Here is a 72,089-nt window from a genome sequence, read left to right as displayed (position 1 = left end):
TCCTCTACCTCCTCCTCCTCCTCCTCCTCCTCCTTTTTTTTTTTTTTTTTTTTTTTTTTTTTTGTAGTACTGGAGTTTGAACTGAGGGCTTTCCAGCTTTCCACCTCCTGACCTTTTTTCCCCTCCTAGTTAGTTTTGAAATAAGTTCTCCTTTTCTCCCCTCAGGGCTAGGCCACACTGTGATCTTCCTCTTTACCTTTCTTGCTATAGCTGGGATGACAAGTTTACACTACCAGCTATTGGTTGAGATGGGGAGGGGGGTCTTTTGAACTTCTTGTTTTGGCAAGATCCTCTAAATCTCAGCCTTCCAAGTAGCTAGGGTTACAAGTGTGAATTACCCATATGGGCCTTTCAGGTAGTTTCTTAAAGAATATACACTAGGAACAAGCAAATCTTAAAGCTATGACTTAGGAATAAAGAACATCCTGACTTAAATGAGAGTTTAAAATACATTATTGGAAAAAAGAAAAAAACTAGGAACAGAGGTGAGTGGTGAAGTTCTATTTTGGTGATTTTCAAATTTGGATTTTGCCATTTTTTGTCTTTCTCTTCATGAACAGAGAGAAGAAAAAATAGCAACACATTTTTTACCCTTATGTGTGTCTGCAGGCTATGAGAGCAAACTCCTAAAATACGAGCATAAGCAAGCATTGTGCGGCTCAGCACCATCCTCCTTAGACCACCATAGACCGACAGAGGGGACTCAGACACAAAGTGACTTACACAAGCCATGCAGCTAGCTCAGCTTCCTGTCAACACCTCCCTTAGGGGTTGTGGTCCTTTTCTGGCTGCAAGAAAAAGCTCCTCCTGGGCAGGCAAGACCTTCCTTCATCTTCTGTCTTTCAACTCTGGTTCTGAGGACCAACCACAAAGGTGGAAGTGGCAATGCCTGTGACCTGAATATTATTTATTTATTATTCCCACTGCTTGGATTGACATGAGTTATTTTCATTTGCTCCTGATGTATTGTTATTATTATTAATGTGAAATGCATGGTACTTTCAACTCTCTTTTCTATTTTGATTTTCTATTTTGCTCCCACTAGTCTATGCAAATTATAGTCATTGTTAGAGCAGCCAGAATTCTCCTTTCTTTCACAAAAATAAAAGCTGAGGGTCCATTTAAATCACTTATTGTTTTCTCTTTCCTTATGAGCAACTTATTGTGCTACAGGGCAATTGTGAGGAGCATTTATTTAGAGGAGGTTGTCACCCTAAGCTGCCTGAGACAAGAGATACTTGATTGAAAAGTCGATGCATGAGGAGTTTACTGTTCTACAATCAGCCAGACGATTAAAGGTCCTGGCAGCATGAGCGGGGCTTGGACGTGTGATTCCCAGTATTTGTAGTTTAAATATTGCTGGATGCAAAGGCCACAAAGACATTGTCTGAGCCCGGACCTCTACCAAATGGGAGGCAAAAATAGTCTGTCTAAAGATTTTAGGCTCCGTCTTGACTGCTGTGGTACTGGAGGCTCATAGAAGGCAATGTGGTTTGCTATGGTTTTAATATTGTCTCAAAAAAGAAAAAGTATTGAGATTTAACTGTCACTCTGACAGTACTATAAGGTCACATTTTCCTGATATGATGATGGGTCATTTCTGCTGTTAGATATCTGAGAATAGATTAATGGTTTTACTTGGAATGCAGGTTGGTTGGTCATCCCCAGAATGAGTTTCAGTTGTAAGGAATGAATTTGGCCTGATTTTCTCTGTCCTGCATATGTTTGCCTCTACTTCCTCCACACTATGACCTAGTACCATGCTCTTGAACTTCCTGATCTCCAGAACTGAGAGCTAAAGAAACCTTTTTATTTTTTGTTTTTGTTGTTTTGCCAGACTTGGGGCTTGAACTCAGGGCCTAAGTGCTGTCCTTGAGCCTCTTTTTGCTCAAGGCTAATGGCCTACCTCTTGAGCCACAGTGCCTCTTCTGGCGTTTTTGAGTAGTTTATTGGAGATAAGAGACGTTCTGCCCAGGCTGGCTTCAAACCACAATCTTCAGATCTCTACCTCCTGAGCAGATTGGATTACAGACATGAGTGCTTGGTGCCTGGCTTAAAAAAACTTGTATTATTTACAAATTCCTAGTATGTTGTCTTTTGTTACAGCTCTGAAAATGGACTGAGACAGAATCTTACATAGAACCTGGATGAATGAATGAATGATCACATTCAAATAGTACCTATTTTGCTTTAAAAAAAATTACAGACAGTTCCTTGTGCTTAGAAAAGACTAAGAGTCAAATACAGATTCAGCTCAAATCACAACTGAAACCTAGGGGAAGAAAGTAATTTACTTGGACAGTATTGTATCCTTTGGTTGGTTGGTTGGCTAGGCTGTGTACAGACTGTTCTCTGAGCCTGGAGTGAAATAAACCTCAGTCATCACCTCACTAGAGACACCACTGTCACCAGTTATGTGCGCCTATCAAATATAAACATGACCCAAGGGACAAGAACTGGTGAAACAGCTTCCCTTCCACTAAACTCTGTGGCTGTGCAACTGGCTAAGTTGAAATAGTCACATGACTCCCTTCCTCTAGCTCCCTCCCCTTCTTCCTCTAACAAGCAAGTCTATCTAACCATTTGCTGTTCACACTGTGTATCACCAATGCCGCAATCATGGTTCCAGGTCTCAGGAAGCTCAGAGGAGGGAATAAAACAATTCTAAGGTGATCCATTCTCTCTGGTAGTACAGGATGGAAGGCATCACCAAGAAGTCAGTGCAGCTGTCTGCATGCTCTCCTGTGAGTATCTGAGGAAATACCATCCATACAGAGGGAAGAAAAGAGCTAAGGTTCTAGAAAAGGGGCAAGCTTATTGAAAGAAATAAAGAAGGCCAGAAGAGTGGGGCTATTGGAAGCAAGGGAGTAAGCAGAAGCCAATGGGATCAGATAGGAGGGGAGAGCTTGACAGCGCACTGTGTTGAATTGGGCTGTTGAGCATCTCTGCTGGAATGCCCTGGAGAGTTCAGTCGGGGTGGAGATATTTGATTCAGAGCAGTAAGGAAGGTACCTGATGGTAAAAGGGATGACAATGTTTTTCAGGAAAGGCAGGAAATTTGTACTTGTTTAAGGCACTCTTGTATCTCTAGCCTTAGGCATTGAGGGCCCAGCAAATAATAAATGGGTATTTAAAATATAGCCATGGAGAGAATCAATAGCTATCTGTTGTATGTGCTTAGAATTTTCAATCACTTTTCTAAGCATTCTTTCCCCTACAATCCCTCCACCTGCTTATTAATTGTTGCCCTAGAAGTTAGCTTTGTTTATCATAAAGTTAACATTTTTTTCCTAAGGGAATCATTTATTTGTTTTTAGTTATTTAACATTTACATTTTACACATACAGATTAGACATTCTTGAAGTTCCGCTTAAAGGCTGGTGTTTCCTGTACCCTTGTTTTACTATAAAATCATATCTTAATACTTTACTATTTTACTAAAAACAAAAACACTGCAGCAACCATCTTTTTCCTCACAATGGTGTGATTTTCTTTTTTGTCCATTTAATACCACAGCCACCAGGAACAGCCTTATCAGGTCCTGACACCTTCACCTCTAGTTTGTGCTCATTTTCTCTTTTATTATTTTACAGGATTAATTTAAATAGTAATTGTTTGCTGTGTCTTACTGTTCATGTACCTTAGGTTTCTGGAGAGGGCTGTTTCTTCCTTTACTTGTCTGACAAAGGTGCTTAGTGCTTGAATAGCACCTTGTACCTGAGGACACATTTAACAATGCAGCTTAAGTGCTGTGGAGATTTCATCTCCCAGCATTCCCAATCGATGCCCTTCTCATCTTCCTGTAAGTACTTCAGTTGCTTCTCCACTGGCCTCATTGCCTCTGAGCCAGCCTCCTCTTCATATCCTTACTAAAACACTGCCTTGCCCATTTTCTGTTAAACACCTCCCTGGACTCTATTGTGTCTTCAGCATAAAGTCTGATCACTAACATATACAATTTGTGTTCCTCAGTATTTAAGTCTCTTCACCTTATCATCTTCACTACCCAACTACTGACCTTACTATTTAGAGTATGTTCTGATTCAATATCCCAGGCAACTTAATGCTTCTACATTTGTCTCCTTCCTCTGCTCTTCCTTCTTATTACCATTGTTATCATCTCTCTTCTAGGTGCCATTGACAATCTATACATTTCTTTTGAATACTTTCCTTCTTGAAGTGTATCATATGTTCAAAGCATGTGAATCATCAGTGGATGGTAGGAGAAAGTTTTGCAGGGATAACTCAGTCAGGCCTTCCTCACTGATAGGTGACAAGCATCGCAGCTGCTCTGCCGTCCTGTAGTCCATCATCTCACCTGGACTCACCTGCACCTGGGGAAGAGGATACCTTTCATTCTAGAACTTTCTTTGGTATCACAGGAAACTGTAGATGGAAAGAGGGGTGTGACTTATATTAGAATTGGATTGTAAATGGCATACCCTCCCACAGGAGTAGAGAACATCTCAGCTGTGGACAGTATAAGGCTCAGGAAATCATTTGGTATAGGACAGCCATGTGTGCTTCCTGCTTGCACCTCATTGGCTTCCTGAAGCTCATTTGCCTGCATTGATCATTTATGTGTCCTTTGAATGATGTTTTATAAATATTTAAATTTTCCTTGGTAAAAAAAAATCCAGGGGCTGGGGATATGGCCTAGTGGCAAGAGTGCTTGCCTCGTATACATGAGGCCCTGGGTTCGAGTCCTCGGCACCACATATACAGAAAATGGCCAGAAGTGGCGCTGTGGCTCAAGTGGCAGAGTGCTAGCCTTGAGCAAAAAAGAAGCCAGGGACAGTGCTCAGGCCCTGAGTTCACGGCCTAGGACTGGCCAAAAAAAAAAAAAAAAAAAATCCAGGTTACCCACCTCTGAGAAGGACAGGCTTACCTTGGATACTGTTTATACAGGTATTAAAACTGGGAAAGGGGAAGGGAATATCAAAATTGAGAGTCAAATGACAAAAAGACAAACCATTCCAAAAGCAATACTTACAAAACCATTTGGTGTAAACCAACTGCAGAACTCTTGGGGGGAGAGGGGAAGGAAGAGAGGGGTAATGAGGGAGGAGGTAACAAGTTGAACAAGAAATGTACTCACTGCCTTACATATGAATCTGTAACCCCTCTGTACCACACTTTGAAAATAAAGAAAAAGTTTAATTAAAAAAAAGGTTCACACCATTCTTAGAGAGTTCCCAGTAGCAGAGTTACCTGTAATTGAAGCTGCTCATAAACGCAAATGCTCCTAGCTTTTCCTTCCTTCCCTGTTCATACTAGTCCCCTTTCTTTATCTGCACTTTATGTGATCAACTATCAAAGATATACTGCATCCAAATCCCTGTAACTAAGAACAAACTAAGACAAACCCGGTCCCTTCCCAAGGGATGCATGCTCTCTCTTGCCCAAGGTAACCACTGTTCTGGCCTCTAATCCCATGACCATTTTGCCTATTTTAAGTTTATATAAATGTAATTATTCAATATTTTCTTTTCTTTTTTGCTGTTTGTTTGTTTTGTTGGTCCTGGGGCTTAAATTCAGGGCTTGGGCCTTGTCTGTAAGCTTTTGTGTTCAAGGCTAGCATTTACCACTTTGAACCACAGTGCCACTTCTGGTTTTCTGGTGGCCAGTTGGAGATAAGAGTCTCATGGACTCTTCCTGCCTGGGCTGGCTTTGAACCAGGATCCTCAGATCTCAGCCTCCTGACAAGGAGTATAGACGTCAGCTCCAGTGGCTGGCTCAATATTTTCTTTTGTTTCTTATTGTTTTCAGTCAGTTCATGTTCATATAATTTGTGCAGCAATAGTATATTCTTTCTTGCTGATAGGGTGTTGTCTCTCATTCTGTTACTATTTCACAACTTACCATTTACTTGTGAGAATGTTTTGAATAAAAACCACACACACACACACTGTGATGAGCAGGTCATAGGATATTTATATATTCAATTTCATTAGATAGTATAATATATTCGTACCAGTTTATACTCTTGTCAGCAATGACTTTGCATTTCTTTTGCTCTTTTTTTTTTTTTTTGCCAGTCCTGGGCCTTGGACTCAGGGCCTGAGCACTGTCCCTGGCTTCTTTTTGCTCAAGGCTAGCACTCTGCCACTTGAGCCACAGCGCCACTTCTGGCCATTTTCTGTATATGTGGTGCTGGGGAATCGAACCCAGGGCTTCATGTAAACGAGGCAAGCACTCTTGCCACTAGGCCATATCCCTAGCCCATGACTTTACATTTCTAAATGTTGAACATTTAGAAACTCTTGTGGATATGTATTTGTTAGGGTTTAAATTTATAGTGTCCTCATGACTAATAGTCTTAGTCATCTTTAGTCATATACTTTGTGGAAATTTTGAAGGGATTGTTTAAATATTTTGTTATTTACTTTTAAATAGGTTTCATTGTGTTTTTCTTATTCATGCATGTGAATTCCTTATATGCTTCATGTAACATTCTTTTATTATACATATTTTCCTTGACGCTATCAGTTTTCTTTTTATTTTATTAGTGCTGTCTCTAAAAAGTTTATTAATGCTGTCTCTAAAAGTGATCTGTACTTCTTCACCTTAATGCAATTCAATTCATTTGTTTGCTTTAATTATATTCAATATCTTAACAAAAATCTAGATTATGGTAGCTTCTGCAAGTTAGTTAGGTATTCAGTTTTGCTGTTTCCTAGAAACATTTGAAATTATAACATTTTTTATTTGACATTTTATCTAAAATGGTTTGTCTTTGGTGTGTGTATGTGTGTATATGTGTGTGTGTGTGTTCATAGTATTCATACATATAATTGGGATTTATGTTAGGGCATCACAATTATAAAGTGAGTGCTGTAGCACTTGAGCAATACCCTAGTTCTTAGTGATTTTTAAATATATATATATATAATGGAAACATTTACAATCCATATATAATATCTTTTTATCATTCAAATTCGTCTTGTGGGTTTAGTTTCTATTATGCAAGTTTTCCTGTTTGAAAATGCAGCTTCTCTTTTCTAAAGGAATTAACTCAGGTGAGTTATGGTCTGAAAGGTTTTACTGAAACAAGCAGTAGCAGTCAGGAGTCAGAAGGGGCTCATATTTTCCTGCTGCCTCTTTGCTTTGGTAGATGGTGAAAAAAATGTGATGAGAGTAAGTAATACTGCTTTGAGAAATAAAAATTTCAGGGCCAGGTATAGTAATCTACAGCCTAAAATCTGTTACCTGTTCCTAAGAGTAAAAGATGCTTTGCTCCCCAATCTGGGAAATTTGCTAATTGAAATTTTATTATATGCATATTCTATATTATACTATGTGCAATGTATATTATATATAATGTATATATAATGCAATATATAATATACAAAATATGTTATATTTTATATAATATGTACAATATAATATATAATATGAAGTCTGGATATTAAACAGCAGTATTCATGCAAATGAGAAAAATGTTAGCCTAAAAATGGTGTGTTGGTATGTTCCTATATAAGCAGGATATAATACCTACTTGGACACAGAGCCAAAGTCAAATATATAAAGCTTACAATAAAAGAGAAATAAGTAAAGCAGGCACCCTGAAAACAGTAAAGGAAGGAGTAGGAGAAACACTTGGGCTCCTTGGCACAGGACAGAACTTCCTTAACAAAGACCCTGAAAGGCTACTAATCAAAGAAAGGTTGGACAAATGGGACTGCATCAAACTCCAGAGCTTCTGCACGGCAAAGGACATAGCTCTCAAGATAAACAGAAAGCCCACAGACTGGGAGAAGATCTTTACCAGACATTCAACAGACAAAGGCCTCATCTCTAAAATATATACAGAACTAAAAAAATTACCTTCTTCCAAAACAAAACCGCAAAGAACCAATAGCCCCCTCATCAAGTGGGCTAAAGAATTACAAAGAAACTTCTCTGATGAGGAAATGAGAATGGCCAATAGACATATGAAAAAATGCTCTACATCACTGGCCATAAAGGAAATGCAAATCAAAACAACATTGAGATTCCATCTCACCCCAGCAAGAATGTCATATATCAAGAAAACTAATAATAACAATTGTTGGAGGGGATGTGGCCAAAAGGGAACCCTACTTCATTGTTGGTGGGAATGTAAACTGGTTCAACCACTCTGGCAAGCAGTATGGAGATTCCTCAGAAGGCTCAATATAGAACTCCCCTATGACCCAGCTGCCCCACAGTTGGGTATCTATCCAAAAGCCCACAAACAAAATCACAGTAATGCCACCAGCACAACAATGTTCATCGCAGCACAATTTGTCATAGCGAGAAGCTGGAACCAACCCAGATGCCCCTCCATAGATGAATGGATCAGGAAAATGTGGTACATTTACACAATGGAATTTTATGCCTCTATCAGAAAGAATGACATTGTTCCATTTGTAAGGAAATGGAAGGACTTGGAAAAAGTTATACTAAGTGAAGTGAGCCAGACCCAAAGAAACATGGACTCTATGGCCTCCCTTATTGGGAATAATTAGTACAGGTTTAGGCAAGCCATAGCAGAGCATCACAAGGCCCAATAGCTATACCCTTAGGAACACATAAGATGATGCTAAGTGAAATGAACTCCACGTTATGGAAAAAAGTGATATATCACAGTTGTAACTACTTTCAACGTCCTATGTGTATGTGTAGTTTCTATTATTGATGAAGTTCTTGTATCACCTTCCTATGGTTGTACCTACACTATCTCTGTAATCTTATCTGAGTATATTGGAAACCGTGTTTACTGGTATTGGAAGTAGGAAATTCAAAGGGAATACCAAATTTGAGAGACACAGGGTAAAAAAAGAGAAATAACTACAAAAGCAATACTTGCAAAACTGTTTGGTGTAAGTGAACTGAACACCTGGGGGGGGGAGGGAAAGGGGGGGAGGGAGGGGGGCATGAGGGACAAGGCAACAAACAGTACAAGAAATGTATCCAATGCCCAACGTATGATACTGTAACCTCTCTGTACATCAGTTTGATAATAAAAATTTGAGAAAAAAAAAGAGAAATAAGTAAATTCACCTAATAAAACAAAGAGAGCTTTAAGTAAGATTTTGTAAAAGGCCAGGTATGTACAGCTAATACAACTGACATCTGAAATCTGAAGTTAGAGCATTTTTTAAAAAAATAAAGGACTGAAATACCAAGTATATAAGAATCAAAACTACAGGAGAGATAAAGAGGAATCTTGCTTTATGATAACAGAAGTAATCTGCTGGGAAACTCTAACTCTCAAGACGTTTACACATCTAACCACCTAGCCAGAAGTTAAGGGACATAAAATAAAAATAATGATGTATTGTGAGAATTCTTCACAGATTTTTCAGAAAAGAATAAGGAAGGCAAGTGCAGATCACAGTGCATGATGGAACAGCAAAATTAAAAAATTTTAAGTGAATAAGTGTCTACAAAGCCGTTTACCCAGCAAGAAGCCAGTATACATTTTTATACTTATTAAAATTGCATACACTTATTTATTACCAAACCACAAAGGGATTCTCAAGAAATGCCAGAAAATCAGTCATCAATCTTATGCAAGTGATGGTCTCTGACTAAAATTAATACTTTAAATATGCATCAGTATAACTGACATGTACAAAAATGGCTTGAAGCTCTCAGAGGTCTTAAGCATGATAAGAGTGGAGACCACCCCACTGGAGAACTTTGACTTATACATTCTCTCTCCTCCCCTTTCTGCCTCCTATGAAGAAAGTTAATCAGGCTTCAACATACTATACAAGTTCATATTACAACTCTTCATAGAATGGATATAGAATTTGTCAAACATATCCTATTCTATTGTAGGTAATATAACTGCATTAATAGCAAAACTCAGCTAGGATTATATCAGAAACAGATTTTAAGCTCATTCACTTAAGAATTAGCTATAAACAGTTTAATTAAAACATAGCCCACTAGCCAGACACTGGTAGGTCATGTCTGTAATCATAGCTACTCAGGAGGCTGAGTTCTGAGTATTATGGTTTGAAGCTAGCCAGGCAGAAAAGTCTGTGAGATTCTTATCTCCAATTAACCAACAAAACCTAGACCAAACCAAACCAGAAGTGGAGCTGTGGCTCAAGTGGAAGAAAACACTAGCTTTGAGCAAAAATGTTCAAGGACAACACCCAGGCCCTGAGTTCAAGCTCAGGACCAGCCTCCTTACACCCAGAAAAAAAAGAAAAACAACAACAACAACAACAACAACAACAAAACTGTAGCCAGTAAAACCTATCATTATATGAAAAAAATTATCAGGTAGAGTTTATTCCACAGTAATAAGTATTATCTACATGAAAAGTAAATATAAACCATTCATCAGTATAATAAAGGAATTCTATTAATACAGAAAAGAATAATCTAATACAGACAAAACTTGGATATGATTTAATAATATAATATTTAGAATCTCTTACTAAACAGAAATAGAAGCATGTTTCATAATCAGATGCAGGGTATCTATTAATATCACAATAAGTGGTCTAAATTTAGAAGAATCAAATCAGAATAAAAAACAATGCAAGCATATCACTCTAGCAATCAGCATCATTGTCTATAGAAGGCCAGAGAGGAGATGGGGGAGGGACAGAGGGAAACAGAGAAAGAGAAGAGAGAAGGCTATTAAAAAGAGTCTTTATTGATATATCCTTAGATAGGATCATACAATAGAGGGTCATTATATAAGATTAATGTTCACATATGCCAGGAAGAGCAGATTACAAAGGGTAATCAGGAAAAATAATTCCCTTCAATGGCAACCAAATACTAGGCTACTGAGGAATCAGTATAAAAGTAAATTTAAAAGAGTTTTTCAAAGAAAGTTTCAAAGCTTTGCTAAATTTACATAATAGATTAGCCATATTTATGGATAAAATGATTATATGTCAGCAAGTTGTCAGTTCACTTCCTTTATCCATCAATTCATTTGTAATTCCAGTGGAAATTTTGGCTTGTTTTTCTTCAGGAACTTTGGCAAAGTAATTGTAAATGAATACATTTGATGTAATTTCCATCAAACAACTGGAATAATTGAATTGAATTAATTGAAATAATTGTTTTCGTAAAAAACAAAAAAAAACAGAAGAGTTGATTCCTATCATAATGGAGCCTTTTATTGTATTGTTATTAAGGTGGAATGAATTAGAAAAAATGAGCAAGTAATTCACCAGAACACTATCTAAACACTCAGAGAAGATTGAAGTGCATTTGAAAAGTTGTGCAGAGCAGAGGTGGTTCTCAGTACTGGGACATAATAACCCAGGAAAAAAACAAAAAGGAAATACAACTTAGAGTCTATGTTGGAAAATAAAAATAGGTCACTACTTAGACCAAAGGTAAGATTTGTGTTCAGTTTTCTAAAGAAAACAACAACAAAAAGACTCTCAAATTTTCATTGATAATAGATAATATTTCCATTTCTATTATACTTTATTTTTTTTATCTTTAAGTAGTTGTACAAAGAGGTGTCATTTAACAAAATAGTTTATGAATACACTACATTTTAATCCTTGTCACCCCTTCAACATTCTCACTCAGTTTCTTCCTGCCCCTTTCTTTACTCTTCATTTGTTTACCCTTCAGCCCTTGCTCCCCACTCCCTTGCATGTACCAACTTCCTGGTGAAGATTTTGTTCGTCTTTGACCTAGTCTTTCTAAAAGTTTACCCTATTTAAGCTTTCCATAGTCTATTACATTTAAGTTAATTTATCTATAACCACTGTGCACACCACTCAAGGTGTTTACTTACAGATTTATAGGTACATTATTTTTATTATGCAATGGCAGAATGATGCATAAAAGATAACACATAGTGTTAGGTTGCTATTTGACCAGCTTAATACCAGAAATTCCTTTGTGAAATATCCTTTAAAAAGGTAATGGTTATTATTTAGGCTGAAAAATGTTGTTTTTGGCACATTTATTGTTGAATGAATTCAATATTAAAGAAGATACAAAGGACATACAGCCTTCATAAATAAAAGAAGAGTAATACACAAGAAAAATGGACAAATATATCACCAGGAAAGGAAGCCAAAATGGCCCTCATGAGTGAGTTAAAATTTAACCTCACAAGAAGCAGTCACTGACAAAAAATTAAGGAAATGAAAATTAGCATGATAGGGGGCTGGGAATATGGCCTAGTGGTAGAGTGCTTGACCAGCATGCATGAAGCCCTGGGTTCGATTCCTCAGTACCACATATATAGAAAAAGCCAGAAGTGACACTATGGCTCAAGTGATAGAGTGCAAGTCTTGACCAAAAAAAAAAGCCAGGGACAGTGCTCAGGCCCTGAGTTCAAGCCCTAGGACTGGCAAAAAAAGAAAATGGGATGACAGCTTTCCTTTTACATTAATACAAAACTGTAAAAAGTGAAGCTTTTTTCTGGTGGTTCCCACCTGTAATCTTAGCTACTCAGGAGGCTGAGATCTGAGGATTAAAGTTCAAAGCCAGTCAAGGTAGAGAAATGCATGAGACTCCTATCTCCAATTAACCACCAAAAGGCCAGAAGTAGAGTTGTAGCTTAAGTGGTAGAACAATAGCCTTGAACACAAAAGTTTAGCCACAGTGCCCAGGCCCTGAGTTCAAGCCCAGGACCAAAACTGAAAAGAAAAAAAGAGATGTTTTGCTAGTTAATTTAAGGCCTCTAAAACCAATTACTTTCCCCCACAGTGGTATATATAAACAACTGGAAGAAAATTATTATATAAATATTTTTTTTCTGTGAATTATTGTGCTCATAAATTTCAGTGTGTAATTTTTAATGGATAAGAACAGATTTAATAAATTCGACTATGAATGTGGTAAACTGAAAGATAAACTATAAAAGATGCCTGCATTTTTTAGCCCCTTACACCTGTGACTATTTCTTTACATGGTGCAAGGCATTGTGCTGTTGTGATTTAAGGATCTAGATGGGAATATTCTCCTGGATTATTCAAACAGTATTTGTGTAATCATAAGGGACTTTACAAAAGGCAGCAAGAGGCCCTGAGGAAAAAGCAGAAGGCAGAGAAAATGGTACAGGGAGAAGAAGAAATGATTCATAGATAAGTGATCATGAACCAAGAAATAACGGTGCCCTCTAGAAGCTAGATTAAAAAAAAACAAAAACCTATTATCTTCAGGACCTTCCAGAAGGAGTACAGCTCAACTGACATCTTGATTTAAGCTCACTGAGGCTGGCTTTTTGAGCTTCTGACTTTCAGAACTCTATTGTTTTGAGGTACTGCATTTCAGCATTACACGTGTGTGAAGTATAGAGTTTCTGCTCCACAACTCATTAAAAAAAAAATTCTTTCTGTCAATTCCTGATCCATGAGAGTGTTCCACTCCTTAAAGAGTACCCACTCCCCATGTAAAAGATCAGGTTACTGCTGCAGATACTAAGTTTCTTAGGCAGGTTTCTTGTTCTTTATGAGGAATGCCTTCCCTGAGACAGTTTATACTGCTTATCTCTTATCTTCTTGGGCTATCATGAGAATTGATAAATATAGGAACAGGAACAAAGCAATCATTAGGGAAGTAGAGCCATTGCTTCTGTACGTAGGACATGACATTAAGGGTAGCAGTGGCAGCCACATTCAACATGAAAGGAGACTTCCATAAGTTTAGACAAGTTTATGGCATCCCTAGTGAGGCTAATATACAAAACTTCTGTTTCTTCATGTACATGTTCAGCCATGGTAACCCATGCTTCTCCAGGCTCATCCAGCCTTGCCCCTGAGTTTGGAAGAAAGTCAGGACTGCAGAATGTTTGAGTCCTGTCTTTGTGTAACTGGTGATCTGTGAGGTGAGGAAAGGTGACAAATGGTCTGAGAATGGATGACAGCAATCCTGTCTTTGTACTAAGTGACACTACGCTCCTCCAAGCTCCAGGAGCCAGGCTAACTCAGTAGTGCTTACTTGTTTCACATGTCTCTTTGTCCCTTTGCCTTGAGTGGCTTCCTGCCTCAGTGGGAAGTGGAACATTTGTGTTCAGACATAGCCTTTTTTAAAAAATACAATCAAACATGTTGAATACATTGATGTCATGTGGGGAGGTGACTATATAAATTGTCCCACGGAATATGGAACCTCACCTTAGCTCATAAGCAGGTAAGGTGTTCAATTATAACTTTGCCAAAGGTGGTACAAAAAGAGAAAGGGGGAAAACTATTTTAGACATACCTTGTGTTTTTATCTGGGAATTTGGGTATACCAGATTGCTTCATAATGTTTGGATTTATGGCTTTTTGGTAGAACTTTGAGAGAATAGCAACTTTCCTGGTCAGATTCTGATCAGCTGGAAATAATGTTCATGTAACAAACACTACAAGAAAATCAATCAAAATTCAGAGTGAAAGATCACAGTGGGAAAGAGGGATTTGTAATTCGTTAAAGCCTCCTGGTTTGTTTTTAAAGAGAAGGTGGTCTCTTGTTTTACTCAAGTTTTCCTAATGTGATCAGTAAGTTCAAAGATGAAGTGATCCTAGGATATGAAGGATGTAATATTCAGAAATAAAATGTTTTGCTGTCTGCCTGAGGAATAAGTCTGCCTCAGCCCACCTGTCAGGGAACTGTTTTCAGTAGTGTGTGCTCCAAAATACATCTCCAGTTCCTGGGGAGACAAAGCATCCTTATTCTCAGCAGCCTGTGGCCATAACATTCATGTGTATTTAGCTTTGCCTCTGTTTGGCTGACTGCATCCTCTCTGCTACATTTGTTAAGTGGATTGAAGTCATATGTAAGAAAATGCCATAAAATAATCCATTGTTTGGTACAATTCAGATACAGAAATAAAAACATCAGAAACCTTTAATACACTGAGACGTTCTCAAGATCACAAATTTGTAAATGGCAATGATCAAGCCTTTAAGGAACTCATCATACAATATTTTTTGGGAAGATAAGTCTATAGAAGTTAGTTACACAGTAGTTTCAAGAAATGAGTAGAATTTATACATATATGCATATATATGTACATACTTACATTTTCCCTTTTACAAACAATAATGTAGCAGATTAAGCCTTATACCTTGTACATGCTGGGCAAATGTTTTACCATTGAGCTACAATCCTAGCTCAAGAATTTGTATTTTATTATTTGATTTGCAAGAATTAATCTAATTGATAGGATTTATTAATCTAGATTGTTCTCCCTCAAGACAAGTTTTGCTTCATTCTAACCCAAGTGTCTATGTCCCTCCCCTTATCTCAAATTAATATTCTAAACTCCCATCCTCCGGTGTGGTGATATTAGGAGGTAGGAACTTGGGTGTTGATTTGGTAATGCTGGCAGAATTCTCATGAATGGGGAGTGCCCTCATGCAAGAGGCCTCAGAGGAGTCTCTCACCCTTTGCCACCCAGAGAAAGCAAATAGCTATGTGTAGAGACTGGACTTTCACTGGACACCAAGTCTCCTGACTCCTTGACCTTGGACATCACAGCCTGCATAACTGTGAGAAACACATTCTAATTCTCCCAGGAGGACATTGTGATAGCTATAGTTCACAAGTGAGGCAGACACACAATCACCGTCCTGGTTCATGGGAATTAGAGTGAGCTAAGTACAATTGCCTGGTTTTTTTTTTTTTTTTTTTTTACAAGAGTCTTCCCAAAGGCTTGTGTGTGTTTTCTTATTATGCTTTTCTAAGCCATAGTATACTATTAGCATACAATTTGGGCTTCTTATTACCACTTGGACTTTGCTAATCATCAGATAATCACCAGACGATTTTTTGAAAAAACCTTATTTTAAAACTTTAGACCTCTTATTATACATTTTCTAGCTTGTGCATGTATATTTAAGTAGCAGTGGTATGTGGAAATTAAGCCAGTGGTTGGCAAGTTTTACTTTCATTATTTTTATCTGTGTGCAATTACACAGTCCCTAATATATTTTTAATAACAATTCATTTTTTAAAAGACGCAAAGTGCAGAGTCACAGAGACTGGCAGCAGCATGGCATTAATTTCAATATTATTTTCAGAGGGTACATAATGGTTGCCAGGTTTAATCACAGCTATCCATCCTCAGAGGAACAATTCAGTTTGAAACTATTTCAGATATAAAAAGTTCCTTGATCCAAATGTTTGGCAGCCTGGAAGAGGGAAAAATAAGGTTATAATTAGAAACAGAGTTGTCTTATTTTTAAATTTTTAACAAATGTATCTTCCAGAAACCACCTAAGATCACACTCATAGATGTTTATGCATTGCTGTGTGGGTGGAGGGGAGGGAAAAAGAGGGACAGGGAGAGGGAGAGGAAGAGAGAGGGAGAGGGAGGGAGAGAAGGAGGGAGGGAAGAGAGGGAGAAGGAGAGGGAGGACCTTGCTGGTCATTTTTTTCCCCCTGAACAAGTGTGAAGGCCATGTTTTGCCAGTGGGAGCCTGGGTGATTCATTAATTTCTTCTCACCTTATGCAAGAGAGCTTCCTCTCACACCTGAGGTCCTTACACTCTGACCCACTACAGACTTATCTAGGGCCAGTGAAAGCCGCAAAGCAGCAGGCATACATAAAGACCTACTCCCTGTGGGGCATAATGCCTTCAGCATTTCTTCCCATAAAGTGGATGGAATGTGTTAAAGAGATCTAGGATTTACATCCAAACCAAATTGTATTTGAGTTCCAGGTTTACCACTTTGTAGTTGTGTGCCGTTGGTAAAGTTACTTAACTGCTGTGCACATCCATTTTCTCATACAGAAGATGTAATCAATAGTACCTGCTTTGTAAGACAGTTGTGAGAATGAGATTTCATGATGTATACAATGTGCGATGCATAGAAAACTTCAGATAAATGGGACCCGTTTATATACCTGCTATTGACTTTTCTTCTCCATTAAATGCCAGTCAGTCTGAACTCTGGATATCTTGTGTTGTAAGGTGTGCTAATAGAATCCAGTCTGCCTGGGAAGATTGCTTTGAGAAGAAAAGTAGCATTTCCAGGATAGAGTTCCCAGAAAGAAACAAATCTAGCTTGTCTGTTCATGTTGAGGGAGCCATTCTTTTTCATTGAGCTATAATCTTCATGGAAGAACTTACACAAATCTTAAGTGTGTATAGAATATGGAGTTTTTAAAAAGAAAACAAACAAGTATTTGTGTTATAATCACTACTCAGATCAAGAGCCAAAGTACTTTCAGCACCTAGAGAGATCTCCATTCACCTTTTCAGTCATGTTGTCCAAACCATCTAGGGCTATTCTTCTGCCTTATGGCCATAGATTCATTTTACTGGTACTTGAATATAATGTAAGTACTCCTTCCTCCAATATATGACATTTCATTTCTGGTTTCATCTGCTTGTCATGCAATATCTGAGATATACCTGTGTGTCAGTTATTTATTTTACTTCTTAGTAGATATTGAGTTGCTTTCTATCCATGGCTCATATGAAAAGATATTCTCTCTGCATGCATTTGTAGATCTCTTTTGTGGACATATCCTCTCACTTCTCTTGAATAGATCCCTAGGGTTGGAAATGCCAGGTCATAAGGGAAGCAAATTTAATTTTATCAGAATCTGCCAAACTTTGCCACAAAATTGCTCTTACTACCATTCTTTTTAGCAATGTAGCAGGAAAGTACCCATGACCCCAGGCTCCCTAACTTGTAATATTATCTATATTTTAAAGTTTGGCTGTTTCTTGTAGAGTCATGGTAGTATCTTATTGTACATTTAATTCGTGTCTCCTTGTGTAATCCTGAAGCAGACAATCTTTCAGTCATTCAGATACCTTCTTTTGTGAGTCACCTCTTTTTTTTTTTTTTGGCCAGTCCTGGGCCTTGGACTCAGGGCCTGAGCACTGTCCCTGGCTTCTTCCCGCTCAAGGCTAGCACTCTGCCACTTGAGCCACAGCGCCGCTTCTGGCCGTTTTCTGTATATGTGGTGCTGGGGAATCGAACCTAGGGCCTCGTGTATCCGAGGCAGGCACTCTTGCCACTAGGCTATATCCCCAGCCCCTGTGAGTCACCTCTTGATAGAAATAAAAATTTAACCATGGGGGTCTTACAGGTGACTTTCCTGTGTTAAGGACAAACAAGGAAGTACGTTCATTAAAATTAATTAATGAAAAATGAAACAAAACCACATTTTTTTCCAGACCAAGGCTCATTGGCTGCAGAGAACTAGAGGTTTGTTTTAAATGCACACAAGAATCTTCTTCAGTTTGCTTCCAAAATATCCTGTAGTAATATTTTTCTATTGTGTCCATCTTGCTGAGGCAGAGACATCACTGGGGAATGCTTTATTGCTACCTTGTTTTATGCCTGGGGCTGGATGGGTGTTTGCACACAGCAGATATGATTGGGTATTTTAGTGGAAGACAGCGGAGGAGGGAGCTGTCTACAGTCTCTCCTGTTTCTTGTGTCACTGAGATTTTCAGAGACCCTCAGGGTGACATCCAGTGAAAGAGGTGATTTAAGCAGAAACCATCTGGATGGCTATTCTTTGGTGACTGTGATTGAAAATATATTTCAGGAAACAGAGAGTTGTAAGCAGAAATGAATACATAGCTGACAGAATTGTAGGATTTAAGGTTAGAGGAAGCCCTACTGATGAACCTAGTGCAAAAAAATATCTTTATAAGAAAGAAAACTATGCTTACTGACAAGCTGGATTTTCCAAAGTTTGCAGTGGTTCATAGAAGAGTCAGTCTTGAATGTACACCTTAAAAAAATTAAATTTATGGGAGATGAATGTACTCTTCATCATTTTAAAGGTACTTGCTATAACTCTACAAGTAACTATTTATTACTCAAGAGTAGGAACTTACTCCATGTTGTTTCTCCCCCCCCCACCCCTTACACATTCTTAGAAAACCTTAGAATGGGGTTGATGTCCCTTTAGTGGGAAGGGAAATGCAGACAATTGACATCATTTCTTTGTCACAGAGAGTACAGTTGAAAAGGAAGTAATAAAACTGTGCCCTAAAAGCTGGGCACTGGCGGTTCATTCTTGTAATCCTAGCTACTCAGGAGGCTGAGATCTGAAGATTGCAGTTCAAACCCAGCCCAGGCAGGAATGTCCGTGAGACTCTTATCTCCAATTAAACACCAGAAAACTGAAAGCGGCACTGTGGCTCAAGTGGTAGAATGCTACCCTTGAGATGAAGGGCTCAGAGACAGTGTTCAGGTTCATATGTCAAGCCACATGACAGACCACAAAAAATTATGTCCAAAGGAAGACTTCATGGTCAGGCTAGAGATGTTTGTCCCACAATTTTGTAAAAGCCCATGAAAGTCGACAGTCTTGATTCAAATTCCATCTGTACAGTAAGGCACTTCCTGCTGTAATCATGGCAATGAAAACAACCTGGACCTTTATGGCCTCCTAGAAGAAGCAGCCTGGAAGTAGAAAATTCCTGTGGTTAATTTAGTGGGTTGATGACATAAACCAGCACCCAGGCATCTTCTGTCATTCCACATGAAATTCTCAACAGACTGGCTGATGTACGGGCACACAGGAAAGTCTCTCTTGAAGAAAATGTGGATGCCTGGCTTGAAGGAGTGGGGTCATCAGGAGTTCTGTCAGCTTCTTCACAGAGAGCTGTCTGTTGCATGTCCACTGCACAGAGAGTATCTCAGGCTATACCTTTCCTGTAGATGTTTCAGCAAAGTGTCGCATGAAGAAACAGCCAATTCTGCCCCCAGACAGAATACTTCTATGATGATATTGGCCCAGAGCAACCTGTTGGGTTACCTGGGGCTTTGTTCAATGTGCATCACTGTCTGACCTCTCCATTGACCATGTGCATCCTGCTTATTCCCACTTGTTCCACAGATATTTCTCCCTAATCAATAATGGTTCTCTAATGATTTCAGTGATGTCTAGTGCTGGCACTGTCCATCCTGCAGCAGCCTTCAAACTGAGGGATTCTCCAGCTTCTGAAATCACTATCTTGATTCTAGGAGACAGCAGATGATTCCCAAACAGAAAAGGGAAATATTTCTCTGTATTCTGCTTGCAGATTGAGAAAAATCTATCCTTGAAAACACTAATCAGAGTTCCTTTGCCTTGTTATGGGCTGCATTCTGCCACAGCTACAGCTTCCACAAATTATGGGTGAAGTCGAGTGATGCTTTCATTGACTAATCAAGAATCCCCTTCTTAGCCTGTGTTGTGGCTTCCTCCCAGAAACATTGACTGTCCCAAGAACAGTGAATAAAATGAGGGCTTTGAAGGATTAAGGCACGAGGTGAGCATGGAAGAAAGAGGGCAGGATAGAAGGCTGGGGTTGGTATGTACTAGAAAGTGACCACTTTCATGGCATAACCCACAATATTCCCTTAGACACTGAGAATGGCCTCACAGTGAAAATATAGGATAGATAGTATGTTAATACCAATAGTACCAATTCTGTGCACAACTGTTCTTTGCTACAGTGATTTTGTTTTTGTTTGTAGTGGCATGAAATTCATATGGAATAAAATGAACACTCCTTAGTGGTATTCTGTGTATTTGCAGTGCTTTGAAATGATTTCTATCGAATTCCAACATACTTTCATCACCTCAAGGTTTTGTGTTTTCATTCTGTCAATTAAATTGTACATAAATCTTGTCTTAGATAAAGGAGTGGAGGAATGTAGAAGCTTTTTAGGAATGTCACTTTAGTAGAAAGTCAGTGCATCCATCTTCTCAGAAAGTAGACAAGTTCATTATTTGTGTGGCAAATTGATAATCACTATTAATCAGTCACACCACATCCACATACATTAACTACTCTGACAATTGATGTGAGCAAGTCTACACACACACACACACACACACACACACACACACACACCAGTTAAAACAATGTTGAGGGCTGGGGATATGGCCTAGTGGCAAGAGTGCTTGCCTCGTATACATGAGGCCCTGGGTTCGATTCCCCAGCACCACATTTACAGAAAATGGCCCGAAGTGGCGCTGTGGCTCAGGTGGCAGAGTGCTAGCCTTGAGCAGGAAGAAGCCAGGGACAGTGCTCAGGCCCTGAGTCCAAGGCCCAGGACTGGCCAAAAAAACAAAAAAACAAAAACAAAAACAAAAAAACAATGTTGAGATGAGAGTTCCCACCTGAGAGTTATGATATTGGAGATTTGTTTGTAGTACTAAGTGAACTGAACCTGAGCCAAAAAAACATGGACTCTAGGGTTTCCCTCATAGGGACTAATTAGTACAGGTTTAGGCTAGTCACAGAAGAGGATCACAAGAGCCTAATAGCTATTCCCTTATGAACACATAAGATGATGCTAAGTGAAATGAACTCCATGTTATGGAAGTGACTGTTATATCACTGCTGTAATTAGTTTCAACATGCCATGTGAAACCTTAGTTTTTATTGTTGATGATTCTCTTGTATCCCCTTCATGTGGTTGCCCCTGCACTATCACTGTATCTCATCTGAGTACCCTAGATACTGTATATACTGGTATTAGAACTAGGGAAGGGAAAGGGAATATCAAAATTGAGAGACAAATGATAAAAAGACAAACAACTCCAAAAGCAATACCTACAAAACCATTTGGTGTAAATCAACTGAACAACTCATGAGGGGAGGGAGGAGGTAACAAATTGTACAAGAAATGTACCCACTGCCTTACGTATGAAACTGTAACCTCTCTGTATATCACTTTGACAATATATAAGTAATTATTCAGAAAAAAAACATGCTTAGTTCCTTTGTACTACAACCATATAAAAATGACTTGTTCATAGATTGTCAATCATTGATCCAAACCAACTACAAGGATACATCAGCCATATTCAACATGTGTTACGAGGACTGTTGAAAAACAACAGAGAATCTTATCATAACTGTTCATCTCTTACTCTTTGGAAGCTATTTATATAAGTGGATTATTACTGTGAGTAATTTATAAACTTCTAATTAAGTACAATTCCAGCAAATGCTTTTCTATTTATATTTACTTCCATTCACATCTAGTATGAACTTATTTTGAAGCCTTTATCTGCACTAAATTCATATGATGGTGATGATGATGGTGGTGATGGTTACTATTATTTTTAGACATGGTCTCACTATGTTGTCTGGGTGGAACATGAAGTCATAATCTTCTTGGTTCAGCCATCCAATTGCTGCAACTGCAAGAGTATGCCAAGTGTGGTATAAAGGCAGTCATTTTTATTCTATATTTTAAAGTAATACAAAGATAAAGTTTTGAAAGTTAAGTACACGTTTCATAAGAGATTGACAAGTAGTCATTCTGGAAAAAAATGAAAGTGTTGTTGGTTGGGAATCAGTTCATGTATTCAAGTGGAATATTAGAACTTTCAATATCAATGGAAAGAGGAAAAAAGAAAGTAGACAAGAATTATTTTAACACATTCAAGACATCCTAGTAACAAAAAGGAAGACTTAAAATACCAGAACTAATAAAAAATATTTCTATACAACAAAATGGCTAAATAAACAATGTGTAAAAGTATGTAAGATGAGAATGAAGAATATATAATGAAAGCCAGGGGGCCAGTGGTTTATGTCTATAATCTTTGCTTCTTAGGAGGCTAAAACATGGATGATTGAAGTTCAAAACTAGTTCAAGGAAGAAAAGTCTATACAATTCCATCTCTAAATAATGAGCAAAATGCTAGACTGAAGGTGTGGCTCCATGAGCTATGAGCAAGAAAGAAAGCTGAATGAGCCTGAGGTCCTCTGAATTCAAACCCTGGTACATTATAAAAATAACATATGACTGGATAAAATAAAATTATACAATACAAAATAGCTACATAATTTAAAGAGCATGTTGAAAGGTCAATAAATGTAATATACTAAAGATCACCCAAAATTCAATATATAGAAATTCAAAGCAAATCATAGTATCATTGCAAACCAATAAAGTTGGAAAAGACTTGTGAGGTCAAGTGATGAAGAGGATATGGGCAAATATCATCTCTTCTGGATACTCAGAGAGCAGTACTAACTGATTCAACTACTTTATTGGGCAGCTTTTAAATTACTACATATAAACAAATATATACATACCCAATTCTCTTTTTCTTAATTATAAATTAGAGAAATCTAGACATCACCAGAAAACATATATGTTGATGTGCATTCTACTACTGTGGGCAATACTGGTATTTAAGAACAACTTGAAATCATATAGGCAAGAACACTATTCTGTTTTTAATACTAGGGAGGATTAGATGCTCTGAAAAGCTTTATGCTATTATGAAAATGATATTGAAGAGATGATAAGAAAACTATGAAGGAAAAATTATGAGGAGAAAGTTGAGAGAGAATAGCTGACTCAAATATTGTTGTCATAGGCATAAATGTGAATCAATTGAACTCTGTAGTTAAAACATAAGGATTACCAAACTGGATTTTTAGAAAGTAAGAAATATAGTAAATAAAATAAGTGAAACTAACAGAGGGAAATCAACTGAACTCATATGCTAATTATTTGACTCACACTTCAAATGTCAAAACACACTCTGTCTAATATTTTTTAAAATCAGTTCTGAAAGCATTTAGTATTTAATAAAACAGCTTATATGCAATGATTTTTGCACCCTCTTTTTAAAGTTCAAGTCTCTTCCCCATTTGTTTCTATGGAATTGTCTGATTTTTTTTCTAATTGATTTGTAGGAGCAATATACTCTGGGTATAAGTGTATCATGAATCACAAATACTGAAGACATATATTTCCATTTTTTGCTTGGCTTGCATTTTTACTCCCTTAGAGATATTACAATTCTTATTTTAATACCAGTGTTTCAGTATAGACTCATATGTTACTATAAAATTGTTGTTTCTTTTATGAAAACATCATTTTGCACTGTTTCTAAAGCTTAGTATAAGCAATCCCATTCCAAGGTATGTACCCAACAGAGGCCAATAGAAAATCTTCATTGTTCCATTATTCACAATAGCTAGAAACAGACAAAACTAAATGTACACCAAGTGTACATTGAATAAAAATTATATGTACAAAATGGAGCAAGACCAGCAACTCACTGCCTTATACACACCCAAGATTCACTGGTGTGCCTTCATGTCTTCCCCTCACTTTGTTTATTTACGAAGAATGTAATTGAATGAACTATCGCTACAGGTAAAACTTGAATTAATTTCACTCATATGATTTGTAGAAGTAAATCATGCTAACACATCACTCATCGAAAGATATTAAAAAGAGCTGGGCACTGGTAGCTCAGGCCTGTAATCCTAGTTCCTCAGGAGGCTAAGATTTGAGAATCGTAGTTTGAAGCCAGTCCAGGCAGGAAAGTCCTTGAGCCTCTTATCTTCAATGAGCCAGCAAAAGGCCAGAAGTGGAGATGTGGCTCAAGTGGTAGAGTACCAGCTTTGATTGGGAAACACCAAAGTGAGAGCTTGAGGACCCGAGTTGAAGCCCCAATACTGGCACAAAATATAATAATAAATAAAAAGTTCCCAAAGCCTTCTTTGGTGTCAAAAGTGAGGGCTAGGGAAAAGATGGCAGTAGTGAGTAAGGAGGGACAAGTCCTGTGAGTAGGGGAGGTACTCTATATGATGCTGGTTATATGGGCCTGCTCATTTAAAAAGGTGTCATTTAGTTATTGAAGGCACATTTCTTCACATATTCCTTCACATGCTCTACTTCAATAAAACATTATTTTCAAATATAAAGTGATGTCAACATTAGTTTAATATGTGTGCCTGATAAACAGGTAAGCATATGTTTCATTAGGTTCTGTACCTTCCTCATTTTCTGGAATAATAATTAAGCATAAAAGAACAGCAAAGTGAAACTATTAATAAGCAACCATTCTCATGAAAAAGAAATGAGCTTTTGTGTGCAGGAAACGTTATCTTTGAAGATGTTAGTGATCGATTAGCTTGTTACATGTATGCATTAGTTGAGTGGAATTTAACCCATTTTTTCTTTCCCTGCCCTCTCTTTCAAATGTCTCACCACTTCCTGTGGCACAGTGGTGTACACCTTTAATCTCAGCAGTTTAGAGTATGAGACAAGCCTGGGTTATGGAGTGAAATACATAGTGAGAGTTTGTGTCTTCCTGACATTGTCAATGAAGTAAGAATGACTGTTTTTCCCCCCCCTGAAAATCCAAAATAAAGGACCCACATATTTATTGTAGTGTCTTTTGGCTGCTATTAAAAATGACTTAGTAGATCTTTTTTTTCTGAGGGGCTGGAGTGAGGAATCAGGTCAGCTGGTATAGGCCGCCTTGTGTGTTCATAAGGCAACTAGACCAAGGCCACCACTCATGATACTTACATGGAGTGGGGAGGAGAGCAGGGGGTGGGGGGCCGGAATTTAACATATGGGTTTGGGAGGATTCTCCTACACTGCACAGACTCTACTCAGTCTTGGGAGTCTGAAAGAGAAGGCCTTTACTTTGCTATCTCGCACTGCCACCTAGCAGGAGGTGCTATTTTTTTAAGTCAATGATTCATAATGTTCAGAAATATAGCAACTGTCTGGAGTAAAAGAGGAAACCCATCCTGATTTCCACACTCACAAATGGTTGGCCACCTGAGGGACAAGACATGGTCTTTACCACCATAAGCTTTGATCCTTCCTTGTAAAAGGATCTTAACTCTGCAGGCAGAGCTGAAATCCTTTTGGAGAAATCTCTCGTTTCCTCTGAGCGGGTTGCACAATGCCCAAGTCTGCACAGTGAATCCTCCCCTGTCTTCCAGTAAGCAATGATGGCTTCCCTCACAGTGGTTCCTGGGTGACACATCTTCTGGTTCGCTGACCTCCAGTTCTATTCTGCTCTCCTTCCCCTGCACCCCTCACTAGTATTCATACAGGAGCAGAATTGCTGTGAGATTTACTTACAGGAACTTTCCGAAACCAATGTCACTTTTTTCCCTTCACCAACCACAAGGAAGAGCAACATTTCCAAGTTCCTCTTTAGCTGCCTTCTTGCTTAGCATCTCTATTTACTATTTCAGCTTCATTTTGGCAGTCATTACCAGTGGTAAGGACATCCTTTAGGCTTAGCTTGACAGAAATGTAGATAAACTGGTTGAATAATGACACATCATTTTACGATTATGATAAACCCATTTAACTTGTAATTTTAATCCAGTTTATGAGTCAGCGCAAGGGTCTTAGTGTGCTGTTTCATAGTTCATCATCCACTTCAAATTAAACTATATTTGGCCACTGTCCCCAAGAGAATGTGTAAAAGCTAGCTAGAGAAATATCATTTGGAGATTCTTGTGTATTACAATAAAAAATATTACCAATGGGCTTGTACTCTCATTTTACCTGATTGTTTTTGAAACTTCCTGGATATTCTAATGAAAATAATAGAAAAATTAGATACAAAGAAACTTCTGAGACTGTAAAGGAGGTTGTCTAGTAAAGTTACAGATTATATACTTGTTTATAATGTTCCTTTAAAGAAATTCCATGTTTTTTACAAGAAGTGGAAAATTAAAGATAGACTAAAATGTCACATTTTTTGGCAAGAATGGGATGCCTAAGTGAATTCTGGCAATGGAGTTTAGGAACTTCACAATCTCCATTTTCTTGTGAAGTGTTCCTTTGTTAATGCCCTGACCTGGCTTGGTCTAACTGGATTTAAATAGTTTATCATAGGAAACCTTCACTTGTCTTATTTTTCACCCTCGGCAATAATATCACTGAGCATTATGCCTGAAACTCCTTGCCAAAAGACAAATATTATCAGCTGAATAGCTGTCTCATCACCATGTCCATAATGGAATAGATGAGAAGCTTTATTGGTAATAATGGTCCTGAGTTTTCCTCAGTATGCAGACATCAGAGATGGCTGGTTCCTGTTAGTGTCACATTAGGTATTTTGTTAACCTGGTGAGATTGGGGCAGAGGGAAAGAGTTGTCAGGAAGTGTCATATCTACTTCTACCAGAGCAAAAATTATAGTATCCTTGATCCTTTCTCCGTGGAGAAAGAAATAGCAGGGTTTTATCCAAAAACTTTGCATAATTTGGGCAAGACCTCAATCAATAGTCATAGATCAGTAATTATTCTCATGGAGAAATGACTCTCTCTTTGTGTATGTATGCATGTATGTATGTATGTATGTATGTATTTATGTATGCATGCATGCATGCATGTATGGATGGCTGGATGGTATAATCTGTCTGTCATCTATCTATATATCTGTGTCTATCATCTATCATGTATGTATGCATGTATACATATATCCCCAGCATCATTATCTATCATATATGTACATATGTATGTATCTATCCATCATCATCTATCTATCATCTCACAATGTCTTATTATGAGCCAAGCACCTTTCTAAGTGCTTTGAAATATTAATTCCGGGTAAAAGGGGAGACATTTACAGTGAGAGTAGACACTGTTATTTCTGATCTAAAAGGAAATGACTAGTGATGATATAATGTTTTTTAAATGGTAAAAATTCTCTGCAATTATGAGCTGTGAAATAAGGGAGACATAAATTATAGACCTGGGTAGACAATCCCTTTAACCTGTCTTGAAATAATTATTAGATGCTGCTTTCTTCCATTTGTCTGTAGTCTTAGACAATTATTTTTGTGTTTGTGAATAGCTGCCCCCAAATGAGTATAAGACTCAGAGGAGCAAAGGGAACCCAAATGTTGCTATTCTGCTTTATTGATCAATGTAATTTACAGATGGAATGGATTTACCACTCATTTTGTAAAGTCCCTTTGTGTTCCACAAAAGCCAGTAAATGTACTTTTTTTTTTTTTTCTTTCTAGTCCTGTGGATTGAATTCTGGGCCCGGAGACTGTCCCTGAGCTGCTTTTGCTCAAGGCTAGCACTCCACCACTTGAGCCACAGAGGCACTTCCAGCTTTTTCTGTGATTAATTGGAGATAAGAGTCACAGACATTTTGCCCTGGCTGGCTTCTAACTGTGACCTTCAGATCTCAGCCTCCTGAGTAGCTGTTACAAACATGAACCACTGGTTCCTGCCTTCCTTCCTTCCTTCCTTCCTTTCTTCCTTCCTTCCTTCCTTCCTTCCTTTCTTCCTTCTTTCCTTCCTTCTTTTTTATTTTGTGTGTAAAACATGGATCGCATTTCCAAACATTGGAATCACTGGTTATTTTATTGTTCCCAGTGTCTTATTCTCTCTAGTTCTATAATGTAGGGCTTTCCTTGATTGCTACCTCCTGGAAGAGATGGGCTCTTTATGAAATATAGTGGAAACTATTTGCTTCAATGGCCAATGGTCCTCAAAGACCAAGTTGATGGCAGGACACTGGTGATAATTCTAAATATCATTCTGAAAACTACCAGAATCAGGGAGGACCATCTCATTAACAGACCACCAACTCTGTTTATCTGCACTTTAATAGATTATTTTAAATAGCAGCAATAGCTAAAATATTTTAAGAGGAAATACTTTAAGAATTAGTTTAATTACTGCAAGTCTGTAAATAAATGGTTAGAGCCATCTATCCAATAGAAATGTCTGTGTTCATGGAAATGTTGTATTATCTGTACTGTCTAAAGGTGAAGCCATTGTACACATGCCTATTTGCACTTGATGTATGGCTACTAGGATCACAGAATGATGTTTTTAATTTTATTTAAATTTAATTCATTTGAAAGTTATTGTAAAGACTCACATTGAAAGTTCATTTTGAAAATGTCTGTATGTCAGTAGCCTCAAAGTGACTGGCTGGAAAAGTTAACATTTTGTTAAAAGTCACAATAAAACATTACACTCATTCAAAACTTTTTTGTGCTAGAAGAACTAAAAATAAAGACTTTTAACTGATTTCTATTTATAAAATTTACTGAATTATGTCAAATGAGACATGTGCCCTAAATCACCTCCTGTACTACACAACACTGTATAAATTGAGGAAAATATTACTAATTCATGTCACTTACACCATGGGGTTGGGGGGGGGAAGAGTTTTGGATTTCTTAAAAAGCTTGTTAAGTCACTGTGGTTTTTGTTTGTTTGTTTGTTTGTTTTTTGCCAGTGCTGGGCCTTGAACTCAGGGCCTGAGCACTGTCCCTGGCTTCCTTTTGCTCAAGGCTAGCACTCTGCCACTTGAGCCACAGTGCCACTTCTGGCTGTTTTCTATATATGTGGTGCTGGGGAATCGAACCCAGGGCTTTCATGTATACGAGGCAAGCTCTCTTGCCACTAGCCCATATTCCCAGCCTCTGTCACTGTGTTGTTGTTTTTTAAAGCATATTAAAGGATATAATATTAATTCAGTTTTACAGCAGAGAAAATAATCCCTGCTTTCAACACCTGTAGATATAGTAGAATCTATTCTGATCTTCAATTTCTTTAGGCACTTAGAACATTAAATGTTCAAGTGTATTCATAATCCTTCAGTTTGTTTGGCCTTTAACCCTGCTGTATGTGGCCAGAATACAAAGATGATTCTCCTGGGCCTGTGTGAGGCAGAGGGTAATGGCTGCTCAGGGCTGCCTCCTGTGTGAGAAGCAGTTTGACTTCAGGGCAGAGATAGTTTTCTCTTGTTTGAGGACTACAGTACTTTGCAAACTAATGTGCTGTAACTATATCCTATGTTACCTCCCTTCAGTTATTTTTCTTTACTTTTTGACACAAAAGAGAATACACGGTGCAGAATTCACAGATATTCTAGCTGCTTGTATTCAAGAAAATAGGTAGTCATCTCAGGTTCTTTGGGTCAGTTCATTCATTCATTCTACACCCACTCTTACTCTGAGAAGAGATCTTAAAATTTTGTGATAGAAGCCTGATACTCTTACATGGGGATGGTGAGGCAGAACCCTGCTGGTTTTCTATTCTTGCTTATGAGTTCTGACATTGAATGAGGCTATATTTTGTGCTGTTTTGTCTACCTCTTTCTGGTCCTGGGTAGATGCAGGCAATAATGCAGCATCTCTTCATCCCTGGTTACAGGTTCGGGAGGCAACATGAATACCCTCATAAGCCCTGAAGAGTAAACAAAACACTCCTTGGGAAGAAAATATTGTCTAACAGTAGGAACTCCAGATAAACAATCACAACATGTAGTAATAGAGAAAATGTGGATTCTAAAGGCAAGGTAGAAGAGATACAATTCATCCAGGTTTGGGGAATTAAAAAGACAATAAACTAATAGGCGACACTTGACTTGAGAGTATTGAAGGATGAGTAAGAAATTTTCGAAGTAACAAAGGGCAGAAGAGAACAGAGTTGCTAAAATAAATCCATGGAGAAAGGTATTCAAGCAGGCAATAAAGGAAAAAAAACAAAACAAAACAAAGAAAAATCCCCAGCAACAACAACAACAACAACAAAAACCTGCTATTTTCTTAATCCTTGTCTCTGTTAGATTTTAAAGTGTAAGAGTCCTTACCTGTGTTCTTATTTTCTTTTTATGCTTTTTCTTAAGTTGATGTATGTGTCATGCCAAATAGTGTTTGTGCAGAAAATTTCCTAATCCATTAATATTCGAGGGGTTTTCAAATTTTCCATCTGAGTGACAACAGTAAACCCACTGACCTCTCAAAAGGTTGGTAAGCCAAAGAGTACACAGTAGCAGACATCTTGAATGCTGGCTATTTATAGAAAGATGAGCTAGCTCACTTAGAGTAATTACTAAGGAATATTGGGGAGAAAGTATGGATTGAATTCTCATTTATTAGTTCAGAATAAAACCAATTGTAATCTATGGATAAAGGATAGCGATTTTTTTTTAAGTAAACCCTTTTGTCCTGCTAAAGCAGACTTCAACATCTGAGCTGCTTGAGTGCTGAATCATTCCAATTGTGGCTCAATGCCTGAAACTCAATTTCTATTGTTTCACATCCTCCAGAACTCTGCCTGTTCTGGCAGAAGTGTGCCTTATCGAGTTTTGCTTGATTTGCTCTTCTTTTTGAGTCTGATGGAGGTTCTTATTCTTTTTAGCACCCATTTGTTTCTCCTTCAGGGGAAGAGATTGCTTAGTTAGCTCAGTTTTATTTTTCTCATGGGTTTTTCCTCAGGATGATTTTTTATTAAAGAAGCCCTTGCAAACAGAAATGTGGCCTCTTAAGTGGACCCTAACAATGTCTTTTGTGAACAGCTAACCTCTTATATAACTCTGAGTATTTGTCAGACTCTTCTAAATGCTTCCTAGGAGCTAAGTGTCTTTCAAAGACTAAAAAGGAAACTATTATCACTATTAGCCTCATTTTATACATTAAGAAATGGAGTCACTTATGAAATGATAAACCCTTCTGTACAATACCTTTATAATAACACTAAGATTATATTTTGAAAAAGAAAAAACCAAAGTCATTACATTCAATGCAGTTATTATATTCAATGTATATTTAGCCAATCAACTACAGGACATGAATGTAGGGAGGCTGAGGGAATAGGGAGAACAACGGAAGGGGTGACATTGATCAAGAGGCATTGCACTGGTAACCTGACTTACGGAGTTGTAACCTACCTCTTTGTACAACTAGTTAATAATTAAAAAAAAAAAAAAGAAATGAGACACAGCAATAAAAGACAGGATCTTGTAAAAGCTCTCAGAGACCAGTGGCAGAATTTAGCTGCCATCACAGATGTCTGTGCTTCTAACCAGGCTCTATAGCTTATCATTAAAAACCAGTGGAAAGACTTGGAGAAAATGAGAGAGGAGGTGACACTCTTCAAAAAGAAATGTACCTATTACCTGTCTTATGTAACTGTAATCCCTCTGTACATCACCTTTACAATAAAAAAACCCTAAACATTTTCTCCCTAAATAAAGTGAAAATTAATGAGAAAAACAAAACTCAAATCCCAAAACAACAATAACCAAAAGCCAGTGTTTAGGAAATGGCACTGTGGGCTGTGGCTCAAGTTGTAGATTCCTAGCCTTGAGCAAGTAAAGCCCAGGGACAGTGTCAGTCCCTGAGTTCAAGCCCCAGGACCAGCACAAACAAACCAACAAATAGTATTGATACAAATTAACATCTTATTGTGCACATGCTTCACAGAAGGCAAGACTTTTAATTTACTATGAGATAACTAAGGTGCATAAGGTCTATATAACCAGCACATGGACACAGAACTGGTACTTGGCTGAGAAGGGCTTCAGTTGCTCCTGTCTTTAACCTCAAACTCCTTCACTTTAACCACCACATTGAGCATCACTTATTTCAGGCAGTGATCCCGATCTCAATCTCCAGACCTGACTTTCTTGCCTGATTGATCTTTCTCTGGCTCATCACCTTAAATATGAGCCATGTAACTTGTGGGTATGGATGGGAGGGAGAACACAGGGAAAAGTGAAGGAAGGGGTGACATTGCCCACAAAGCATTGTACTCATAGTCTTGACTTAGGAAATTGTAACCCTTAACTACAACTGTTTAAAAATGACAATAAAAACTAATATCTCCACTCTAGTGATTGCCAGCTCCGATTTCATCTTGAATTTCGACATTCATATATTCTGGGGATCAGTACATATTTCCTTATGAGACTTAGGTAAGCAAAATACTTTGTGGGTACGGCTATGTCTCCAATGCTGTGAGTACTTAGGTCCCCAGTTGGCAAATATTTCCTGGTTATTCCTTGTTAGATGAATTAATTAGTGTAAGTGAAACACTGTGACTGAAAGGATAAGGTAGACTGTCCACAGAAATCTTTTGAGGAGTGAACAAACATATTCTAATGAGTGACATGTGACTTGGGTACTGAAGGTTGAGTAGAAAATTTAACAAGGAGAAGAAGGGACTAGAATTGCTCAAATAAGTCCGTGGTATATATATATATATATATATATACTATAATATATATGTTATATATTATATAATATAGAATCATATAAGTTATATATATTTTTTCCATTTCCATTTTCTTAATCCTTATGTCTGGTTAGACCTTTCAGGCTAAGAGTGCTTTTTTCTGCTCTCTTTCTAATGAATATTTAGTGCATAGTATAAGGGTCAAGCTCTCCTCAAAATCTTGATGTGCAACAGAAATGGCACTTCTTTCTTTTTCATAAATATAGTACTTTGAAAATAGATATGTCTGAAAATATATACAGTCATTACTATTTCTGGTATTGGTTTTGATGCTCATATTTAATTAGCATAGTATTTGGTGCCAGACAAAATTGGGTTTAAATAGTAATTCTTCTCTCAGAAGTTCTATAATAATATGCAAATCCTTTCAAAGCTCAGCCTGTTTCCTTATTTATAAATATGCATGTATTACAAGTCACACATCAGATCATAACATTATAAAGATTAATAACACACATTCAAAATAATTACTGTTTCACACTACTAGTTGCTCTGTTAGTGGCTGTTGCTGATGTTCTCTTGTTTAATTCACATCATTTTCCATCACCTAGGCCCAAGAAATCATAAACATCATATGAGACTGGCACTTGCATTAATCTCATACTTAAATGGTTCCTTTGAGCAGGGCATCACCTAGGTAGTGGGTACTGACACATGTTAAAGGCAAGCATCCAGCACTCTCTGGAATAGCAAGCCAGCTCAAATAAGTAATCAAAGAACTTTCTGAGTCTAGTGTTACTTACTCTAGGCCCTGGGCAATAATGAGAAGTTCCACTTTTAGGAGGTTATCTTGTAGTTAACAGGAAAATACATTCAAAGGGATAGGAAACATAAATTTTATTTGAATACCTTAGGTTTTAGAAATATGGCACTCAGTTCTACTGAGTGCTAGATATCTTCTAAGGCTCCCTTCCTTCCATTATAATCCTCGTCTCAGAAAATGATGAGTCATTTTGTTGACATTTAGATGTGAGAGAAGATGTCAGATGCTGCTGAAAGAAAGTGTTCCATGTTCTCAGAGCCCAGCACAGAGCCTGGCCTATCAGGCATGTCTGTCCATAAGACAGATTGAATGATTAAACTAGTGAATAAAACAACCCCCCAAAATGAATCAGAATGTGAAGGAATGTAGAATTTCAGTGATGCTGATGAGTTCTCCCCTGCCTTTTATTTTCCCTGCCCGCAACTGGTTGAACAAGAAGAAAAACAAACCCATCAGTATTATGTTGATGCTCAGAATAAGATCCAAAATGGCACAGTTGGAGTGAGATTATTTTACCTACTCTAAGAAAGATCATAGAAGTACTTTCCTAGAACCATTAATTCTTATTTGGTCCAACATTTTATTTAGAAGCAATGTTTTATCTAGGTTTTGTTTAGGTCCTGTTCCTAATGTCTGATTCTGTAGAGTGGAATGTTGGTCCACTCTTAAGAATCATCTGGAAATCTAACAAAATGCCGAAATCTGATCCTGAAGGATTGTAGAGCTGTCTGTCAAACTCTCAGCCGATGTGGAGCCTCAAGGTTTGTGGGCAATATTTTGCATACCCAGGGCTTAGATTTAATCCGACAAATTGCAAGCTCTTCCTTGTTGAAGAACCCATCACTATATATGTATGGTGTTTCTATGCTAATCCCTACTAGTTTCAGAACCAACCCAGAATAGAGGTCATGAACTTCTTTCAAGAAATTAACTTCTTCTCAGTGCTAGTGACTCATGTCTATAATCTTAGCTACTCAAGAGGCTGAGGCCTGAGGATCACAGTTTGGAGTCAACCAAAACAGGAAAGTTGCTGAGACTTTTTATCTCCAATTTAGAAAAAAAAAAAAAATCCCAGCAGTGGATCTGTGGCACAAATGGTAGAGTGCTACCATTGAGCAAAAAAGCTCAGTGATACAATGCTCAGGCCCTGAGTTCAAGCCCTAGGACTGGCACAACACACACACACACACACACACACACACACACACACACAGATTAACAAGTCTAAAGAGCTGAATGGGGCTGGGAATATGGCCTTGTGGCAATGTGCTCACCTCATATGCATGAAGCCCTGGGTTTGATTCCTCAGCACCACATATATAGAAAAAGCTGGAAGTGGTGTTGTGGCTCAAGTGGTAGAGTGCTAGTCCTGAGCAAAAAAGAAGACAGGGACAGTGCTCAGGCCCTGAGTTCAAGCCCTAGGACTGGCAAAAAAGAAAAAGAAAAAAAAACACAGAAAAACAAAAAAGAGCTGAATGAAGGCTACCTTCTGTGATTATTGCATCTGAGAAGGGCTTTCAAATTACACATTTACAGTGTTGTCTCATAGATATTATAATTATTTATTACAGATAATATCTTCATGGAACTAACAAGTGAATGAAAAAACATAGATAGCCTTGTAATTCTTAGCAGACCTCAAATAGTGAACTTAGCCAGGAAGAATTCAAATATAACCTTGTGGTACTTTTGTATGGCATCAAGAAGGAGTGGTATATTAAAAAAAAAAGAATGAAGGTTATAATGAGACAGTTGTTAAAGCACGTTTGGGTTTATGTGACTTAGTGATGCAATTTCCTTTAGATAATTATTCAGTTAAACAATCTTATCTACTAAATCTTCAGTGTGACTTATAACTTTATATATGTTTTGAAAACATATTAGCAAATGGCAAAAAACTGCTTGAATTTTTAATCAAAATAAATTATCAGTCGAATTTTTTCCTGTTTTATTCCAACATTTTGTTTAGTATCATCCCTACCATGCCATGCATAATGTGTTTTTATTTTGTACATTTTGTCACTTGACAATGTGTTGATATATTTTAGAAAATAATTCTAATGCATAATACCAAGCATTTTCCAGTGCTTGAAATGAAAAGCTATTTAACCATTGCCTATGAATAAAAAGAAAGAAAATGCTCAGGGAAGAATCTGTCAAGATGTTTCTGTAGGTTATGTTATTGCTCAATGATAATGTATTCTTCCTTCTAAAAAGATGTTAACAAAGAACTTGTTACTGATATTAACTGGAAAGACAATTAGAAGCTGGGAAAAAAAAAAGAAGGATGGCAGGACATGGGTTCTCTCTTTTTAATCTCTTTCTCAGGCATTATTAGGTGTAATCCTGGAAATACTTAAAGACTGTCTTATGTCAGAAATGAGAGGTATTTTAAGAAAAATAAGGAGACACATACTACAACATGCTAAAATGGCAGATGTTTACAGAAGATTATTTTATCTAGGGCATTGCAAAAAACTGTGCGCTCAGCTTTCTGAGGAAAAAAAAAGTCAAGCAAGACTAACTGATAGTGATGTGGTAGCGATATTTATTTTCCTGGTCTTACTTTGCCAAGAACTAAAAGAATTCTTAATAAAGTTTGCACTAGCAGGGCGGAGCTAGATTATATACACACCCTCTCTTTTCCCTTCTTTCTTCACCTGCCAAGAGTCACTTTGCATAACAGACCATGTTTAATGACTATGAGAGTGGCTCTCCAGGACAACTCCATTGATGAAGTCTCAGGAATTTCCCCTGGTAGTTCTGTTTTTGTAGTTCTCAAAACACTACACCATTCTTGGGAAGAGGAAGGGGAAAGGCTTTCCCACCAGTCTTATCTCTTTTGCCAAGAAATTACAAAATCATTCCTTCCCTCACATTACTTGAAGCAAATCACACATTTAGTTGAGGTAAATGGAACACATCTGCTTTCAAAGGGTTATGAGGTACAATCCTACTTTGTGCAAGGAAGAAATGTCTTCTACAAGTTTTAGCTACTCAAGTATTTCTGATTTCTTTCTTTTCCTTCTACTTGTGTTTTTGCCAGTTCTGCTCTCTCACTTAGATCACTGGTCCAGCCTTGTGCATGAGAATGTTCTCCGTAGCATCTTCTCACCTCTGTCATGTACACATTCACAAAATAATTTTTCTAAAGACAGAGAGTTCCTCATCTAATTTCTGCCTCAAATTATTCACAATTTCACTCCTAGCCCAGCTCCTGATGTAGCATGAAGGGTAAAGTTATTCTTGGGACCCAATGAGGAGCAGAGAGTAAAAATCAGTCATCCCTGTAGCTTAGAAACTCTGGGAAAATTGCTGAGAAATACTCAAGAAGAAGCATAAGCTATCAATCACTCAATAAAATAAAATGATAGATGGATTGTATTATTCATTCGGACAGAAAAATGATAGATGGATTGTATTATTCATTCAGACATTAAAAATATCCAATCTAGGTGCTGGTGGGATGGCCCACAGGAAGATTATAGACAGTCAAGAAAGTGGCAGACAGGTGTCATTTCAGTTACAGAGACCACAGATATGAGAATTTAGGATCATTGGCTATGTATCACCACAGCAGGCAGATATCAGCATGGCATAGTCAAAAACATGAAACTGGAGCCCCATCACTGGGCAATGTTAGGAGCTAGGTATCTCCTGAGGCATGACAGGTTAGTAGGGTAGTGGCTCATGTGAGAAAAGATGCTTGGTATACCCAATGGATCACAAACCAGGCCATACTAAAGTCACCAACACAACCATGTTTATTACAGCATTGTTACCAGAGCCAAGATACGGAATCAACTTAGATGTCCCTTCTCATTCATCAGAGAGAATGACATTGTACCATTTGTAAGGAAATGGAAGGACTTGGAAAAAATCGTATTAAGCAAAGTAAGCCAGCACTATAGAAACATAGGCTGGGTGGTTTCCCTCATTTGTGATCATTAGAATATGCCTATGGATATATATAAATACACAGAATGGCTAAAATAAATAAATAGCATTCAAACATAACATTCAGATATAATTTACCATAAGTAATATAGAACCCTAGTTATTAGCATACAGAGGTCAAAGAAGGCTATGTATAGGAGTGGTGGACAGAAGTTCAATAGCTATGGACATATGATCATATAAAATAATATTCTATGAAATGAATCCCAAGAAAAGGAAAAAAAAGACTCTTTAGTTGCCATTGTTGCTGTTTTTGTTCTCTTTTCCTTTTGTATTGTGTATTACTTTGTATCTGGGAGGGGAAGAAAGGGCACATAATATGGAGTAAGGATGAACCAATACAACAGAGATACTCACCAGACCCTTGGTAGAAAATTAACTGGATATCATATAGGTGGGGATGGGAGGGAAAGACCGGGGGAGAGAGTGATGGAAGGGGACATATGGTTCAAAAAGAATTTTACTGATTGTACCTGATTCATGGAACTGGAACACTGTATATAAACTCTACAAAATCAATTTAAAGAAAGATAATTTTTAAAGCGACCAAAGGGGAGCGACAAAGAAAAGATGCCTGGGACTCAGAGACAACATGTGTCTTCTAGGAGGAGGAGGCTTTTAAATCTTCCCTGCTGTTTCAAGTGAAACATTCAGAACCCCAATAGGTAAGTTAGTTGACAACAGAACTGACTGAGTGGAAATGACTCTTTCTCCTCTGCCTGTAGAACAGCAATCCTGAAAGTAATTTCTCAGCTCCACTGAGAAATGTTCAGGGTTAAAGGAACATACAGATGTAACAATGCTAAAATTACTCCAAGTATGTTGTCACAGTCCATTTAGATAGCCTGAACAAAATACATTAGACTGGGTAATTTATCAAGAGTGGAGAATTAGCTCTCACTGTTTTGAAAGCTGGCAAGTCTAAGATCAAGACAGCAGTAGATTCAGTGTCTAGTGAGGGTTTGGCCTTTGCATCAAAGATGCCAACTTTTGCATCACTCCGTTGTAGGCAAAGGCTAGACAATTCCCTTCGACCTTTATAAGGACCTTATTTGACTTGTGCGAGCACAGGCACTGTGCCCGCATCACCTCCCAAAGTACCCCAGTTCTTCACACCATGCTACTGAGCAATACGTTCAGATCATATGCACTTCACCTACACTGGCTCCTTACTTCTGCCAGGCTTTTCATCCCTGCCATTCCATAGAAATTGTCCAAGTTCACTGAGAATTCCAGTGAAATTCCAGCCAAAGAGCATGTCTCTCTCCACATCCAGCTCGGTAGCTAGTTGGCATGTCCCAATTTTCCTCCTTTTCTAGGAAAAAAAATATTTTTAACCTTTCTGATTTCTGTGGTACTTTATTATTTTCTTCCCTTTCCTTATCTCCAGTCTTCTTTGCTGGCTTCTCCTCCCTGCCTTAACTCAAAATATGGATAGTCCACATACATGTAAACATTGCCTATTCCTTCCCATCTCTCCATTCTCCCATAAGGTAATCTCACCCAGCCTATTATTATTTAGCATCTTTCTCAGTGTCTGTGTCTTTTGTGGTAGCTGCCTCCTGACCTGATCTGCATTGGCTTTCCTCATAGCTGACTCTTCATGCGTGAGATCTCAGATAAAATAACCCTCTCAGGGAATCCTGGGCAATTAACAGTGTAAAATAAAGTCCTTCCTGTCCCACTTTTCTCTCTCACAGAATCTATAAGTTTCCTTAATAACACCACAATCTGTAATTTGATGGTGTGTTTATCTCTCTCTCTCCCACTCTCACTATGTTTCTGAGCTTTTCTCTCCCAAGGTTGGTGCTCTACCACCTGAGCCACAGCTCCACTTCTTGCTTTTTCTGGTGGTTGGTTCGAGATAAGAGTCTCACGGACTTTTCTGTCCTGGCTGGCTTTGAACCTTGGTCCTCACATCTCAGCTTCTTGAGCAGTTAGGATTATAGCTGTGAGCCACCAGCACTCAGTTTCAACTCATCATTCTTCACTATAACCTCAAGACCTAGATAAATGCTAATAATGAATAAATACATTTCAAGTGGATGAATGAATGGATGAACAGATGTAAATGAAGAGAGGCCCAAACTAAGCACATTGCTTACATTATGAAAATTTTAAGCTTCCAGAAAAAAAAATAAACAACTATCTTGTTTTCAGATCTTTTGCATGTCCATATCCATACTCACCTTTTCTGAAGGGGAGATTATATCTCCATGTGAACCCTGGTCACTCTTATACATGATACTTTGATGGTATAGTACCACTTTTGGTGTTATGTGCATACATTTTGGCCAATCAACACTCATTTATTGAGCAAACACCCTATAATCGTTGTTGTAACTGGAGCTTCTCACTTAAGTTTTAGTAATGCTGAGGTCAGTGATATTTCTTCAAAAACCCAGAGCATTACACTAGAGCTTTACACATAGTATACATTCAATGCATGATGATTAATTGGACTCACCCATGGTAGGTATGGTATGGTGTTTGTTCTGTGCTGAAGCTTTGGGGTAAATGTTTTAAAAGTAAATTTGCTATTGCAGTTTTTTTCCATGGAATGCCATGTGGTCTGATACTTTAAGTAAAGTGAGACTCTAATATAGAACCTTCATTTTTATTAAATATCTGTTTACATTCCAAGTCTATATGCAGACTCTGCAATTTACTAGATGTATATGTACAAAGTATGTATTGTGGATATAATGATACTTGTAGAGTTTTGAGAGATTGGCACAAACTCATTCTTTAGGGCAATTTTTGGCATAGAATATTAGGCATGGGTGTGTGTGTGTGTGTGTGTGTGTGTGTGTGTGTGTGTGTGTGTGTGTTGGTCCTGGGGCCTGGGTGTTGTTCCTCAACTTATTATGCTTAAGCCTAGTCTAACACATGAACCACAGTTTTACTTTTTTGCTAGTTTATTGAAGATAACAGTCTCACAGACTTATCCACCTGGGCTGGCTTTGAACCACAGTTCTCAGATCTCATTCTTCTGTGTAGCTGGTATTACAGGTGTGACCCACCAACACCTAGTAAAGGACTAAATATTTTGACTTGAGCTTTTGCTAATGCCACACGTTAGTGAGAAGCAAAACAGTTGATATTTTCAACACTGTGAGCAACTTCTCACAGTGTGCTAGGCTGATGGAAACTGTGATTGATTCTGTGTTATGGGCACCCTTTAGCTTTTGGGGGCATTTACTCCTGTCTACCACCTGGTATTCAGAGATAGCTAACAAATGAAACACTATATCGCTGTTATCTTTAGGGGATTTATGGAAAACCATGAAAATGACTTTTGTTTGTTTGTCTGTCTCATATCCACATCCTTTGCCATTTAACTGAATAGTGTCCCCCATTTTCACCCTGGGCAAGACCTAGTGGCTTCCTCTGTTAGCGGATGCTGAAAAGTATTTAAGTGTGTGGCCTCACCCTTTCGCATACATGTGCCTCTTTAAGTCAGCAGGCTTGGTCGAATTAGATGCACAGGTTCTGCTATAAGGTCCACACTAAAATCTCTGTGACCTGAGGATATTTATGTTATGTAGCAAAATAGATTTTTTTTTCAGATTGCCATTTCACACTTTAAGATAAAGAGATTAGCTTGGATTATGTGGGTGAAACCAAGGCCATCACAACCTACTAGCAGAAAATATCCTGCTAGAAGGACATAGGTTCTCCCAGGAGTCTGAAGGAACTTGGAAGTACAGTCTTGTGAGTGCCTTATGATAAGAGCCTAGTTGACCAATAGCTTGAGATGACATTTGTAAAAAATTGGAGGAAAAAAAAACCCAATGAAGACAACCCACACTTTTGAACTACAGAGTTGGAAATACATTGGTTTAAGATGTGAAGTGTGTGGGCTGGGGATATAGCCTAGTGGCAAGAGTGCCTGCCTCGGATACACGAGGCCCTAGGTTCGATTCCCCAGCACCACATATACAGAAAACGGCCAGAAGCGGCTCTGTGGCTCAAGTGGCAGAGTGCTAGCCTTGAGCGGGAAGAAGCCAGGGACAGTGCTCAGGCCCTGAGTCCAAGGCCCAGGACTGGCCAAAAAAAAAAAAAAAAAAAAAAGATGTGAAGTGTGTGGTAATATGCAAATGTGGGAGCAGAGCTATCCTGCTCTCCCTAGCCAAAGGCAATGTAGATGAGTTGTCAACTGGCAAAGAGCAGTAGGGCCACCTAGCCAACCACCCCAGATGCATGAGCAATACACAATTGTTGCATAGCAGTCATGTTTTGTGGCTGTTTGTCCTGCAACACTGTGTGATAACGGAGGTCTAAAAATAAATGCCAAGGTATGGAACTGGATGTCCTTGGATGCCAACAACAGCTAGCAGGACATTCTGCTTTTAGTATGCAATATTCTTGGAAAATACTGACTCAAAATCCCCCTGTTTGATTAGTAATGGTGTTGAATCATGGAACAAGATTGTAAAGTGGGTTCCAACAAGAATACTTTTTTCAGAATAAAGGATCAGTTGTTTACCTGAATTGCTGATAATATGTTTATGAGAATTCTTTTCATCCTAGAGGAAATGGAGAAACAAGAGCTTTGCTCCCACAATATAGATATGCTTTGTTTTGTTCTAGGTCTAGTCAATTCAAATGGTCTTTGCATTTCATAGGGGCTGGGGATATGGCCTAGTGGCAAGAGAGCTTGCCTAGTATACATGAGGCCCTGGGTTCGATTCCCCAGCACCACATATACAGAAAACAGCCAGAAGTGGTGCTGTGGCTCAAGTGGCAGAGTGCTAGCCTTGAGCAAAAAGGAAGCCAGGGACAGTGCTCAGGCCCTGAGTCCAAGGGCCAGGACTGGCCAAAAAAAAAAAAATGTCTTTGCATTTCAGAAGATTTGAATGCATAAAAGGAAATCAGGAAGTATCAACCAAACTGCTTCTTTGGCAAACTAATAAGTAAACAACAACAAAAAAATCCAGATGAAGCAGTTTAATACTTAGACTTAAATGAGAGAGAAATTCCATAGAGTTAAATAAAGCATAAAATGGATATTTCCACTAAGGCTATCTTAGCTGAAGCAGCTATTTAGAAAATAAAATAAAATTAATGTAATTCTGGCTTAATTTAGTTTTGTTTTATCAAGTCAGCAGAGTTAACTTTATGTCAATAAAAAAGAATGTCAAGCTGTGCAAATCATTTTATACTCTGTGAGTTTCTGGAGGAAAACACCGAGAACATATTTAAATTGCGCCACAAGAACTGCAAGTGCATTTAATTTTACATAAAATAGTGTCACTTGTGGTTCTTGAAGAACAAAACAGAGCCAAACAAAATAAACCATTCTGTGATTCAGTGTTTGGGATGCAGTAGGTTAGCAATTGAAGAAATCCCCTCCGAGCCAAACACAGTTTGCCTACCATATTGTTCTTCAAATCAATACCAAACTTTGGAAGACTGGGGTTTGTGGCTATCCATTTTCTCTCAAGAAGCTTAAGGTAAATGTCCACATGGTTTTATGAATGGTAATTTGATTCCTGGTGATATAGTAACTTGGAATTCACTGTGCAAAACCTGAAGAATTAATTTTGCCCTTGTGAGTGATGGTATAGTCTCAGAATTGAAGGCCACTTTTTCTGGGAGCTTCTTTCTCTAAGTAAATTTGAATTGCTTAGAGAAATCATAAAAGATAATGAAACAAATGAAAATACGTGTTCTGTATACAGCACAATAGCACTCCTAACAGAAGATTCCAAAGCAGAAGAAAAATCAATTCGAGTTCTCAAGCTTCAAGAAGTGAAACAAAAGCCAGTACTTTGCTTTACAGATTGTTTCAATTGACAGAAATGTATCCTGGTGTGAACGAGGAGGTGGCATGACATTCAAAGTGGTATCTGTCCATGGTTCCCCAGTCTCCCTCTTTCTTGTGAGAATTCTTGTAGAATTGACCAGAGTCTTTGCAGGAATAGGGAAAACATAATTATTGTCATTAGGATGAAAAATAGAATTGTCATGAAAACATTAATTCTGTAATTTGGATGACATAAAAACATTGGGAAGAAAAATTTGTGTGCATGAATATGTGTGGTGTGTGAATGTGTGTGTATTTTCCTCAGTGTAGAGAACTAACATGATTGATAATTTAGATGTACATTACCTGACTAAAGGAAATGAAAAATCACTCAGATGATATTTCCCTGAAGTGTTTTCCAAGTAGTGTCTGTTACCGTAGAGATCTGTCATCTGATACCATTTCAGTAGATTTTAAAATGATTTCCTTCAAAAGTGCATGATTTATTTACTTCAAATGGTTATTAGGTGATATGGTTTTGACATTATTATTTGCATCCTAAGTGCGTTTTTCACTCTCACATTCATTAGGCATTTGTTAAGGCATTGATGAATTTAACATATTTCATACCTGAAGCAGATCATTTTTCAACACTTCCCTATAATATTAAAACATCATTTTCTGCAATAATGATGAAATAGGTATACATATAAAAAATCTGTACTTACCAAGCAAAATTTTTACCATAAACTTAATTACTAAATTTGAGTTACTCTTTTATATTTCTGTGTCCTTACAGACACTAAATAATTGCTATCTAATGTCTATATCAGGACTCGTGGTACCAAAGGGACCAGAGACTAAGATTGTGCCTGAATTATGTTGAATTGTTTCTAGCTACTATGAACTTACTGTCAAAAACAAGCACATGTAACTGAGATTATATATGTTGGATGCTGACAGTATAGCTGGGTTTTCTCTAAACTATGTAATATACAAAGTTTGTTAAGAAATCCTATTTAGAATATGCCACTTTGAAGAGGATACAAGTGTATATTAAATAAAACATAATATAAAATATACATAAATATGGATATAATCATATGTACTATGTGACAGAGTTTATATGATAGTCTCTAAGAATTGAAACTAAAAAAATCTCTTGTTTAATTAGTTATGATGTTGATTCATGGAACAAGAATCTAAAGTGGGTTCTGAAACAAAAAGCATGTATTGCTTTTCTGAATTGGTGATATATGCATATATATATATTATCTCTCTCTCTCTATCTCACCTGTCTTTCTACTCTCAATGGTAAGTTTTTACATAAATTAAGTATAAGAAAGATTCTTAGGGAGATTGAGAATTTTGATGACTTCTCAAAATTCCTGGAGTGTGATGATAACAAAAGGAAGATTTTTTTTTTTCCTTTTTAGTGGTCAATTATACAAAAAAGATCATAACCAGTTTTAAGTATGTTTACTTTGGTGGCATTATATTTATATTTTTATATACCCACCATTACCATCTATCTCCCCACACTGAAATTCTGTACTCATGAAATAACACTTTATCCATCCTCTTTTCTCCTTGGCCCTTAGTGACTACCATTCAACTTTCTTTCTCTACAATTTGACTAAGTGCCTGGTATGATTAGAAGTATAATACAATATGAGTCCTTTTGGGTCTGCCTTATTTCATTTAGCTGAATATCCTTAAGGTTCAACCACATGGTACTTGCATGGGACAGAATTCTATTCCTCTTTCAGGCTTACTAATATTCCATTCCATGTAGCCACCGCATATGTTTATCCATTTATCTGTCAGTGAGTATTTCCACTGTGGATTGTTTCTACATCTTGGCGCTTATGAATAATGCTGCTATGAACATTGATATACAAATATCTGAGTACCTACAGAGGATTGGTTGTTAGTTTTATTATTACACTCAAATCTCTACAATTCTCTGTCTTTACCCACCTAGCATCCTATACTTGGTGCCTCAATGTAATAAGTTGCTTTGACAGGTGAGGAAAGATAGCTGCTATAAGTGGGAGACTCTTATTTTAACTCTAACGCTATGGTTGTGGGAGCGTGAATAGTAGTTTATCACTATAGAATGCAATTATTTGATGAAATCTTATATGCCATCCATGGTTGCTTGTAATTCTAACAGTGCAGGCAGCATTAACTTCTGTGGGACATACTCTATTTATAAAAATGCTTTGTGTTTTAACTAGCTCTCTTTATCTTCACAATAGTGCTGTGAGCTAGGTTTTACAGTCATTCCAGCCCCAGAAGATGGTGGCCCTCGCCTGTTTGGTTTATTAATGTTTCCCACAGCTCAAGAAGTGTCTGCCTCATACAAAACTTGCAATAAGCATTGTCTGAGTAAATGAACTTCTCAGATCATCTGAATGTAGTTCAGCAAAGTAGCATTATTTACCTTGACTTCTTCACCCAATACATCATGTCTGTTCCTGATTATAATCTTTTTATTCCAATCTCCAGAGTTTATTATTTAACCACTCCATTTTTAAATGTTTCACTGTACTCTAGATTAGAGTAATCATTTGATAGGGATGTGTTTTCATGACACATTTGTCATTCAATATATCAGTGGTTGCAAGCTCCTTAATATATGGGATCATTCCTCTTCTATGAATGAAGAATACGAAAGTACAGAGAAAAGTCACTTACAGAGCCGAGATTCAGATTTTAGGTTTCAACTCCACAGAGAGGTCCGACAAAAAAAGAGAACACAACGCACAGACTTTTCTACTTACATCAAAGACATTGAAATTTAGCCTCTGTTAGCATTTCCCTAGCCTCAGGTCCTCAGCTCCTCCCACTAGCCCCCAGAGCCACCCATAACTAATGAGCCACTCCTACTCACTACCTATCTACTTCCCCTTTACCCCCAGAGAGAGAAGCTGCCACCTGGATAAGGTACAGATGCCATGTAGCTCCCTCTCCTGTGGGAACTATGGCCCCACTAATAAACCTCCTTATGAACCTTCTTCTCCTGTCTGTGATTATCTCCGCATGGTCCTCTGTGATGGCCAGGACCTATGCTTTCACTGGTGCCGAACCCGGGATAGGTTCCCTGGTGGATTTGCTCCCCATTTCTGGGGGGTCCAAGCTGCCCCTGGGACCTATTCTGCTGTCCTAAGACCACCCAGAGGACCACCAAGGTAACTTCTGACTAAGCACTCTACTTCCATCCACCACGACAATCTACAAATTTGCCCTCACACCCAGGGTAAGTGATAATCTAACTGAGGGCTCGGATCTAATTTTCCGATTTACTGTAGGGCCACAGGGCCATGGCTTCAGGGCCACACTTCGTGCTCCGTCCGGGACACAGATACTGGGGCGACGGCCTCACTGCTGATTGTCTCCTACATTTCAGCTGACCAGAATAATACCGGGGACGCTTGGAATTTAACTCCTCAGCTCCACTAATCACTTACCATGGGAGGGGCACAATCATTCACCACAATAGATTTGAAACTCCAACCAGGGTGAGTGACCATTAGCCGGGAGCTTGGATTTTTCATAAGGCCACTGGGCCACCATAAATCTTGGCTCCAAGTTCTGAGCCTCACTCCCAGGGAAGGCCACTGGGCCGATGACCTTAAGCCACTGGGCTAGGTCAAGGGAATCAGCAATTGTGGTTGTTTGGAGTCAACTGATCTCTAGTTCAGCTCTGCTGGTCACTCATCAAGGAGGGAACAGTCTAAAATGCTTCAGGAAAGCTGCTCAAGTTTGAGTGCAATCTTACAAATTTGGAATATTTTACAGGACTTACATAATTAATATGAGCGCTCGGGCAGATGGAGTTCTCTCTCTCTCTCTCTCTTTCTGCCTCTCTAAACTTTGCCTGCCTGTCTGTGATACCAATATTTGTTTAACATCTGCTTTGAAAGACACAAAGGAAGGTTTTCTGTTCTTCTTATTGATGTTTGTTAAGCTTGGAGATTCGGTTAAGTTCTGCTTGTTGTTGGCTAAATTCTCTTTTCTCTAGCATTGACCACGTGGTGGACAATAGAATTGGTTTTAGCAAGCGCCATCTTGGTTCCATCAAGGTTCCAAAAACTCTTGGAGGTAGAGTCCCACCCATCCCCCAGGTGATGGGCGTGCCAAATTCCTTGAGGCTGGGCCAGGATGTGGAGACTCAAGCTCCTGGTAACCCTGCCCCTAACCCTGAACTCTGTAACTGTGGCCTTGCAATTCAAATGTGCCTTGCAATTCAAATGCTGGAAGGTGAAGGTGTCTTGCTGTGAGCCTGCTAAGGCTCTGACCAGCTCCGCTGCCATTAAGCTGTGCCACATGTCTGTTCTATTCATTTTCTGTCTCCCATCTCCTGGACCTTCTCTGCTCCTAGCATCCCACTTCAACTCCCCGTTGGAGCTGAACTGGTTTCTCAAAATGTGGCTTCTCCATTTCCTCACTGGATAATCTGTGAAAATTTTTGTTTGCTGAAAAAGTTTTTGTTTTCTAACTGACCACATGGTTCTAAAATATGGGCAAAATAATATCATTTTGTGACTGGAATTCCAGAAAACTTACATGGCCAATTTAAAAAAAAAATTCTATGTGCACCCCAAAGCTTGTGCACAACTGTCTGTCTTTCTGTCTGTCTGTTGGTAAAACATGTAAAAACTGGCATCATGGTTTCAAAATTACTTGCTTTTGACTACTATTTTAACTTACTTTAAGTCTTGTGTTAAACTGATCTTTGCAGCCTGTGGGTGGAGTCACAGTGAACAGCCTGGAGGCAATCCTGACTCTTATCACCAGACTCCAAGCCAAAATAAAAAAAACCCAGGTGTTAAACCCAAACTGATCATGTTTGGGTACAAGAAAATGTGTCTAAGAAAAACTCCAAAAGGTTCAATTATGCAGCATGTGGTATAAGTACAATGATGTAAAACCAGTGTGTTATTCTTTATGTCCATCTATGCTAAAAGTCAAGTGTACATCTGATCCTGACAATTCTTTGGTATAGACTAAGATTTTTGCTTCTCCATTTTTCTCTCCTGTGCTCTCATAAATTCTTTAAGATCAAGGGACCAGAGTCATTTTGGAATGAGTGTGCAAATGTGGCTGCTAACTTCAATTTTTCTTGACCCAGGATTAATATTTTGCTTTATAGGATGCAGGTCAACATGTGTGCTAGCTGCATGGACTGTGGACATGTGTGCTAGCATTGTGGACTGTGGACATGTGTGCTAGCTGCGTGGACTGTGGTGGTCTGAGGCTACAGGAAGCTGACTCCACAGTCTTCTCCCAAACTGCCTGGTTTCACTACTACTGATTCCTTTTTCTTTCTCTCTTACATGGAAAACCGCTCAGGGAATCTAGCAGTCCTGTGAAGATTTTGACCGGCCGAGTGCTCCTGCCCTGGCTCTGCACCCCCTCATCCCCAGATTAGAGTTGGGCTTATAGCAGACCTATCATGACAGAGTTGCAACTGAGACTTACTCTAAGGTTAAAAGCATCAGAGTTGTGTTTGGTGGCCACAGAGTTGCATTATGGTAGCATTGGTGTCTTAACCCCTCCATGTCTCAGAAATTGTCATGGCTGCTGCAGAGAGCAGACTTGGTTGGCCTTTGGTCTGTTTGGATTTTGTGACTAGGAAGATGGTTAAAGGCCCCAGCCTTCTAAAATCTGTTTAAAGTTGTCACCCTGCTTAAACCAATAGGGCACCAGCCTACAAAAGCCATAGTACTCAGAGTAAGCAACCAGGGAATACTGGGAGATTTCAAATGTCTTTAACCAGTCTTGTGTAGAAATTTGCAGGCAACCCAGCAGGAGGTGTGACAATTTATCCAGGGGACTCTGAGATGCCACTACTGCCTCACCCAGATTCCAACTCATCTCTCCTGCCTGCCTTCATCACACATGACTAACAAAGCCTGCTGATTTGGGATGGAAGACACAGCCACTTCGGATCCGCTGAAGCTGAGACTTTGACATTGTCCCAACCCTTTGCCCTCTTGATTGTTATTCATTTGTGCTCTCTTTCACCTGCCAGTAAGGTTAAATTATATGATTTGATTTGATGACATATGGGTCTCATTCAGTCTGCTGTTCTTTAAGTATTACAGCAGAACTCTGGCAAGTACTTGTTGGTCAATTCTCAACAAGTTACAGGTAAGCTCTATTCCTATTGTTCTCCTGTTGCTTTAATTGGAAATAAAAAGGGTTTTTATGGCTAAGACTCCTTGGACTGCAGTTCGAAGCCAGCCCAGGCAGAAAGAACAATATCCCTCTAAAACTCCATCTCCCAACTAACTAGCAAAGAGCCAGACTGGAAGCTTGGCTCAAGAGAACCAGCAAAATGCTGAAAGTGGCACCGTGGCTCAAGTGGTAGAGCACTAGCCTCAAGCAGAAGTGCTCAGGGACAGTGACCAGGCCTTGAGTTCAAACCTCGTGAATGCCAACTGGGACAAGCTCCAAGCAATGAGCACCTAGATCTTCAGGACGAGGTCAATCCTGACAACTAAGAACCATGGAGAGGAGTAAGAGGAGATGAAGTCTCATCTTAAATGGAGTCAATTTAAACTTGCCCTTTCGGGCTGGGAATATGGCCTAGTGGCAAGAGTGCTTGCCTCATATACATGAGGCCCTGGGTTCGATTCCCCAGCACCACATATATGGAAAACAGCCAGAAGGGGCACTGTGGCTCAGGTGGCAGAGTGCTAGCCTTGAGCGGGAAGAAGCCAGGGATGGTGCTCAGGCCCTGAGTCCAAGGCCCAGGACTGGCAAAAAAAACAAAAAAACAAAAACAAAAAACTTGCCCTTTAAAAATTAATCAGAGTCGGGAGATCAAGATGAATAGTTGTTTAGCCACCTAATGTCCATTTTCCACCTAGACAGAAAGTTGCACTCTTGCCTTTGTTACTTGATATATATATATATATATATATATATATATATATATATATATATATATATATGTCTCTGACTGGTTACTCCCAACCAGTCCACTATCCCTAAACACTTCCTTCCTGCCCCCAGTCCAGTTATTCCTCCTTCTTTGTAATGAGCCACAATTGGGTTTATGTTCCAAATGGAACTTTTCTGGCTTATGCCCAGGGTGTGTTCTCCCATGTCGTTCATGTTAACTGGTCCTGTGAACTTGTCAGCCTTTTTCCTGACCTTCTCAAAAGTCTCTTTTAACAGGATAACAACATCCCTAACCCAGGACGCCACCTGGGAACTTGCAGTTCAAGGACATCCTCTTACTACACTGCTCTGCCCAGCACAGATCTGGACCCTGAAGACCCCAGCCCCAGTGACTCCTTGATGTGCCCAAGCTGCGGGAGGTAGCCAGAGGAGACCATGACACCCGTTGGCCCTGATTACCATTCTCGTGGAAATGATGAGGACTTTTACCAACCAAACTGTCAAACACTTCTTGGACTGTACCAGGCCAAATGACGAATCAGGGACACCTGACTACTTCACCCCTTTTTAGCAGGAAGTAGCTCCAGAAGAAACAACCTGCGCCCATACTCCCAGCCAGGTACCCCTCTTCTGTTAATAAACAACAAATGGGGGAATGTTAGCATTTCCCTAGCCTCAGGTCCTTAGCTCCTCCCACTAGCCCCCAGATCCACCCATACCTAATGAGCTACTCCTACTCACTACCTAACTACTTCCCCTTTACCCCCAGAGAGAAGCTGCCACCTGGATAAGGTGCAGACGCCATGTAGCTCCCTCTCCCGTGGGAACTATGGCCCCACTAATAAACCTCCTTATGAACCTTCTTCTCCTGTCTGTGATTATCATAAAGTTACAGGGGGACAAAAAAAAAAAAATCAAAGTTTAGTGTAAGATGCTAAATAACTACAGTCAAAAATAAGAGTAGTGCTTAAGAATGTAGACAGATATGGGCTGGGAATATGGCCTAGTGGCAAGAGAGCTTGCCTTGTATACATGAAGCCCTGGGTTCAATTCCCCAGTACCACATATATGGAAAACGGCCAGAAGTGGCCCTGTGGCTCAAGTGGCAGAGTGCTAGCCTTGAGCAAAAGGAAGCCAAGGACAGTGCTCAGGCCCTGAGTCCAAGGCCCAGGACTGGCAAAGAAAAAAAAAAAAAAAGAATGTAGACAGATGCCACGGTGAACTAGTGCTTAAGTCTATAGACAGATGCCACGGTGAACATGGTGTTACTCTTAAACAGAAGCCAGGCCACATGAACTGCTGAAAAGTTTAACTCTTACAGGAAGAAGTACCAGGACAGGAATTAAAGGCATGGTCACTTAAAGTCCAGTGAAATGTTAAAGGATTTGGGTACGTAGGAGGGAATGGATGAATGTAGACAACCAAGATGAAAGAAGTGGTTTGCTTAGAGGATGCTTACTGGATTTTGTGTTTATAATGGTCTTAATAATACTTACTAGACACTATGTTGAAAATGAATCATACAACTTGTGGGGTGGTGGGAGGAAAAACTTGGAGAAAGCAAGTAGAGGATGATACTGTTGAAAAAGAATTGTATTCATTAGCTGACTTATGTATCTGCAAGCCCCCTGTAATCACATTTACAATAACAATATAAATAAATAAGCTTTAAAATAACTTGGAATGACCTCACTTCTTCTTGATGATCACGTTTGGGTTTGCTATAATGATTTATCCAAGTCACCTGTCTTCCAACAATTAGTATTTACTGTTAATATTATGAGAGCCGTCCAAACCAGCACTGGTTAGCCTGTATTTCTTGTACATGAGCTTGGCTTCTTTCTTTAAAAATAAATTTTTGATGTGACACATCATGGTTTTCCTTAATTCTTAACAAATTCAAAATCAGATTTGTATAGTGTACAGTATCTGCTGAATCATCCACAAATATCTTGCTTCCAAGGTTGTACACTTCCGGTGCTTGCAAAGTTCTCCACTCTCTTTTGAGTACTTGATTGATTGCTTTTACAGCTACCACTAGGATTTTATAGATTGGGATTTGCATGTATTTGGCCCTTTATTTTGTGTGGACACTTTAGTCATTTCATGGGCTTTTGCTTTATCATTTAGCTTTAGAGATGCATTATTTATTTTTGTGGCTACATCTCAGATGTGTCCATGGGAGCTAGGTGTTTTTGGCAGTGTCATTCTTATTTTAGGATTTTTCACACTTTGCAGAACCCAGTGTTATCAGCTGCTGTGTGATATTCACAAAAGCACTGAACAGTCATGGTCAGAAAACTGGCATACAATTATAAAATAATTTCAGAATGGGAATGTTAGAAAACTTGAGACATACAAATGGAAATTGACTTATTATGAAACTTAACAATGAAGAAGAGCTATTACCAGCCCTAGAGAGAATTGGGAGTAAGCATTAGTAACAGAAGGTACTTATAATGCTGATGGGCAAAACAAGTACAGTTTGTGATGGAATGATTTGGAAGATGGAAAAGTACATTTCAATCAAGAAACCAATTCTGGACAATAAATAAATAGAGAGAGAATTGCTATAGTTTGAACCAGATAAACTACTGACACAAATAAAAGACAATGAATATGGGCAGGAAGCAGTAAGTAGTTAAGTGTCATCTACACTATAATTTATGTTCTTGGGTGTGTGTGTGTGTGTGTGTGTGTGTGTGTGTGTGTGTGTGTGTGTGTGTGTATGCTGGTCCTGGGACTTGATCTCAGGGCCTGGGCACTGTACTTGAACGTTTTTGTTTAAGGTCAATGTTCTACCACTTGACACAGCCCCATTTCAGGTTTTTCTTTCTTTGGCTAATTGAAGTCTCACAGGCTCTCCAGCCCAGGCTGGCTTTCAACCACGTTCCTCAGGTCTCCACTTCCTCAGTAGTTAGAACTACAGGTGAAAACCCATGACATTGGCTTTGTCCTTGAAATTTTTAAGAAGTGAATTTATTTTCATTGGTGGGCAGTTACAGTTGGATGTTAAATTTCATACTAAATATTAAATTCTATGCCAATATAAAATATTAAATTCCATGGACAGTGAAGAAAGAGACACAAACATCTGACATGTCTTGAGAGTAAACCAGGAGACTTCTAGAGCATTTTGCAAATGTGTATAGTTAAAGGACTTGGTACATAAAGTTAAACAACCTGACCTTGCTAAATTCATCGTTTTCCAATTTTTCTGTCAATTAAAATAGTCTTAAATTATCTATTTCTGAGTGGGCATGATTTTGAAAAATGGTGCCCATGGAGAAAAAAATCATATGTAGTAATAAGTCATGTCTCTCCTCTTTATATTAGATTTACAGACACATAAAAACAGTCAGAATCATAATGACCATGGAGATACTGAATTATTACCTTGAATTCATGTGTTACAGTCAATGATGGTTTTAGTTTCTTTACACCCTAAGCTTGTGAAAGGTTAGCAATTTCCATTAAGTTCTATGAAATACTGCAAATAGATTCTCAATGCTTTGTCATCTATATCGTGGACCAACCAAGGTTGATTTCACAGTCTTCCCATTTGGCTCTGGAAAAGATCATGAAACTTAAAGAAGAAAATAAGAAATATCTTCTGTTTCTACATTTCTTATTGTGGCAGACTGAAAAACTTCTGAAGGAAGTTTTTCAAATAAATGCTTGGGGAAAATCCAACATGTTGGGTCTGTTTAGTAAGGTCCATTGGGTTTGAGATTATCTCTGCCACCTTTACCTTAATATTGGGAGTGTAGAGCTCTAAAACAACATGTATAAGCACGTTCCTGTAATGTGCCCTGACAGTTAAGTTAGAGGAACAAAGAGAAATACTTGTTTTGTTATGTTCCTTTATTGAATAGATTGAGTTGGAAAAAAACTGTCATAGGAAAGCCAGTGGATTAGAAATAAAAAAAACAGAGGAATTGAGTGACAGAATCCATGGGATGTAATATAAGATGAAAACTTTTAAGTCCAGGTGCAGTGGTTCACACCTACAACGTCAGTTACGTGGTAGGCAGAGTTTGATCAGAGGGATTATGATTGAAGACCAGGAAAATGTTGGTGACACCATCTTGACAAACAACCCAATGTAATGTTCCATATAATCCTAGTTACAAGAGTGGATTATCATAGTCTTGAGATGGTTTGGGACATAACACTAAACCCTATCTGAAAAATAACAATGCAAAAAAAGGAAGTATAGTTCACGAGGTAGAGCACTTGCCTAACAAGTAAAAAGCTCTGAGTTCAAACTCCAGCATAGCTTTCCTTCTACACACACAAAAAAAATTGCTAAGAAGCGGAAAATGCCAGTTCTTGGAATGATACCTTGTGTTCTGTAAAAGGTGTTGCTTGCTCATCTGTCTAGTCTATCATTTGCAAGTATCCAAATTATCTATTATTTCTCTATGCATTTCTCATCCACATAAGGTTTCAGATGGATTCATTAAAGAAGGTTGTAGAACTATAGATAGAGAAATGCAGAACCTCCAAATACAATCAGAGGAAACACACACAGAGATGAATTCTATCAGCTTGGGGGATCAGTAAGTTCTGAGCAGTTAGCAGCAGTATAATGACTAAGCAATGAGTGCAAAGAGGTGAATTTATCACCATGGCAAAAATGACTGCTACACCTGCCAATGTCTTTATAAAGTGGATCACTGTTTATGAGGCTTCTCAGTTGTTTGGCTGTCCCTGTTCTTGACAATAACGGCACGGTGCTTTTCTAAATCAGAGTGGGCAGTAGTTTTAGAAAGCTTGATCTGACCCAAAATAAGACCCCGGTTAAACTGGGGTGAAAGACCCCATATCACCTGCCAGTCTTCACCCAGCCTTATGTTGGTTTAAGGTACTTTTTCTTAAGTGCAGTCATTACATTTGTGTCTCTAGGAGAAAGCCTCCCTCTCAGGCAGAGCTCTCAGCACCGTATTTAATAACTCACCTTTGGTGGCATCCAGCTGTAAGGATGATTCTTCCAATTACCTTCTTTCTACTGCAAGAATGTCCTAATGCCTTATAAGGAACACAAGAATGAGAAGAACAAATGGGAGAGAGGCAGAAAAATACCATCTCATATTTATAACACACTATATGGCTCATTTTATTTTGTAAATCTCTGCATAGCCTCATGAAACAGACACTTATTTGCAATATTTTACTTGATAAAGTAAATTGGTAAAAAAAAAATAGAGCAAGAACTTAAAGTCCTTTTCTCCATCTTACCTAATGTTACTTTGTAAGGAACATTTTTATATGACTTTAAATAGGACACCTGCCAACACCACCTATAAGGAAGTGTAATTGCTCTAAGAGGGGAGAGGAGAATGGATCCAGAAGCCATTGCCCATAATCTCCTATTAGGAATCAAGCAGGGCTGAAAAGGTGAGGGCTGCAATTACACCTCTGCAGGGGTGATGGCATTGTCAAGTGTTAATGACCTCAGTGTTCCTGAGGCTGAGTTATTGCTCAGCATAAATGAACCTGCAGCATGCAAGCAGTGTGCTACACAGGGATAAGAGCATAAGGTCCTGTCTCTTGATAGTGATGTAAGTAAAGTCCTATTGCAATCTGCACATAATTTAGGTTATTAAAGAACTTGCTGTTTTGTGTAGTGTAATTTTCTCTTTGCCTATTAACATAAGCACAATAGAATCTATGATGGTTGTGGTCATTCTTAGGTTCCCAGTGGGGATGTGAGGTAGAGGAAGGCAGGAGAGACATCTGTCTCTATCATCTCGGTCATCTCTACCATCTCTATCTCTGTCTACCCCTATGTCTATCCTGTCTAACTCTTCCATCTACCTTCTTTTGAACACTCTGTCAATCTCTGGAATCTCTATCTCTCTTTAACTGTATATCAACCTTGATCTCCTTCTCTATCATTTCTAACTCTATCTTTGTCATCTTTAGCTATATCTATACTATATTTCTATCTCTACATATACATACTCAATATATACATATATATGTACAAACATGCATACATAATATATGTATACATATATAATATGTACATACGTATATATTGCAAATAAATGTCTAGAAAATAAAGAAGGTCTAGAATACAGCAAAGACAAGAAAGTCAGACTTTTTGACATCTACTTGGTTGCTACAAGTATTTTAATTCAAAATATTGTTGACTTTTTGCCCCATTGTATGTTATATTCCTACTGGGATTTGAAAGCAGGTCATTCAATGAGATTTTGCCCAATATAATAAAGATTCATTTGTCACAGGGAAGAGCCTGTAAAATGTGTTCTAGGAAGTGGCCTATTCAAGGACATAGTGCTTATTTACCTCTAGATTCTTGATGCCCAGGAACTGTTTTCTGCACTGTTTGATATGTAAAACTATACACTGAAGGGGTTTGTCAATCATGTGAGCTTAATTTCCAAGTAGGAGGAGAAACTGCCTCTGAGATTTTGATCAATGTGCACTCCTATTTAGGAATAATGCTAACGTGATACATTGGCTGTATATGGACAGTAGTCATAATGAAAAATTACCTTTCATCCTTTGTGCAGTGTCTCAATGCTCACTCATTGTCTTGTTTGGTGTCACGAGCTACAGACAGTAAGTCAACAGAAAGTTTGAAGGATGAAAACCACACCTAACCATGTGCTTTGGGAACATACCTCTACCACTACCACCCTGCCCCCTTTGAATTAGTACTTCTACCAGCACTAGCATTATCTACAACATTTAACTCAAACTGACTTTTTTCATATAAAATAATATTTATTGAAATGAACTCTAGGAAATGGGAAAAAAGATTTTTTTCTTTACTTTTGTTATTTTCTTTTTGTCTTGTTTATTTGTTTTTGGAAAGATAAGAAGAGGCACAGAAATGGAGGGACAAAAGGTAAACAAATGCAGCAGTGGTGCTTGAAAAGGAGCTATACAACCTGTGGATGGGGATGGGAGGGAGAAACTGGGAGTGAGCAAGAGAAGGGATGATACTGTCCAAAAAAAACCCAAAAAACAAAAAACAAAAAAACATACTCCTGGGCTGGGATTGTGGCTTAGCGGTTGAGTGCTTGCCTAGCATGCATGAAGCCCTGGGTTCAATTCTTCAGCACCACATAAATACAAAAGCCAGAAGTGACACTAAGCTCAAGTGGTAGTGTGCTAGCTTTGAGCAAAAGGAGGCCAGGGACAGTACTCAGGCCCTGAGTTCAAGCCCCAGGACTGCCAAAAAAAAAAAAAAAAAAAAAAAAGGTACTCTTTACCTGACTTACCTATGTAATTTCTCAGTAAATAATCTTTATAGTAACAATAAAAAATTTACAAAACAATGGCAGCTGTTACCTGCTACCTTTATTTCTTTCTGGGAGAACATAAGTGGTCACCTCTAGCAACCTCAAACCCTTAGGCAACCAGCCCAGAAGGAGGTTACTTAGTATTCTAAATTATGGAGATTTCTCTGGGTCTACCAAAAACATAGGGACAAAAGGTGATTTGAGGCTTCCTTTTCTTAGGTAAGCTTCCCACCTTGCCATCTCTATCCTTTACAGAGAGGTGCTAAGTTTTTTACCATTTCAAAGGAGTGGGCCAGACACCATCTCTAGGTAGGTCCCTTCTCTCTACTCATTAAGGAATTAAGGCAGTATAGTTTGTTTGAAAGTGAAAGGAAAGCAATGAAAGAAAGGGAAGCCAGACACTGGTGGCTCAGGCCTATAGTCCTTGCTACTAGAGAGGCTGAGATCTGAGGACAGGGGTTCAAAGCCAGCTGGGGCAGAAAAGTGAGTCCATGAGGCACTTACCTCCAATTAACCACCAGAAAACTGGAAGTGGTGCTGTGGCTCAAGTGGTTGAGTGCTAGCCTTGAGCTGAAAAGCTCAGGGACAGTGCTCAGGCCCACAGTTCAAGCCCCACGTTGGGGGTGGGGAGAGGGTGGGGGAAAGAGGAAAGACCCAACACCTCAAGAGCAGTCTCTCAAACTGATTTTTTTAAACTTATAAGTTATTCATTGGAAAGGGAGGAAAGATGATAAGTAGAATTTTTTTTATATCTATGTTAAGATAGATGGTGTAACTTTTTCAGGAATGGTTTATTTGCAGATAACATACAGTAGTAGAGACTTTATTATTGTTATCTAAGTAAAATATTTCCTTATGAGACACATGTGTGTACTGTCCTTCACTACAGCTTACATTAGTTAACATTTAGTGCTTTTCAAAATTTGTATACTATAATAGGTTATCAAATTTGAATGTTACATTTAAAGGAACACAGCATGAGCTAGGCACTACTGACTCACACCTGTAATCCTAGCTACCCAGGAGACTGAGATTTGAGGATTGCAGTTCAAAGCCAGGACAGGCAGGCAAGTCCAGGAGACTCTTATCTCTATTACACTACCCCCAAAAAATTGGAGCTATGGCTTAAGTGGTAGAGCACTAATCTTGAGCAAAAGAAGCTCAAAATAGCATCCAGATCCTGAGATGAAGCACAAAACAAAAAAAGGAAGAAAGAGAAAAAGAAAGGCAGAAAGGAAGGAAGGAAGGAAGGAAGGAAGGAAGGAAGGAAGGAAGGAAGGAAGGAAGGAAGGAAGGAAGGAAAGAAGGAAGGAAGGAAGGGAAGTTGAGAAAAGAAGAAAGTGCAGCAGGATAGAATAAAAATCACAAAAGTTTGGGAGCTAGACCATCCAGAGCTTCAACCAAAGCTCAGTCCCTTTTTTCCTCAGACTCCATGTTTACCATGAGTGAAACTTCATTTCCTTCTCAAATCTCAGTTTACATACTTGCATAAATGAGAATGATACCATCTGACTGGTGATATTAAAATGTTATTATGTATTTAAAAGATTAAAACCAGAGCATGGTACTTAACAAGTATAAAATTATTGAGAACAGGGCTGTGAATATGGCTTAGTGTTAAGAGTGCTTGCCTAGCATGCACAAAGCCCTGGGTTTGATTCCTCAGCATCACATACACAGAAAAAGCCAGAAGTGGCACTGTGGTTCAAGAGGTAGAGCACTAGCCTTGAGCAAAAAGAAGCCAGGGACAGTGCTCAGGCCCTGAGTCCAAGCCCCACAACTGGGAAAAAATTATTGAAAGCAAATATATACATATCTTAAATTCTAATTATTAAGCAATAGTTTACCAAATTGGTGACTTAGACTGAACTGAATAATGAAATGGAAACAACAAAACATGATGCAATAGATTTAAATTTGTTTATTTGACTAGGAGTGATTATTTTTGTCCCTTACGGATACAGCACTAGCCTAGTACAACTATGTTACAATGACCCATCCACAGGAACACAGCAACTTGCAAATCCTTGTTTTAAAACTATTTGCAGGAGGGGTTGATTTTCTCATGTACATTTACTGTATACACCACATATACTGTACATATACTGTATACACCAAGGAACTCAAGGAACTCAGACATATATAAGTCATCATCAAGAAATAAATATGGGGGCTGGGGATGTGGCCTAGTGGCAAGAGTGCCTGCCTCAGATACACGAGGCCCTAGGTTCGATTCCCCAGCACCACATATACAGAAAACGGCCAGAAGCGGCGCTGTGGCTCAAGTGGCAGAGTGCTAGCCTTGAGCGGGAAGAAGCCAGGGACAGTGCTCAGGCCCTGAGTCCAAGGCCCAGGACTGGCAAAAAAAAAAAAGAAATAAATATGAAAAAACTTTTAGTATTCTATTTCTATTCAGGCAAAATAAGGTGTGAAAATTAACAAATTTCTAGAATAAAATGATTAGCAAAGGGTCATCAATTGGATTATTTAGGTTTTTGAGATTATCTTCTTATATGTAGCATGCATGCTTTTTTGTGGTGTTGAGAATTGAATTCAGGGCATTATGAATGGTAGGCAATGGCTCTAACAGTGTGTGCCACACTTTCATGCGTGCATTTTTGTGTGTGTGTGTGTGTGTGTGTGTGTTTGCTAGTACTGGGACTTGAACTCAGGGCCTGGGCACTGTCCCTTAGATTTTTTGTTTTTTATGTAGTACCAAGGAATTGAGGGCAGGACCTCATGAATGCTCTTAGAAACACTGTACCACTAAGCCATATTCCCAGTCTCTTAGCTTTGTTGCCTAAGGCTGGAACTCTACCATTTGTTCCTTACCTCCACTTCTGACTTTTTGCTAGTTTGGAGATAAAAAAAAAATCTCACTGGTTTTTCTGCTCTAGTTGGCTCTGAATCAATATCTTCAGATCTCATCCTCCTGAGTAGCTAGGATTACAAGCATGAGCTTCTGGCTTCTGGGTCATGCATGTACTTATTGGTGAAAGAAGCAGATGTATGTCAACATTCAAAAGATCTACTTTCTGAGGAATCCAAGGGTGATAGACAGGAGCACATTTCTATAATGTGAAATCTCTTCATACATAATGATTCTCTTTAGTGTCAGCCCATTAAGGACCCCTGCCTTTGCCACTGTGACAAATTGTATTTGTGTCGTACCAGGTGTTTTTAACTATATATTACTAACCTATACTACTTTACTTTATGATTTGACTTAAAATGTGTTATATTCTTAAATTCTGCTGGGAACATTTATTGTTCAAACACATTGAATCCAATTTTAATTTACTGTCATTGCCCTGATTCTGTCTTTATATTTTCATCTGCAAGCCAGACCAGTTTCATCAGGATGTCCTAAAAATAACTATTTTAAAAATTAATAGTCAGCCTTCTCTAAATTCATTTCCTCAGTGCCTTTTAAATAGTCCTTACCAAATGTATCTTGAGGGCCATTTTTGTCCAAAGTTTAGATAGTTATTTATCCAATTTTCTAGAATGCTTAAAAGAAGTCTCAATAATCTGGTACTATATGGGATATGATAATTGTGTGTCCACAATTACATTAAAATATATTTTAATACAGCAAAATACTGTTCTTTATTCTATCTTTTTCAAAGGCTCCACTAACGAATCTATACATAAATGGAGGGCTTGTTTAATTTGTTTTACATTTGACTAGATCTCTACTATTAGTAGAGATCCTATAGAAGACAAATTTATCAAAAGCCCATGAATATAATCATTACGGAATCATATGTTTTTGAGCAATAACTGAAGCTATTTCAAACATGGTAGAAAAAACATGTATGTTGGAGAAATTTCCAAATGGGAATTTTATTGAGATATTAAAAAGAAAGAAGATCTACTGGGATCAGGCAGAGAAAAAGAAATACCCTATAATCATAGAGGGGAAAGAAGAGGGAATATTCTTAGACACTATATCTAAGAACCCGTGGATGGAGTCAAGAAGAATGAGAGGAAAAAGTTTGCACTCTTTAATTTTTGGCTCTGTCCCTTTGTGTGTCCTGGGGCATGCCATCTAGGTTTTCCAGCCTGTACTTCATTCATCAAAGCAGGCACAGATTTGATGCGGTAATGTCCAATTTCCCTTCCAGCAATGCAATGTGGATGGCGTTATTCCTGTGTTACTGGAACTCTCTGCTATCCAAACCAAAGCCAGGGTCAGTTTATCGCTCCTACAGTTCTATTAAGGTAAAAGCTGGGATTCTTTTTCCTGACCCTCTTATGCTTCCTCAATTGTAGTTTGTGCATTGCCACTGGAATTATTTGTTCCACACTACCACAGCTTTGCATAATTTATGAAGTGTTGTTTTCAAGGACGGTTTTGGTATTTAAATGACCCTATTTCCCAGAGAATGTATTATTCAGATATTGCCATTATCAAAATTACAGAATCATGGAATATTAAAGTATAAAGGGCCCGTAGAGAAAATTGCTGTTGAGAGGGAATTTAAATATCTTTTTTTAAAGTCAACACTAACTCAATGTGATAAAAGCTCCAAAATAAAAATAGCCAAACAAATAATCACAGAACTGAAAATGGAAGTATGAGTTTAGATATAATTTGCAAATTGAATTGGGTATTTGTGGGGGAGTAGTCAGCTATACTTTTAGCACAAGACTCACTTTGTACCTTTAGAGAACATAATGTAAGGAATTACTTTCAATATATGCTTAGTGTTAACTTTATAAAAATGAGACAATGAAAACTCATGTTTGTAACCCTCTCTCAGCTTCACAATCATCATCACTATCACTACTAATAATGATCACATTCCTACTATTTAATATTTCCATGAGATTTTCCCTGATGTAGACTGTAAGACACAGGTTGGTGGGCAGAAAGCTTATTGGGAAATGATATGCTGATCAACTGGTGTGAGTCAAACACAAGTGAGAATAGTTCTAGGGCAGGTTTTGCTTCTCAGCAGGAAGCTCTACTCTTGATCCTTTGGAGTTGACCTGAATTGAACCAAAGGGACTGTGACTATTGACTGTTATTGACCACAGGATATAAGATCTAGAGGAAGGGCAGCTCCTCTTAGAGAAGGACCGCTGAGAGCCATGAGATGTTTTCACCAGGAAATGGAAAATTGAGGAGAGGGTCCCTCATAATTAGGTATAGGGGCTATCCTATAAAATGGCATACTTATATAATCATTGCAATGACACTGTGTTTAGCTACTATGGTTATTCAATTATGCCATAAAGAACTAATTATGAAGAATTAACAAGTACAAGTATATGAATGTGTACAGATTCTTAGTATTTTGAGAGCAAGATCTCAGCCATCCCTGCTGTCTTGGAGTTTGTGAAATTCCAGCTCATGTCCCGCTGACACTAGGTCATGATTTTGTGGCAGGTTTAAATTTGTGCCAATACCATAGCAGTGTTACACTAATATAAATAAAGACTTGTGGTCTAAAATGACAGTCATGAAGTCATGTGGCACATTATTTATACAAAGAAGTGGCCTTATTTTGCTAAAAGGTGTTTCTTCTATTGAGTTCCATAAGCTCTGAATATGATTGTTTGCAGTTAAGAAACTGAAAATTACTACTCAGGTAGGTGGACAGAAGTCTGAACTCCTAGATACTCAGAAGAAAGAGATTTGGAGAACTGTGGTTTGAAGCCAGCCTGGGCAGAAAAATCTAGACACCATTTCTGATTAACCATCAAGAAGTTGGCCTGGAGACATGGCTCAAGTACTAGAGTACCAACCGAGCAATAAAGTCACAGAGCAAGTAAGCTGAGAAAGTGCAAGGTCTTGAGTTAAAACCCCAGTACTAACAATATTAATGGTGTTGATAATAATAATAATGCCTGAGCCCAATGCCAGCGGCTCACTCCTGTAATCCTAGCTACTCAGGAGACCGACAGCTGAGGATCGTGGTTCAAAGCCAACCCAGGCAGGAAAGTCAGTGAGACTTATCTCCAACTAATGACCAGAAAACTGGATGTGACTCCATGACACTAGAGGTAGAGCACTAGCCTTGAGCTGAGTAGCTCAGGGACAGTGTCCAGGCCCAGAGTTCAAGCCCCATGACTGACAAAAAAAAAGCCTGAAGCAATGTGATTCATGTAAAACATTTGATAAATACTAACTGGTGCTTCTCAGGCATGCTACACTGTGAAGTTTATATTTGTATGTACTAGAACTACTTCTCAGCAAGGCATCTTACTACCTAAAAAGATATTGTGGAATGTATATTTTTTAATGTCAAGTATCTATCATTTCCAGTGTTAAAACATTTTCTCTTGACACAAATTGGTCGGAGAGCATTGACTACCAGTTAGTGTTGGTGAGAAAAGGATTATAGGAAAGGACACAGAGCCGAAACTCTCTATTCCCTACCAGGCCTTGAGAAACAAAGAAGGGACAGATCTAGATGTAGGCAACTGGAAGATATTCCATTGGGCAGGTCCATATGGTGTCAAGATAATACCAAGTTCTGTTTCAACTGGTATTGAGTTTAGTCTAGGAGAGGTGCAGGTAGGATAGCCACAATGAATTTAGAAGCACAGATTCTTCCATAGAAACAGAAAATTAAAGGTCTAGATCAATGTTACCAATTAAATTTCACTCTGAAGCTCAGGACAAGATGTAGTATCCTGACGGCAATTGGTAGCATGGTTTTGGAATCACGGTTTTACAGAGTCTGGGCGAATTGTCTAGACAAGGACTAAGACAGAGCAAGACAATACGAGAAAGCACTGACTGAGATCTAGCCATTAAAATTGGACACAATTAGAAGTTTAGGCTTAACAGAAATTAAGACTTGTTTTACAAAGCCTGGCTCATGGAACTATGGTTCATGGAAGCTTGAGAGAAATGCAGAGTCTTGGGCCTCATCAAGAGCAGTGAGTCAGAATTTGCATTTTGACAAGGTCATCAAGTGTTTCATTTGATCATTAAATTTAGAGAATGGCCCAGGCCAAAGTAGGAGGCCCAAGAGTTTGCCTTCAACATTGACTTTCAAATACTGAATGCTGTCAATTACAAAGCTCCCTCTTCATGCATTTTCCCCAGCCTTAGTTATTTTCTTACACTATTTCATTTTATCTTTATATTAAGACTATGAGATGGGCACTTTTCTAACTTCTAGGCCAAGAAATCGAGTCTCAGAAATATTTTTTTAAATGACCTATGATTAAGCGTCTTGTAAGGGTCAGAGGCTAGATTTTGATAATTCTTTCATTAAGAATATATTCAGGTCTAGGATTGTGGCTTAGTGCTTGCCTATCATGCAGGAAGCCTTGGGTTCGATTCCTCAGTATCACATAAATAGAAAAAGCCAGAAGTGGTGCTATGGCTCAAAAGAGAAAGTGCTAGCCTTGAGCAAAAGAAGCTCAGGGACAGTGCCTAGGCCCTGAGTTTAAGCCACAGAACTGGAAAAAAAAAAAGAAACAGAAAAAAAAAAGAATATGTTCAAATATACAAAAAAGTAATATAGCGAACCCTGTGTTCTTACCACTTGACTTTTCAATATGTGGCTGCTCCCATCATATTCTCCTCTTTTAAAGCCTGGACTTTGCATGGACACAGCTATCTTCGAAGATTGTTATATCCAATATAATCACTACCTGCCTGAGTTACACTGATTATTATAAAGATTGCTACCAATACTGGAACAGAATAGAGCTCAAGGGCTGGGAATATGGCCTAGTGGTAAAATGCTCGTCTAGTATTCATGAGGCCCTGGGTTCGATACCTCAGCACCACATATATAGAAAAGAGCCAGAGGTGGCACTGTGGCTCAAGTGGCAAAGTGCTAGCTTTGAGTAAAAAGAAGCCAGGGACAGTGCTCAGGCCCTGAGTTCGAGCCCTAGGACTGGCAAAAAAACAAAACCAAACAGAATAGAGCTCAAAGCTAATATTCACAGATTACAAAGCCAATGGAGGAGGGGAAGGAAGCTCTGTATAGAGTCTGGGAATCACATTCAAAAACATTTCCTGAATAGGAGTTCTTTGTCTGTGGATCCTTGTTGAGAAACTTGCTTGCTTTCAGCAGCAGTTTATCCCTCTGTTGATAAATATTCATAGTATCTGCTATGCATTAAAGCATTCTGCCAAGCAACATAGCCTACAAGGCCTGCTTACTACCCATACTCATTTTCCCACTCACCGTGACTCATTCACACACAGGACTCATGACAGGGGGTGCTTCTTCTGGAATATATCTCTAGAATAGTCTGTATGCACCTTACTATCCAATCCTAACTACTCTATCAAGCTTTAACATAAACTTTATCTACCTTTCCATAACTACCCTTCCTCCTTCTTCCATTATCATACACAAGCACTGACAAAGTTAGGTTTCCTGTTACAAATTTAGAATATTTCCTAATTATCTCTCCTTGAACGTGAACTTTGAGAGATAGTGACCCCTTTGTCTCATTCCTTGCAATTATTCTGGTATCCACAGAGATGGAAAAGACAAAGCATGTGAGTGTTTACAAGATCCGGTTCTTTCCTCCATCCATTGACAGAAGAGGATTTGGGCATTAATATTCACTTTCTTCTTTCTTGATTTCCAAGAAAGGCTATGCTACTGTGAGATCAATTCTTTGGTAGTCTTCTGATGAATCTTGAGTATATGGTAGTCTTCCCAGAGAAATGGGAGTTGTTTTACAGGAAATATTGAAAGAACTGAGGTATTCTCAAGGAAGAACTTGTAATGACTGCTGATTTTCACTGATTTTTTATGGAATGTTTAACTCAGTGCTTAATGTCCACTGTCTTATTTCACTGAATTGGTAGTAAGGAGTAAGTCCAGTCATTTTACAGTCAATTGACTGTATCACTGCTAATAAAATAGCAATATATCCGTTGTCTCAACCCCTACTTGTGGCAAGTCCTTTTTGGATAAAAGTTGATTTAGAGGTGAAGCAAATATGAAGAAATAAGAGAAGAGAGATCTACAAATAGAAATAGTAGGGAGAGTAAATTTAGCTTAGAATTTACTTTATAATATTCACTGGAATATTGTACTTTCTTCTAGCCCTGTTCAGGGATCACCATATTAAAGATAGAATGAGATGCCCACCATGCACTGAGCTCCTGTGTTATTATATAATTTAGGAAGTCCATATGTTTAACTCAATTCTCAACAGGAAGTACCATGGTTCTCAAGTCTAGAAACACTCTGGATATTATTAAGAAGTTCTGGTATTAGTACACATTTCATACTGTATTTAGAGTTACAGAGGATGCATTCTCTACTCAAAGAATGCGCTGTCAACTAAGTGGATGGAGATAATTTTACCATTGGTAGCATCTGAGAGTGAAAAAAACAGTAGAAACTTTTATCCTTTCTATGGAGATAGAATATGAAGAATTTTCCGGGCACTGGTGGCTCATGCTTGTAATCTTAGCTACTCAGGAGGCTGCGATCTGAAGATAAGTGTTTGAAGCTAGCCATGGCAGAATGTCCAGGAGACTCTTATCTCCAATTAACCACTGGAAAACTGGAAGTGGAGCTTTGGCTCAAGTGGTAGAGTACAAGCCTTAGGAGAAGAAAGCTGTGAGATGTCATGGGTAGGAGAGGGACAGAGGAAATGCAAATAAACACATCACCAATTACAGATTGTGGTGCCTTAGATTTTAAACAGGTAAGATGATTTGTTGCTTCTTCAGAGAGTTCATATTGAAGCTTCTTTGCTTGATCTTTTGCCCACAAGGTTAAAATTTAGAAGGCAATCACTTTCAGGGTACTATCTCGAACATACATCATTGTCAACATTTTCCAGTTTCCTCTCTTACTTTGAAAAGTATCATCTTTAACAGAATTTGAACTTCTTTCTGAGAACTATCTTTCCTGATCAACAGATACAGTTGCTCAGGGGAGTGGGAGGTCCAGCTGGGTCTGAAGTTACATCATGTGACTTCTAAAGCTACTTTCCCCACTGATTTGCTTAGCCTTGAGCAAGTCTTAATAACATTTTTAGAAACAGTTCCCTCACTGGCCAGTGGGAATTATTATTCCCACTGTGGCTACTTAGCAGAGATACTGTAAGGTTACAATGAGATGGAAGTTAAGAAAGTGCTTTGGAAAAGTTAAAATCCCTATACAAATCTAAAGCTATTATTAATGAAAGGAAGTTTTAAAAACTCAGATCATTTGCCTAACCTTCATTTCTCCAGGGCTAAGAATGCATTTTTAAATTACTCTCATACTTTATTTCATGGGATCTTTTTAATCATCGTATTAAAGAATTTCATTAGAGCTGTCACTATTAATTTTATAACAGTATGCAGCACCAGGTCAGCCTTTAAAAGTTTGATGGCTCCTCTTGACTAAAGACTGCTGGAGGAGCTTACAACTAATTCTTTCATATTCACAAAGCACAGACTGAGCTTGTCCAGGAGTCACATATTTCATTAAAAGACTTCCACTGGGCCTAATTCATACTTATTGCTTAATTAGTGGAAGAAATTACATGTGATTACTACATTTGAGGATTTACATCCTTTTGGGCACATTAGAAGTCTTGATCACCAAGCCACATATATGGAGGTTTGTGTTAATTGATCTCTAAGATATCCTCAGAACTCAAAAACTTCAGTAAATGACTCGTACCTATAAAAGTCTGTAGCATTATTGTCCTGAGGATGACTTTCTACTTTATGGTACTTGATTCCCAGACCATCTTCAAAATCAAGTTAAATGTTTTCAAATTAGCCTTTCCAAGTTAAAAGGACTCCATATCAATCAGGATACCAATAGTAAAAGTTTGTTTCTCATTTCTGCTATATATGCTTATGGGTAGAGTTCTGTGATTTGTTTGTGAGTAGAATCCAAGGATGGTAGAGCTTTCATTTGACCTGTGTCTTCAGAACACTGTAATGGGAAGGATGGAGCATAGCTACCCTGGGCAAGCTTTAAAAAGACATGCATTCCTTCCACTGTATTTCATTAACTGGCCAGGATTGAGGTGGTACAGCCCTCCCATGTAAATGGAAACAAGATGAATCAGAGAATGTATGAAGAGCCCTCTTAGGATGTCTTATAGAACTAAGGGTTTAACAAAGATATTGATCAGTCAATCGCATAAAATATTCATGATGTACATGGAAGAACTCTGCTATTCTCCAAATGTTTTTGAAATTGCAGCCTCATTTCTAGAAAAACAATCCTGTTTTGCAATGATAATTGTCCTATAGAAACTTTTCTTACTATATTTTCCCCTCTCAATCATTTTATTAGGGTATTTTTTCTTACCTTGTTCATGATGGTGCTTTTCAAATGGAAGATGATAAAAGCTATTTTACTGTAAATTTTGGTTCATTATTTGGTATGCTACGCAGCTGCAGGTGCAGGTGAATGTTACTGTTATTTACTTCCAAAGCATGTCTTTATTTTCTAGCAGCATTGAACCCAGAGCACAATTACAGCTGGGATGACCATCTGAAGATGTCCATAGACTTGCCAAATATCAAGGAAATGTCTGGGATGTAGAAAGAGAGGCAATCCTGGGCTAGAAGGAATGGAAAACAGATATTATACTAGAGGAAATTTTTTCTTCCCGGGGAAATCCCTCTTCATCTTAAACTATCATAACGAACAGAACGGTATGCAAAAAATCTTTGAAAAGGGATGGGAATGTGGCTTAGTGGTAGAGTGCTTGCCTAGCATGCATGAAGCCTGGGATCGATTCCTCATCATCACATAAACAGAAAAAGCCAGAAGTGGCACTGTGGCCCAAGTGGTAGAGTCCTAGCCTTAAGCAAAAAGAAGTCAGCGACAGTGCTCAGGCCCTGAGTCCAAGCCCCAGGACTGGCAAAAAAATAAAAATAAATAAATAAAAATTCAAAATTCACTAGTCTTGTGATCATATCTTGAAATCTAAACTTGGTAGAGACCCATCCATCATATTGTTTTTCCTTTTGTTGAAAGTTACAGGATTGCATTACACGCAACACAGCCACAAAGGAGCCTTCTTTAAACTCTCATACTAGAGATTCTAAAGAATCACCATCATTCCAGAGAAGGCAAGGATAGTGATTCTAACCCTCTCCCTCACAGTAGACTAACTTCAGCTGCTTGTCAGAAAACTTGTAGTTGAGTGTATTCACGAGTGACCCTTTAGGAATAGTCATGATCTTTACTGATTCAATTTATTAAGCATCTATTTGTGAAGCATCTACTTATTCATCACTCCAGAGTTTTTAATACTATTGTTCACCTCATCAGTTTGTTAAATATTTATTTAAAAGTTCGCATTGTGCTGATTAAGAAATCTGAAATGCAGATATGGAGCATGAATGTAAAAGAGTTTTTTTTCTTACTTATTAATTCAGTAATCCTCATGCTAGATATTGCTGGAGTCCTGTTCTCAGGAGCTCAGATCTGCAGAAGGAAAAAAGTGGATGGAAAAAAGATTTTTATCAAGTATTTGCTTTGTGGGAAGAAGGTAATATCACTTATTTAGTTTGTAACAACTTTATGTGTTGTTTAGTCGCCATTTAAAATTTTCCCTTACTCCCCCGCCCCCGCAAAACAAACAAACAAACAAAAGCCCCCACAACAGTGACAGAACCTAATGTGTGGAGATGTTAGATAATTTACTGAAGCAAATCATAAGTGAGGTAAGAGTTGATGCTTAGGTTGAGCTCCAACTTCACATGCTTAGATACTATGTGAAAGTGCCTCAGTGAAACTTCTTATAGAAAAACACTTCCAAGGTGGGTATCAATAAGAGCTTCCAGGTGCCAAGTTGAATGATTTCTTGTTATCACCTCTGACGTGTACTGTTTCAGCATTTTCCCATACACTTTGCTCTTCATTTGCTTTTAATATTAATATATTTTATTTTCTTAGTCTTAACACACTATCTTATTTACTAATGTCTCATTTCTATTGACTATAGTTTGAATTCAGTTAGCTTCATGCTTCCATATTTATTTGGCAAAATAGCTTTGACTACATAGAATCTTTGTGGTTACATATGATTTTTAAGGTTGGTTTTGCTACTGCATCATCTCACTTGTGGGCTCTAAAGAAGGCTAAATTGTAGAAATAGAGAATAAAAAGAGTTGCCCAGGAAATGAGTGGATTTGGTTTAGATTACATACATATCAGATAGATGATCTAAAAACTCTGGAGAGATTCAATGTACAACATGAGAATGGTAGTTAGTAATACATATTATTATTATTTGCAGAAAATGTCAGCAAACTCTACATCTGGTAGAAGCTATTTTCCAAAACATGTAAGATACATTTGCCATGAAATTAGATGTGCTTTTATCAATCACATAAAGTGATAATTTTATGAGGTGATAGATATTTTAATTAGCTTGATTGTGGTAGTCACATCATCATTAATGCATATATGACAATATAATACCCTGGATATGCATAAACTTTAACATTTGTGTCTCAATAAAGTTGGGTAACACATTAAAATAAGTTGCATTAAAATAAACAAGTAGTTCCACAAAGCAAATCAGCACTGAAGGATGGCAAACTAAATTATTCTTTAATTCTAGTTTTAAGACAGTCACCTGATTTTGGACCTTAAAACAAAACAAAATCCTGCTTCACTGAATTGGAAGAGTAGTTTTAAGAACTGAATACATATGAAAGTCGTGTTTGCTATTAGACTATGTCAAAGAGATTGGTACCTTGGTAAAAGGAGTAGAGTACAACAGTCTAGAATTCAGGCTGGAATGGGCCATACTGAGAACTGTCTGAAAGGCTTTTAGCTTTAAGAATGTACTGCCCAACTGGGAACAACTTGTATACCAAGCTTCTCAGAATTTAAATTAATCAACATCCCCTGGTAATTGCTAAAAATGGCAGTGCCTAGGGAGCAATCTGGACCCAACCTGAATTTCTGCCTTGCTGAAGAAAGCTCAAAGAAGACAGGTTGTGGTTCCTGGTGCTGCTTGGGGTGACCTCCCACTGAGATTCCACTATTTCTCTTTGAGCTGAGTTGAAGGATGACTGCAAAGCACTGCTTTGCCCTTGAAAGCCAAGACCATAAAAATCACAAAACACCTGGGCCAAGTTTTTGTTTTACTGACAACATTGAATAATTCTGGCATTCCATCCATCACAGGTTGGTATGGAAATTGTAAAGAATAATTGCTTCCAATGTGTATGTTTACCTAGAGGCTAAAGTGACAGTCTGATGGTTGTACCTGTGAAATACAAATATTAGTTGGGTTATGCAAACATCAGACAAATGCTGATGAGACAGAGAAGCAATCTGCAATGACCACAGACAACTCTGGATCATGAGAAGTTAATTGTTATTGGGGTTAGACTAATGTTAATCCCATCTGTGCCTTGTAAATACTGCAATGCCTTTCCATGACAACAGATTATGCGAAATCAAAATGCACTGAGCTTTAATGTTACTCTAGCTTCTGGACACTGCAGCTGCAAAATTCAAGAAGTTTATAAACGCATTTCTGTATTGAACCAATTTATTGTATTTTGGGTAATTAAGTCAATCATTTGATATACTTTCTACTAATGCTGCTTTTATAATTTAGGGTTTTTCCTCCTTTACTTCCTTCCCTATTTTCTTTCTTTCCTTTATTTCCCCTCCATTTTGAAAGACATATCTTGGTATTTAAGACAGGAAGACTTCAATATGCATCATATATTTATGTAATCCATGGTGACAGCCAAAAAAAAAAATCAGTCTAGGTTTATTTTAGAACCTCAGTCACATAGAGAAATGATTTGT

This window comes from Perognathus longimembris, chromosome 10 (assembly GCF_023159225.1).
Source record: "Perognathus longimembris pacificus isolate PPM17 chromosome 10, ASM2315922v1, whole genome shotgun sequence".
Lineage (NCBI taxonomy): Eukaryota > Metazoa > Chordata > Mammalia > Rodentia > Heteromyidae > Perognathus > Perognathus longimembris.
This window is presented reverse-complemented; position numbering follows the sequence as displayed.